The following is a 71,662-nucleotide window of genomic DNA, read 5'->3' as shown; positions in this document are numbered from 1 at the left end:
GGGCTGAGGTAAGGTTAGTTGCATCCTTCTGTCAACTCTAGCAGATCCTGCCTCAATAGAGCAAATGAGACAAGGTGTAGTGATAAGACTGATGTAAGGTCGCCTGACATTTTTGACCCGAGAATGCAGAACGGTTTGCTAGGCAAAATTGGGGAGGGTGGGTCCTTGGGAACTTGGTCATTGAGAGAACTCGAGTCTTATTTTAAGGCCAGAGTGTGAGGTTTAGTTTCAAAGCACATGTTCCTGTGACATTTCACAGTTCCTTGAGAGATGTGATTCACTAGCCCCCACAAGCCCCATGTGCAGCATGTATCCAGCACTAATAAGACAACTTGCTTTTCCTTGGGGCACAGAGTCACTGTCCTACAAACAACCTACTCTTTGGCCTTCTTTGACTGGTGCGAAAAGGGACTTGCACAGTTTCTGCATTCTTGGAGATGACATTTAGCATGTCTAAGCAAATTTTGACTAAAAAAAGAGGGGGCTCATAATATACAGAAGAGGGCTGAAGTGATGTGGCATATCAAGGAAGATTATTGGATTCGGGACAGTAGTTGTGGGCACACATGCGCGCACACACGGTAGATCTCAGAAGTTCCGGTACTCAGGAAGGTTGGGCTACTGGCCAGGCTGAGCAGGACACACACATTTTTAACCCCCCCCCCCAACTTGGAGCAGAAGACTTGTGTGTCAAACATTTTTTAAAGAAAATAGCTGCGCACACAGATAAACAAATTTGTGCCTGTGATGGACCTTAGGTTTCTGGGAATCAAGGTAGGTTAAGGAGTTCTAATTTAGGGATGGGGACAACAGTACACAGTACAGATACATCCTCTCACGTGCCTCCTATCAGCATGGATGGACAAGATTGAGACAGAGTTCAGTGTTTATGTGCGGATGGATGTGCATGAAAGCACACATGGAAAAATGGGATCTGTGTAACCCATTTGTGCGTCAACACTCAGGTGTGTACACAGCCATAGTCCCAGCTTATCCAGTTCTCTTTCTTTTTACTGAAAGAAAACAACAAGCTTCTGATCTTTGAATAGGGTAGTTATAATTTTTTAATAACAGAAGCAGACTGGGGCCTGGATTGTTTGTTTCCTTTTCCTCCCCCCCCCCCCCCCAAGAAAACTGCACCAAGAGGTGTTGGGTTGGGAAGAGTGTTACCTATTTCACACTTATCCCTCCGCCAACATGTTATGTCTGTTGGACGTACCTACATTTTTGCATCAGCCCTATTCATAGCTGTCACACGTATGCTCCTCCTTTAATGGCCATTTAAGCCATTGTGGACACAGTTAATCTTTCTTCTTCACTTCCTTCATTTTAACTAACACACACACAACTTTTAGCTCAGCCTCCACAGTGAAGGCTCAGGTAAGCTGATATTTGGGAACTGTATGGTTGACAAAGTGGACCCTGCAGCTTGGAAGATTAACTGTTTCCAGAAGGACTTATTATTGCAGCAAGTTGCTTTCGGCTGTAAAGACCATGCCCGTGATTTATTTGCTTGTTTGCACCATATTAAAAGGATGATTCATAATGTTTAACTTGCTAGAGGTGGTTGTGGCTAAAGGTTGCTGTGCTTTTCAAAAAATTAAGCACTTCTAGGAAAAGTGTCTGTACAGATTGTGCCATCTTACCGACAAGCCTCCTCATTGATCTGTGCTGGCTGTGAGCGCTCTTGCACTGAAATTTGCTGTAACAAGAGAAAGTGGAAGAAGAAATGTATAAACTCTTTATCCCCCCACCCCAATCTCGCTGCTTCAGGCCTGCTATTTGAACTCAGTTTGAGGCGACAGTTTCTGCTTGTCTTAATTTTATGCTGTTCTGCCCATCCGTGCCATTTCTCTGAGTACAGTCATTAATTTCTGAAGAGAGAATTGCCAATGCTGAAACAATGTTTGGTGGAAGAGGTTGGCTGTAGATATTCTGGGGTGGTCCAAAGATGTCCTCTGTGAAACTTCAGAGGGGGTTTCTTACTGGTTCACATCTTCCAAGGCATTCAAAATAGATTCTTGACATACAGAGATCCCATCTCCTAGCTTAAGCTTGAGCCATTTAGAGTCTAAATCAAATCCAAAGAAAGGCCATTGCCCCATTCAGTTTGATGGTGATTAATAGCACGATCCTAGGCATGTTCACTCGGAAGTAAGTCCCAAATTCCACAAGGCTTATTCTCGGGCAAATAGCTTTTAGGTATATATTTATTCTTTCCCAAAATTTCTAAGGACTATAGCCTTCCCAAAGTGGGTTACATTAATGCATTAATATATATATTTAAAAAACAACCATCCTCAAGGTTTCAAAATTGCCTCTGTAGGAAGACATGCTGCAATATTGTGAAAGCAGAGTTGAAAATATCTCAGCTGAGAAGTAAACTTGCTTTCCTTGCAAATATGCAAAAAGTCATCCATGCTTTTTTGTTTGTTCTTTAAATGTGTGCATACAGTTTTGGGGGTGCAACTGCAATCTGAAATTTGGGGTTGTGTAAGGCAGAGCTTACAGTTCAGCTGAGTTTTTTCGTTATTTGTCCTCTCTGGTTTGATTACTGAGTTCTGTCTCCCTTTTGCACAGTCAGGACAAATAAAGGCTGTTGGAGAGGGTTTTTTGCTTTTTTAACAAGTTTTTTTGGCGGGGAAACAGTCAGTGCAGAAAATGGAAGGGGACGCTTCAGTGGAATGACTAAGAATTAAATGTATGTATCTAGTTCCATTAGTGATGTATGGAAGTGAGAGCTGGACCATAAAGAAGGCTGATCGCCGAAGAATTGATGCTTTTGAATTATGGTGCTGGAGGAGACTCTTGAGAGTCCCATGGACTGCAAGAAGATCAAACGCATCCATTCTTAAGGAAATCAGACCTGAGTGCTCACTGGAAGGACAGATCGTGAAGTTGAGGCTCCAATACTTTGGCCACCTCATGAGAAGAGAAGACTCCCTGGAAAAGACCCTGATGTTGGGAAAGATGGAGGGCACAAGGAGAAGGGGACGACAGAGGATGAGATGGCTGGATAGTGTTCTCGAAGCTACAAACATGAGCCTGACCAAACTGCGGGAGGCGGTGGAAGACAGGAGTGCCTGGCGTGCTCTGGTCCATGGGGTCACGAAGAGTCGGACACGACTAAACGACTAAACAACAACAATCTAGTTCCATGGGAAACAGGGGTGTGTGGGTGTGGGTGTTTAGGGCATGTGACAGTGTGGATCTGGGCCTGCCCGCTACTGGAACATAGTCTCTGACAGCTTTCTGCCTGAGTAATGTAGTCCTTGGTTCTCAAAAGGTTCCCAAGCCTGGTCAACACCGATTGTCAGTGCTCTCCACAGTCTCAAGCAGAGGTCCTTGACTGGTCCTTAACTGGAAGAACCTTCTCTATGCAATGCATTTGATTTATCACTGAGGTATGGTCCTCCTGAGAGCTCACAAACAGGGCATAAAAATTATGGCTGCCACCACCACCCGGTCATTTGCCTCAGCACTTACTACACAGAGGTTTGAATGTGGACATTCCATTTAACAATCATAGCTCATAACTATTGATTGATGTCTTTGTATATCAATATGTCTATTTTTAAGAGTCATTTAAGCTGCTAGGAAACATAACCACAGTGAATGTTTTTTAATGGTTTCCTGCCACACATCTTATAGTTAGCACTTTGTGAGAGCTGAATTCCTGCTGGGAAGGGAGATAGGAAGAAGACCCCCACCTAACCCTCAATCAGCTGATCAGTGATGTCATACATGACAGTGCCAGGCATTGATTTGGTAGTGCATACAATAGAAAGTGCAGAATCTCTGCATGTACATTGCACAGCTGCTAATACTGTCTGGGGTATCCCACCTCCCACCTCCTCCTCCTCAGCTTTTGGGCTGCTCATGCTAATTTTTGCCACACAATATCACATTCCGATGCAACAAGCAAGGATTCAGTTCACGAATCAAGCTGTCTTGACTTGGTTCTTTTTTGAAAGACAGAATAACATGTTGTAAATAAAATCAATACATCTAGAAAGCAGAAGCCAGAAGACCCCTTTTAACAGACAAGTCAAAACCAAGATGTAAATATTGACTAATGATAAACAGTGTATGCCTGGGGACCTTGAACTAATTTGGTACAATTAGCTCTGGGTTAATTCAGCTAGCATTATTTCCCTCAAAGCTGAATATGTCAGAAATAAGTGTGGAAGGTTTTCTATGAATGAGACTCTGTGTGTTTGTGTGCAATAGAACTCATAGAGCTCTAGATCTGAGTATTTAAATAATTATAATGCTACTGTTTTCAATAGCTTCAAGGGACGAGGCAGAAGTTGGTTCCAATTCCTTTATTTTTTGCCTCATTTACTGCATACTTCTCATTCAGTTCTTTGATTTTATTCAAAATATGGGTCACCCTGTATAGATTTTATAAGAACAGACAGCAGCAAGATTTTTAATCATGAGATTTAAATAGTGTGGGAGACAGAGCATGGGAAATTTGTTTAGGAACTTTATTGTTTAGAAATTTGTCTGAGAAACATAGATGGTATTCACCTAAGTAATAAGTGTAAGTGAAAAGACTTCTGTTTGCACAACAGAACTTCTGTCCTGTCCTCTCCACATTCATGCCTCATGTGATCCTCAAATCTGCTCTAGAGGTTTGGTGGAACCCCCAGAACAGATGTAGGGGCTGCACAGGGGAAGAAGAAGGGTAGAAGTCCCATTGTGGAAGCACACAAGGAGCTACTTAGCACAACCCATAGCCAATTAAAGAACTTGAGAAAATCCACATTAAAAAGGAGTTTGTTACAAGATCAAGTAGTTCAGGACCATGGAGAGCAACCCAAATCAATATCTGAACCAGCCACCCGCAATCTGGTGGCCTTCAGGTTTGGGGACTACAACTCCCATCAACCCCAGCCCATTGTGGTCAATGGTCGGGGTGATGGGAGTTGTAGTTCAACAACATCTGTAGGGGAGCAATGCAGGAAAGTCCAATTTGAAGAACACAAGAGAAGACCCGTACCTCTTTTTATTTATTTCACAAAACTGTAAAAAAAAAAAAAGATCTCAAATTGGTTTACAAAGAGTAACTAAACATTATGTTAGCTGTGCCTTCAAATGCATGCTTTTTTTAAAAAAAAAACATTGTCACTGTGGGGACCCGGTCCAGACTAGGAGTTCCTAATGTGGGGTGAAGAGGGTGGCATTCAAGTAAATGAGATTTTCCCCCCAATGCAGATTGCAGGTGTGGGAAAGCAATCCAGATTGGGATCATAGCAGGGTACAAATGATTAAACCCCATCTAGCCACCCACACTAGACTCCCTGTCTGAATTAGGCCCCTGCACTGTCATTTTGTGTTTTAAAAAGACCCTGAACTTAAAAGCGCAGCTGCATAACTCATGTGATACTTGCTTTCCTCCTAAAAATCCAGAATTACATGTTTAAAGCAAATGCTTAGAAAAGTGGGCACGTAAGTAATATATTCAGTTGTCTATACAAGATCCATATTAGCCTACCAGCTGGAATGGTTCACCTATATCAATTACATAAAACACACAGAGGAATGATGTGTGACCATCAGGCAACCTTGTTTTCCTTTTCCAGATCTCAGTAGTGCTCAATGTGTAAAATATTCAGTGCTGGGAATCTATGCCCTCTGAGCTGGAAGCCTTTTCCCATGACCCCAGATATATAAGTGTTGTTCTAACAACTCATATGTAGACGAAAAGCACTCTGCACCTGTTCAGAGGCACAATCCCATTCTATCAGTGTATAGAGAAAAAACACAATTAATGACTAATTTGGAAGACTGAGGTCCCACCTTTTAAAAAGATTCCTGCAGCCTATCACTGGTGAGTCACAGAAAATTAAGCAGTTTTGCCTGCTGTTCTTCCTGTGAAATATGGCACCATGTGACCAGAATATGTTCCTTAGGACGGGAACTAACCCCTTGGAAGTGTAAATTCCAATATACTGTTGTAAAATACAAAATAGTAGGGTTCTAGAACATTTGCAGGGAAGAAAGCCGTATTGCTTTTCTTTAGGAAGAACTATTAATTAAAGTACACTACATGTTCCATTTTGTGTTTGACTCCTTATAATGAACAAAATTCAGTGCTTCCTGGTTTGTGTGTTGGGACGCGGGTGGCGCTGTGGGTAAAAGCCTCAGCGCCTAGGGCTTGCTGATCGAAAGGTCGGTGGTTCGAATCCCCGCAGCGGGGTGCGCTCCCGTTGTTCGGTCCTAGCGCCTGCCAACCTAGCAGTTCGAAAGCACCTCCGGGTGCAAGTAGATAAATAGCGGGAAGGTAGATGGCGTTTCCGTGTGCGGCTCTGGCTTGCCAGAGCAGCGATGTCACGCTGGCCACGTGACCCGGAAGTGTCTCCGGACAGCGCTGGCCCCCGGCCTCTTGAGTGAGATGGGCGCACAACCCTAGAGTCTGTCAAGACTGGCCCGTACGGGCAGGGGTACCTTTACCTTTTTTACCTAGACTACAAGCAACTCTCTGATTTAAGGTCTGACCCTCTGCACATTTCAGACATTCCCACACTTGGTCAAAGGCAATTTATCCCTTTTATTTATAAAATGTGATGTTTCCTAAAGACAGTGCTTCCCTGGGGAAAAAGCAGAACCATTCCAAATGTGCTGAACTTCAGTGAATCTCAGAGGCTTCTGTTTTTTTAACAGGATGCTCCTTGGGGAGTTCTTGTGGTTTGCCTCCATTTTGCTTTGAATGCTTGTTGCATGGAACCTTTCTTTGGGGGAATATCTGAATCCACAACCTATAGAAATATTGCCATGTTTCAGGACTTGGGCGTGCCCTGACCCCAGAGCCTAGGAGTTGTCAGGTGGAAATTCAGTCCATGCACCACCGATATCTAACTCAGGCCAAAGGAAGGCACTGAGGGTCTGCCTGACCATCAATGAAATCTCCTAGCAGCTATAGGCCAGAGCAAGTCAGGTGATGCGTCCTGGCCTCATTGTGCTTTTTGGCCTTCAGGAGCTGCCTGTCTTCGTAACTCCACCCCCTAAGCACACAGTTGTGCAAAGCCTGATATAATTATTTCCTTCACAGGAAGCATGTTGTTATTAATATAATAATATAGCCATATTCAAATTACAAGAAAGGAAATCCTGACTTGACATCAGGAAGACCTTTCTAACATAAATGAGACTCTCCACAAGGTGGCCTTTCATTTCTCTTTCAGCCCACCAGGTTCCTATATCTCAAGCTATAAAGAAGCTGAAAGTCCAAACATCTTGTTACAAATGATCATCCAAAGTCATGTACAAAGACTAATAGTGAGTGAAAGAATGGTTCTAAAAACACGATTAAAGCTTTAGTGCTTGTTAGTGAACTCTCACAGCAGTGGTCTGCATCCAACAAGGAAAGCAGCAAAGTCGTATGGCTGTGTGTGTTGCAAAGACTTATTCAGTGGGATACATGGCATGTTCACAATAATTAGAGCACACCGCATAAGCTCTGAAAACAGGAACGGGCTGTGTACACAAAATTTTATTTTTTAGGTGAAAAATCATTAAGCCTTTGCTTGACAGCATCTTATTATAAAGTCTGTATTTTTAGACTGTTCAAAAGATTGACACCTAAATGTGAAAATATGTTATGAAAAGCTAGCATGCATTAGCTTCAGTATGGCTTTTCTGAAACATTTTACCTCTTGAAGATACCACTTGAAGTAAGTCGATTAATTTGCTTGTATTACCACAAATTTTGTGTAGCCGTGAAGAATAAAGTTCAGATTTGACTCTGCTATGAATGTATTAAACATCAGATTTATCTGAGACAGAACTTACTTACAGAAATCTCTAACACAACCTAAAGTTCTTAGGAGAAGCTTCCCATTTTTATTTTATTTTATTATTTTTGGAATCCCTATTAAGGGTTTGTCATCATGCGAAGTTTGTTCTGCAGATGCGTGAAGCAGTGCCTTTTCTGTTGTGGCACCCCGGTTGTGAAATGTGCTACTTACAGAATTCCACCTGTTTACATCACTCCTTAATTGTAGGTGCCTAAGCAATCCTTTCTATTCCACAAAGCCTTCTGCAGTGGGTCGCTAAGGAGGTCTTTGGTTGTTTCATAATTTAGTCTGGGTGTTCAATTCGTATCTTGTTTCAAATATTGCATTTTTTTAAAAAAAAGAATCTTTTTTTGCTGCTTTGGGTATTCTTTAAAACAAATAAAGAAAAGCCGTCTTTAATACTTTATAAATAAACCAATAAATTTGGAAGATCTGCTATTAAGAAACATCCTTTTATCTTCCAGGAGCAAGCAGCAAACTGGAGGGGAAAGCAAACTGGATCTGAGGGGAAATGTGACATTAGGATTTCGTATTCCAACTCCGAAGTATCCTTAGTGATCTTCCAGAATGGAGGAACTTTAAAGCTTGGCACTGCCAGGACCTAGGAGGCACTGAACAGTTTGTATTGGTCTGAAAAGATGAATCACACCAACTTCACACCAGAAGCCGACGTGGCTGTCCGATCCAAAACCATCACCGAAAACATGCTTATTACCGTGTCTCTGTCCATAATTACAACCTTGACAATGCTGCTGAACTCTTCCGTCATTTCGGCAATCTGCCTGACGAAGAAGCTGCACCAGCCTGCCAACTACTTGATCTGCTCGCTGGCTGTTACGGACCTGCTTGTCGCCGTTTTGGTCATGCCCTTGAGTATCACATACATCGTGATGGAAAGGTGGACTTTGGGATACTTCCTGTGCGAGATATGGCTGAGCATAGACATGACCTGTTGCACGTGCTCGATCCTTCACCTTTGCGTCATCGCGCTGGATCGATACTGGGCGATTACAAATGCGATCGAGTACGCCAGGAAGAGGACAGCCAAGAGAGCTGGAGTTATGATTGGCACAGTGTGGACAATATCCACGTGCATCTCCATGCCTCCTTTGTTTTGGAGAAACCACAGCGCCGACACCAATTCCAGCGAGTGTCAGATTCAACACAACCACGTCATCTACACCATTTACTCCACGTTTGGGGCCTTTTATATCCCTTTGACCCTCATATTGATTCTCTATTACAGAATCTACCATGCGGCAAAGAGCCTTTACCAAAAACGAGGGTCGAGCCGGCACCTCAGCAGCAGGAGCACCGACAGCCAAAACTCATTTGCGAGTTGCAAGCTCACGCAGACCTTCTGCGTCTCAGACTTCTCCACATCAGACCCCACCACGGAATTTGATAGGATGCATGCTTCGGTGAGGACCTCCCCCTTTGACAACGACCTGGATTTGGTTGGAGACCGTCAACAGATTTCCAGTGTGAGGGAGCGAAAGGCTGCACGCATCCTGGGCCTCATTTTAGGCGCCTTCATTTTGTCTTGGCTGCCATTTTTTATCAAGGAGCTCGCTGTGGGCCTTCAGCTTAGCACCGTATCGGCGGAAGTGGCTCACTTTCTGACGTGGCTGGGTTATGTGAATTCTCTTATCAATCCTCTCTTGTACACTAGTTTTAATGAAGATTTTAAACTTGCCTTTAAAAAACTCATTAGATGCTGGGAACACTCTTAAAAATGATTGTGGACAGCTACCATGTGACTTATTGGCCTTAAATATGAGCTGTGGGGGAGGGAGGGAGGGGATATCTGAAACTGGAAACCTGTTTGAGTTTATTTATTTATTAGCTTCGTTTGGAGGTTTTTTGCTCATAAAAAAGGGCTTTGTTTTGCTTGTCTTTTTAACTTAATTGCTCCTTAGCTTGTAAATCTGTACTGCTGTTTTCTACCTCTCTGTACCATGAGTATATGAGTTTCTATACTATGAGTCTGAAATACATTTAATTACACAGGCCTCTCCCCCCCCCCACTCTCTTATTTTAAGACGACACATGCAAAATAAAGAGCCCCGTTCAAAAGTTGTATTGCTGCCACTTCTGATAAATGAATAGCCCTATCCCCCTTCCCAGGCACACTGACACTTCAGCATAGCAGCCGTTATTTACAACAGAGGGCCTAGTACACAGACCCACTCCTTGTTGTTGCTCAAACTAGTCTAGCCTGAATGTGATCTGGTGCCTCTCCCTGTAAACATTGGCTGACATGCCATAGGGGATGGGAGTGAACCCACTTCTAAAGCACAGCTGTGCCTATGAGAGAGAATACCTTATAATTTCTTTCAAAAATTGTAACTATACAGACAGGCATGCTGTGTATGTGGTCATATCGAAAGCAGCCAGCCTCTTCGTGCAAAAACTTTCACCTGTGCAATGGAACTTCCTGTCAGGACTGGCTCCAGGTTTTGGGGGGCCCTTAGCCCTCCTCTTCCTCTTTGACCCCTCTCTCCCTCTTGGCCCCAACCATGTGACCAAACTTTACACAGGCAGGAGAGAGTTTTAGGACACGATAACTGTACATTGATTAACATTTCCACATGCAGTGCTATTTTTCTAGAAAAAGAGGTGCCAACACTCACCATGAATGCCTCGCTTGTTCTCTTAGAATGCCAATGGCACCTACCTGAGAGGTACCGGAACTTAGTTCAGGCGAGTTCCAGCAGAGAAAAGCCCTGCCTACACAGAAATAAATCCTTCTGTATATGAAGGGCCTGATGAGCAGGTACAAGATTGCAGCCGAAATTGGTTAGTCTTGCAGGTGCTATGCAGAACTGTTCACAAGAAACCTAAAAAGCTTCTAGAGTAGCCCCTCCACCCCAGGCTGTTCACTTCCACATCTTTTTTTCAAGAATGTGAAGTAAGGTGAAAGGATATTAGTGGCTTAGGACCTCAAAGACCAGGGTCCAAATCGCCACTCAGTCATGAAGTTGACTGGGTAACCTAGGGCTAGTCGCCGTCTCTCAGCTGAGACCTCACAGGGTTGTTGCGAGAATACAATGGGGGAAGAGAAGAAGCATGAATGCAGCCTTGAGTTCTTTGGAGGAAAGTTGGGGCATCAGTATAATAAGAAGCAAATAAATAAGTCTGTCTCTACCCCGCAGGTCCCAAAAGCCTAATAATGGTCCCACTAAATCCAATAAGGCCATAACAAGCTGGGGGAAATAATTTAATCCTAGAATTTAAAGAGACACGCCTTTGAAGAGATACACATAATTGGGCGCATAACAAGCAGAAACGAAACAGGTGAGTTCCCCCTGGCCCATGAGGCTCCAAACCAAGCATGTTACCTGCCAGTAAGCCTCATTCAACACAGTGGGAGTTACTTCTAATTCAATATGCATTGGATTATGTAATGATAGGTAGGTTTCACCTTAACAATGTCTTCTATGAAGTAGTGAAGGCAGGGAGGAGAAAGAGTTGTTAACCAAGAATGCATGCATGTTTGTTTTCTCACCAGCAAGTGAACCAACCGCTCTTAAGCTCTCTCCAATGGGTTAGGAGGAATACCTGGATATGGGGGCTGATGCTGGAGGGCAAAAGTAGCAAAAAGTTGCTAATGGGCAAGAGGTGTAAGGCTGCTCCGATCAGCTTCCAGCTAACTGTCTGGCTCTCAGGTCATGTTGGTTTTCCAGCAGCAGCAGCAGCGTTTAGCAGGAATAAGAGCAAGGCTTGTGTATGTCCCCCAGTGGCTGGGGGAATCCCTAGAACAGGTTTGGGAAGTGTTAGGGCACACTGTGAGAGGATATTCCATCGTGCCAGCAAAAGTCTAGGGCAACTTTGTTGGATACAACCCATTATTGCTACATAGGGCTGTTTTTTTAATACCTCTATAAATGTATTTTGGGGTCATTACTGAATACTTTAAAAATCCCAGTCATGGGAATTATAAAACAGAAATTTGGGGGGCAGCAGTAGCAACTTCCCATTTCTGTTTTGTAATCACCATGGCTTGGGTTTTCAACATCTTCCAATAATGACCTTTTCCCTGAAGAATTACATTTCTCCTTCAGAATTAAGGAGCTGGTACACAGTAGTAAAAGGCCACGAGTGATCCTTACTCATTACGAGATATGCTATTGCAGGTTCAGAAATGGTGCTAATTGGTCTTTACAGCTGCTTCCACATCTGTGCTGGTTGCTACATAAACTGTAATATTCAGTACAACATAATCTTTGATCTCTCTCTCTCTCTGCCATCCGTACCTTCTTTCAAATTGTCAATTAGCATCAGACCTAAGGCTGTACATAATTAAAACAAAGAAGATGTTTATTCTTTGCCAGATGGCTTGAGATTACCCGATTAAAATATTTGTGAAGCACATAGCCACATTTTCTAAACAGCATGACGAATGAAGATGCATGTGTCTTCCTAGCCGCTTCAATGCCAGTCAGGGATGAAAAGCAAAAGTGCTATTGAAGTATAATCTCAGAGGTTCTTAGCCAGATGTTTTCAGCAAAAGTGTCCCTCTGTCAATTTCTGCAACTCCTGATTCAAAGGTAATAGCAGAATATCTACCTTTTGCTCACAATGGATTGGAGGGTGGCCTTGCAGCTGGGGGCGAAGCTACGTTGCTAACTTTACAACTGGGGACAACGTCTGACTTGGCATGTGAGGTTTGCACAAGAAGAGGTGAAACAGATTAGGCTCAAGGCAGAGTCATAGAATCACACAATTGTGGAGTTGCAAGGGACCACGAGAGTCATCTAGTCCAACCCCCTGCAATGCAGGAATATTTCGCCCAGCCTGGGGCTCGAACCCATGAGCCTGAGATTAAGGGTCTCATGCCTTGACCCCTCTATCCAGGCTGCAACTTCTGACTGGCCCTCCTCACATGCTTTTTTTGTTTGGCTGGCTGGCTGGCTTGTGCCCTTGAACTGCGATCACAGGAGAGAGCAATGTAAGCTGGAATGTAGGCTACAGCACAAAGGTAAAACACACACCTGTTACTCTCTTGCTTCTGGTCACAGCCACCCAGGAAAGGACCATCCATTAGGCAATGTGAAGCCATTTGCTTCAGGCAGCAGATCTGACCCCTGTCCCAACCTGACCATTGCACTGCTGACCTGGTTTGCAGAAGGTGGCATTGTGGGGGTTATTGGGCAGCATCGGGGCACCTTGCCTACAGTGGCAAAGCATCTTTGGCTGAGCCTGCACCCAGCAGTCGCATGCAGCCCCTTCCTGAAGGTTGTGCGGCCCTCAGGCTGACAAACACACCCACCATGTGAAGCAACTGCAGCCAATGCCTCTTGGCTTAGCTTGTTACAAGGGATGAAAATGAAAGCCAATACAGTGGTATCTCGGGTTAAGTACTTAATTCGTTCCAGAGGTCCGTTCTTAACCTGAAACTGTTCTTAACCTGAAGCATCACTTTAGTTAATGGGGCCTCCTACTGCTGCCGCGCCGGCGGAGCACGATTTCTGTTCCCATCCTGAAGCAAAGTTCTTAACCCGAGGTACTATTTCTGGGTTAGCGGAGTCTGTAACCTGAAGCATATGTAACCCAAGGTACCACTGTATGCAGTTACAGCTCAGGGGACCAGGCTCCTGTAGCAATAAGAGATGCGTATCATTCCCAAGGTAAAGGAGTCCTGCCTTTGTCTGCATCTGACCAGCAGCTTCATACCTGAGGCTTTCAATTTTTTCCCCTCTCTCCCCAGTTACCTAGTCATTCCCCCCTCCTTTTTTTTTTTTACTGCCTTCTGCTCCCATGCTTTTCACAGTAGCTTAATTTGCAAACATTTCCAGGTGATAATGCTTATCTCCATTCTGTTAAAAGCTTCACCAGTTGAGTTCTGCAGAATCGCTGGTGAAGGCCAGGCCAGGCTTTGCTTGGCTTGGCTTCATTTGACAACCCAGCTATTAATTCAGTGTGGAGTATAGGTAGGGAACTCCACATTATGTCAACAAGAAACATCAACATGCTTTAATGGGTTTGCAGACTGTGGCAATACCAGGCCAGATCAATGGCTAAAGAAGTGGTGGTACAAGAACCAACAACCACAGAGAAACGCAGTAGCTAACAGTGGAGGGCAGATGGGTCACTGCCTCATCAAGCTCAGTCTGCCCTCATCCAGCCCCCTACCCCCTACCCCCTGTCTTCTTACTCAGAACCAGGCCAAGGGGTCGCAATGCCTGTCTATCCTCTCCCTTAGTGTCTCCCTTGTAGAGCTCAGGAGGGAGGAGAATGGGGCCAAAACTGGAATTGATTGGCTCTTTCTATCCTTAGCTCTAGCTCCACCTACTGTTTGTCTCCCTGCCTTCCTCCCTATCAGTTCCAATGGGTACTAGCCACCACTGTTAGCTATTTGAAAGCAACAGCACAGAAGAAGAAATTAAATCAGAGGAAAACATGGAATGCTATCTTCTTTCATTATTCTTAAAGGGATTTTACAAGCTCAGAGAGTGACAGAGTTCAATTGTATGACAATCAAGCTTTTGATACCTGCCCCCGTCTCCATGGCATATAATGATAAGATTAAGAACTAGGGTTTTTTCCCCCTTTAAAAAGGTGAATATATGAAAGAGGACGCTAACATGGAAAGAAGTGCTTCCATTTATTCCACCTTGAAGAGAGCCATTAACCCAATACAAATAGCATCCTCCATTAGTTCAGACTAAAGTGTTTATTGATGACACACCTTCTGAAGGTAATGAGAACAAACGCCAGTCCTATTCAGTGAATGAGAGCAAACAATGGCAGCACCAGTTACTACTCAGAATCCAGTCAATTGAAATGTTGTGTTGATAACAATTAAGAGAGAATCAATGCATCCCTTACAGTTTGTAGCCATTAAACCCAGAATGCAACAGCTGGGATTTCTCCTTGGGGCTGCCTGAGCCATCTCCCATGAGTGGCCACAATTCACAGCAGCTGTTGCCAAGAAAATGATGTATGCAAAATCCTCTGAATTATATCCAGGCTGGGTAGCTGGCCAGAGCAATGCTTTGAGAACAAAGCAGAAGAAATGTGCTCCCTTCAGTAAAATGGAGAATTGCTCCACAAGGAGACCCCGTAAATACTGGAACTGCAATAGAACCCCTTTGCCCAAACTGGTTAGCATCCCTGCAAGGAGCAGGAAACATGGATTCTTGGAAGCACCTGATTCCTTGGTTCACAGGTGGAGGTATGGAAAATGCATGTTTAAGCCGGGCTCCAGGGATTTCTCACAACCCCATGTTCATCCATGTCCTTATTTCAAACTGAAATCCAAGCAGGTGGATGAGACTGGCAGCACTTCGTCTGCACATGCATGTGTTGGATGAGCAAGAAACATCATATTCGCTCATGCCCTGCTTGTGGGCTTCCCACAGGCATCTGGTTGAGCACTGTAAGAGCAGGATGCTAGACTAGATGGGCCCTTGGCCTGATCCAGCAGGCCCTTTTAAAGTTATTGTATGCCACAATTTGTACTCCCTAACTAGCTGTAGAGTAAGCCAGCGGCTTCATTTGGATGTTGAAAAGCATGGGGGAGAGGACGGAACTCTGACGCACCCCACAAGTGAGAGCCAAGGGGTCTGAACACTCATCCCCCAACAGTACTTTCTGGACATGCCCCAGGAGGAAGGAGCGGAACCACTGTATAACAGTGCCCCCAGCTCCTCTAGACGGTCCAGAAGGATGTTATGGCCGATGGTATCAAAGGCCACTGAGAGAGCCAGCAGAACTAGGAAACAGCTCTCACCTTTGTCCCTAGCCTGCCGGAGATCATTGGCCAGTGTGACCGAGGCAGTTTCGGTCCCATGATGAGGCCCAAATCCCAATTGGAAGGGATCCAAATGGTCCGCATCCTCCAGGCGTGCTTGGAGTTGTTCAGCAACCATCCACTCAATCACCTTGCCCAAGAATGGAAGATTTGAGACTGGGCGATAGTTGGCCATATTGGCTGGGTCTAAAGATGTTTTTTTAAGAAGCAGTTTAATGGCCGCCTCTTTCAGCGGGTCTGGGAAGGCTCCTTCACAGAGGGAAGCATTCACCACCCCACAGAGCCCATCGCCCAGCCCTTCCCGGCTCGCTTTTATTAGCCAGGATGGGCAAGGATCAAGGAGACAGGTGGTCGGTTTCACTTGTCCAAGAAGCCTGTCCACATCCTTGGAGGTAACAGATTGGGATTGATTCCATGCAACTTGACTAGACAGGATTCTAGCATTCTCTTGCCCCGGCCCTGCTCCCATGGTGGAGTCTACCTGTTTCCGAATCTGAGCAACTTTATCTGCAAAAAAACTTTGCAAAATTGTTGCAGGAGATCTTGGGGTCTTTACCAGGGCCTGATGGCAAAGGCGGTTCTGTTAAATTGCGAACCACCTGAAAGAGTCTCCTGCTGCTGTTTTCTGCAGATGCAATAGAGGCGATGAAGAAAGTCCTCTTCACTGTCGCTATCGCCACTTGGTAGGCTCAACGTTGAGCTCTAACCCATGTCCAGTCCGATTCAAAATGAGTTTTCCACCACCTGGGCTCTAGCCGTCTCAGTGATTGTTTCATCACCCTCAGCTCCGGGGAAACCATTGAGCTGTCCGAGCTCCATGCAATGGAGAGGGCGCTTCGGAGCCATACATTTGATAACCCTTTTTAACTCTGCATTCCACCAGGCCACCAGGGAATCAGCGGAAAGGCCATCAACACGGGATAAAGCATCTCCTACCACTCTCTGGAAACCATTTGTATTCATTAAGTGGTGGGGGCACACCATCCGAATCGGTCCCACCTCCCTGCAGAGGGGAAGGGTCACAGAGAAGTTCAGCTGCGCCATCATTCCTATTGCACAGCTTCTTGGCTCTCTCCATCTGATGACCAAATGCAAAAGAGGAGAGGGATCCCTTGCTTCCAACAGTAGCACGGAAGATAAAATTTCAGTAGGCACACCTCTCTCCTCCTTCCTGCCACATATAGCAACATTCCTGAACTGTGGAGCAACGGAGGTCATTGTGAAAGTGGCCCAATAGAGCTTCTTGATTTCAACCAACCAGCCAAAACTTTAGGCACACATCTCTGGTACAAACTATCACACAAAATGCTTCTTTTTAAAGCTTTGATTATTCCGGAAAGTGATCATTATCCCATTTCTACATATAAGGGAAAACATGAAAGGTTTGGGTGAAATGTCCTAACATCACATATAGCTAGGTGAAAATAGAAGATGGGGGGGAAACACATTAATTCCTTGCCCATGGCTCCCCCTACAGTCCAATTGAGGATTCTGCAGGTCATCATCTCTTTACTGATCCTATCGCACAAGAGCATTTTGCGGTTACAGTGCTTATTTGTGATGTTTGGAGGTAGGTTGTAACATAAATGTGATGAAACAATACAACTTGGGACTTTTTCTGTGGCTTTATTTCCTATCAGGAACACATGGAACATAGTTTATATGTCTTTTTCTCTTCCTATGTAAGAGCCACTTGGAACCAAATCTTAAAACAGGAGGTCAACACCTATTCTGCTGACAGGCTAACAATTCTGCAAACCACTTTGAACTTGGCTCATGAATCAAATGCATGACCTTATGACCCATTTCTGTGTAGTTCACTAACAGCAGTAACATTCAGTTTCCCAAAGAGCCATACAGCAGAAGGAAAATCGCTTTTTCCAGAAGAAGAAATGGTATCCGTGAATCACATTCTGTACCATTCTTTTCATTCATCATAATGTAATATGTTAAGAAAAGAATTCAAGATGTAACTGCAATCACTTTACACACACACACACACACACACACACACACACACACATTTTAAAAGGAGAATAGCCTTGAAAGATTTCTTCTAAAAAATATAATAATGTGCCCCTGGAACTTAGATTTTAAAAATAATAAACAAAAGAACCTGAAGAATGAAACAGAGTGTAAACAAGCAATCTGATTGCACCTAGAGAGGTGTTGTTGTTTTAAAAAATATCTTTATTTCTATTGTGCTGAGTGGCTGCTGCAGTTTTTGCTACAATAACATTCTCTTTCTCCGTCACTGTCTTTCTCCTCAGTGCCATTGTGCAACCCTGCATGCCAAAAGCACAGAATGTGTTCCTTGAAATACTGGAGAAAGGCAAGAATGGTTACAAATGCAAAGCAAAGAATCTACCTGTTGTATGCTGAATGTCACTAAGCCAACCAACCAGGATGGCTGTAAAATATATGGATCCATTCTTTTGAGGAAGGACTTGTCAACCACGAGGAAACAGTGGGTGAGATGATCATTAAGTCAGTCTCAGAGTAGAATCATGGAAGTCTTCAGTTCAGTGGGTATGCTCCAGGTATGACTGAGTCAGATACCACCCGATATATTTATTTGTTTTAATTGCATTGCTTACATCCCACATAATGGTGCCAAGTTCTCCAGGCATCTTACAGCATAAAATGTATTCAGGTATAACTACAAAATAATAAAGTGCAATGCAGCATAAAAACTTGAGCAGCAGAGAGAAATCAACGAAACACCCTATCAGACTTAACAGACATAAACTCTTTAAAAGCTGGGATTAAAAGCAAAAAGGTCTTCTCTTCTAGAGCTGACGACAAAGTATGTTCAGGGGACACTCTCTGGGGAGAACATTCCACAATTAGTGTGCCACCATTAAGAAGGTCCTCTCAACAGTAGCCACCTGTCATACCTTACTTACAGAGACACTCAGAGAAGGGCCTCTAAAGATGATCTGAGGAACCAGGTAGGTACATATGGAAAGAGGCAATTTTGAAGCACTGGCACAATACATTAATTCACCTGGTCCAGGAGCTTCTCTGCACCAGCATTACATGTCCCCAGACACAAGTAGCCCTTCCATGGAGGCTCCCTGGACTGACTCACATGTGAAGCACTGTGGTTTGGACCCAAACTAGTAAGTAAGCTGCACTTGGTTCCTTTTGAAATCATTGGGGCTTCAGTCAGGGCTAACAGGATTTCAACTGGACCTAATTGCAACTAACTTAGTCTGGATCTAACCCACTATAAACATCCCACCCTACCTGCCCCACATTTGTAGTGGCTTCCATGGGGAATTAGAGGGTTGTAGCTATTCTGGTTCCACTAACACAGAAGGGACTAAATTTCCTGACCTTGTGTGTGCGTGGCTTACATTTTAAATTTACTGACACTTGCTGCCTTACACATTTTTCTTTCCCATTACAAAAACCAGAAACAATCGTGAGTGTATTTGCTATTATTGATCAATGTTAACCATGTTCACCCCAAATAAAATTAAGAACAGCTGATCCTTGTATCCTTCGATGATCTGAACAATGCTTTATATACTTGACACAGGGACGGATATCCCTGCTGCAATTCCCATTAAATGCAACTTACTGCATGAGTCACGGCCATCTTGAGTCACATCTGCACTGTATGTTTAAAATGACATCACATCCACACCATACACTGAAGGCACTCTTGTGCCTCTTTAGAAGTCATGGCTTCCCTCCGAGAAACCTGGGAGCTGTAAGTTTGTGCTGAGAGTTGTTATGGATCTCCATGGTTCTCAGAAAAGGAGCTCTCTGTTTTTGCATAAGGCAAGAAGTACTTCAGAATGCCTTGCAAAAGGCTCCTTCAAAGCACCAAAGGAATGAAGTACCAATAAAAAGCAGGTGACAATGTGCATTCACTGACCAAAAATGGATTGTGTATTCACTGACCAAAAATGCAGAGGGCATCTAATGCACTGATGCGGCTCTGTGTATACATGCCCAAAGCTTTACCACATCATCTCCAATTCTAGTGGTTTGAGATGTAAAAATAATTCACAGATTGACTTGAAAGAAGCCTCAAATCTCCACAAGGAAAACAGGTGCTGTGTGGACTTTTGGGGGCTTTGTTGCGGAGAGAAGTAAAACACACCTCCTTCTTCAGGGCTCCTTCTGTTAGAGGTGGTAGACAGACAGAATGTCAAAATACACACGTTCTCATTCAATTTACTTTTTAAAAGGAGATTATTTTAGAACCAGATCTGTTGTCGATTTCACCACTAGATGGTGGTCTAAAACTAACAATGAGCCCTTCTGGTGGCAAGGAAAAAGACCCTCCACTATAAGATGGATAAAATAGTTATTGACAACTTTGACGCTCTCCCTGAATTGGGAATGTGAATAGAACTGTTGTCATAAAGATGAACTTCACTGAACCCATGGCAAGAGCATACAATGAAAAATTATTCCTGTTCTTTTTTTTTTAAAATAGTATTATTGGTCTTCTTGCTGTTTATGTTTAGTTCTTTCTCTTTTCTTACTGAGTGTTTAAATGGTAGGATGGGAGCTTGCAACAAGTTCTGGATGGGGTTGCACTGAGATCAGGTACAGAGTCTTAGAATGGTATTGGGCTAAGGTGGTGGCCAGGATTGCTGTTAATCAGCTTAGTTGGTAAACCTATCCAGAGATGTCAGTCCTAGCTTCATTTCTACATATTTTGGTTATATCCAGACTAGATTACTGCGATTGCCATGAGACTGGCGTTGAAGATGAGCCAGAAACTGCAGTGGTTCAGAATGCAGCAACAAGGATGCTGTTCTGTTATACCATTTTTGTATTGGTTCCATGGTCTGCCTATTCCAGACTCAATTTAAAGTGCTGGTTTTACCATTTAAAACCCTAAACAGATTATTTGAAGGAGTACATGCACCCACATGAACTTCTCCTAAGCTGAAATTGGCATCAGATGCCTTAGTCTTGGTCCTACTTGTAAAGCCTATGGGGATTATGGGCTCCTTTCTGGGCTGGGCCATGGGCAGTATTAAATTTTATTTATTTAGAAAGTGTCTTAATTGCTCTATATTCAGAAGAATCTCAAAGCAATGCATAGAAAGTAGAAATCAAATACAAATGGGACAAAGATTTGAATGCTCTGAAGTAGAGGTCAAATACAACAGAACAGATAAACAAATATACAAAATAAGGATCAAATACTATACAAGCGCTCAAATCAACATACAATATCAAAATAAAATACATTGTAAAGGTCTCACAAATATACAAAGTGTAGGTCAATTACAATACAAAATAACTCAAAGCAATACAACATACAGAACTCAAAGGCAAGATAAAAATAAACAATATCCAGATTAAGAATAAAATATAGCACGAAATATTAATAACCAAATTAAAGCCTTTTAACTCTTTTTATTAAATTATAGTATTTTGTGTTGTTCTGAAGTTTCGTTGGTTTTAGCATTTTCTCTGTAAGATGCCTTCTGATGCCAATATGACCTGAAAGGGAGGTTAGAAAATGCATTAAATAAATGCACTGCTTAGAATCTAAGTATCTATTATTATTATTATTATTATTATTATTATTATTATTATTAGGAACTTGAACATTTATCTAAATTCAAACCCTTGTTGATGCAGGAAATCACTGCTGCAACATCTTTGAAAGGTGGCCATCCACCCCCTTGGTTAAAATCTCTAATTAAGAAGAACCCAACATTATCTTTGGCTGTCTGGTCCCCTGTCAAACAGCTCATAGCGTTGTACCAGTGTGTTCATTTGAATCCTCCCCTCTGGGGATGTGATGGCGCTTGAAATATTTGAAGACAGCCTTCATATTGCCTTTTCATCACCTCTTCTCCATGCTACATATGCCTGACTCGTTTCATCTTTCCTCATAGGTAGGTCTGCAGACCTTCTGGACACAATCAAGTTTGTTGATATTGTACTATTGGCTTGGAATAAAACACTTGATTAGAGACCTGGCAGTTAAACTGACCGCTCAGACCTCCAAAACAGAATTGCTCTTTATAGGAACATTCCCAAGACAGCACATAAGACAAAACAGAACAAGATGATGAGAACCTCAGTTATGCACAAAGGATATGAAACAGCACCACCCTGTGCTAGGTGGTGTTACATATATAATCATTACAAATCTCCCCGCCCTCCTCTCTAAATTAAGCAGATAACTGCATTTTTGTACGGTATATAATCTGCCAACCAGAAAGTTTATTATGTCTGTCTGCTCGCTGCAATTCCATTTTCAAAGGATAAGCATCTTTCACGGATAACTGAGACTGTGTTATCGGGCCATGCTATACCAGTACTGTCTGTTGAGGTTGTGTCATTTTCCAGGGGTATCACTTCAGAGTCATTAGAATTTCCTGGCAGTCCTTCTTCAAAGTCTGGACCCCCTTGAGAAGAAACAGGTTCTAGCTGCAGTATCTCCCCCAACACTTCCTTGGGGTTATCCTCTGGAGAATTTAGCTGACCCATGGCAATCAATTCACTTCCTTCTCTTTCAGTGTATCAGTTCTCTATGTTTACAAAGACTCATGAATGGCCTTTCTATAGTAGTAAGGATAAGTTGCTAAGTTTGTTAACCTCTGTATAACCCCCATCCCGCGGAGAAAGGCTTATCTTCTAAACATAGAACTCGTTTGAGCAGATGAACATAAAAACCTTTCTGGGTGGCAAAGAAAGGTTTGGATTCTTTCCTGATAGTTCTTCCAGTTGCAGAGCCACACTTTCTTGCCTTCCTGGATGGCAACAACATAGGCCCTAGTTCCTGATTCCAGTCTCCTTGCCTTCCTGTGTTGCACCTTGCCTGACTTCCCTGTTAAATTGGTCTTGGAGTGTTTTCTGACCTTTTTCCTGGATCACATTTGGACCTAGGCTGATTCTTTGAGCTTGGCATTAGTTTGTTTGGGCAGTACTGGATCTGCAACTGTATCTTCATTGGTGACTGATTTGGTGGAGGCTAAGATCTCCCGTAGGGACACATGTGGTGCTGTGGGTTAAACCACAGAGCCTAGGACTTGCCGATCAGAAGGTCAGCGGTTCAAATCTCCACGACGGGATGAGCTCCCGTTGCTCGGTCCCAGCTCCTGCCAACCTAGCAGTTCTAAAGCACAACAAAGTGCAAGTAGATAAATAGGTACCGCTCCGGCGGGAAGGTAAATGGCGTTTCTGTGCACTGCTCTGGTTCGCCAGAAGCGGCTTAGTCATGCTGGCCACATGACCCGGAAGCTGAACGCAGGCTACCTCGGCCAATAAAGTGAGATGAGCGCTGCAACCCCATAGTCGGCCACGACTGGACCTAATGGTCAGGGGTCCCTTTACCTTTACCTTTACCTTTAAGGTCTCCCATAACTGGAACCTTAGCCACTGAGGGAATCCCCTGGTGCATAAAAGAACAGATGGTCTAGAAATTAAAACGGAGAAATAAGGGAGATGAAGACCATAAGGAACTCAAACAGTAAGGACGACGATTCTTTTCTTGTATATAGGTTAGCCTCAGAAGAAGGGCATCACATATTGAGAGTGTGAACCACTGTTTTAGCTGGGAAGATAAGGATATTTTGCAGTGCTGTATTGGGAGAAGTGACTCATTCAGCCCTGACTGAAATTAGAGAGGAAAGAGGAGATAAGAATCAATGGCACAGCAAATGCCAAGGCTGTGTGCCTCATCATCATGGTGGCTGCTGAAGCTGTCAACAGGAAGGCGTGGGTGGCAGGACAAGTAATTCAGCCTTGGACATACTGAGTTTGAAATAATAATGAGACCTTCAGGTAGGTGACAGGTAAGTGGAGATGCAGAACTGGGCAGTAGCAAAGAGGCTCTGTGTTAGACAGATATAGCTGGGTACAATCAGCAGATCCAAACCCTCAGGATAAAGCCAGTAAGCTAGAAAAACAATATTATTACCGTATTTTTCGCTCTATAGGACACACTTTTCCCCCTCCAAAAATTAAGGGGAAATGTGTGTGCGTCCTATGGAGCGAATGCAGGCTCCTTGGCTTCAGCGATAACAACGCGAACCCTCCGAAGCACAGAGGGAACGCTCCCGCTGCGCTCCGGAGGCTTCCCGTTGCTTTCGCTGAAGCCTGGAGAGTGAGAGGGGTCGGTGCGCACCAACCCCTCTCGCTCTCCAGGCTTCAGCGAAAGCAATGCGAAGCCTCCAGAGCGCAGCGGGAACTCGCGCTACACTCTGAAGGCTTCTGGTTCCTTTTGCTGAAGCCGGGAGAGCAAGACTCTCCTGGCTCCAGCGAAAGGAACCCGAAGCCTTTGGAGCGCAGCATGAGGTCCCGCTGCGCTCCAAAGGCTTCAGCCACGTGCCTGCCTGGAAGCCAGAGGAGGAACAGAAGGGTCTCCTTCTGTTCCTTCTCCAGCTTTGCTTGAAGGGGCGCTGCGCAGTTCTCCCTCTCTGCGCAGCGCCTCTCCTTCAGAGGAGAGGCGCTGCGCAGAGAGGGAGAACTGCGCAGCACCCCTTCAGCAACGCGCCTGCCCTGGCTTCTGCCTTAGCCACGCGCAGCCTCTTCGGGCAGGAGGAGCCTTCATCCCACTGCCCTGAAGAGGCTTGGTGCGGTTATCCCAGAAGCCAGAACAGCCACACGGTATCCCAGAAGCCAGATCCCTCTTGCTGTTCTGACTTCTGGGATTCAAAATATTTTTTTTCTTGCCCCCCCCCCAAACTAGGTGCATCTTATCATCTGGTGCGTCCTATAGAGCGAAAAATACGGTAGGTATGGGCCAAGCGGATGAGTTCCTTCCTCTAGGGGTTGAAAACTTGGATTTTTCATATGAGAAATGAGTTGTAAAATAAGTGAAGAACACAGGAACAGGAGTTAGGGGTGGTATAGCTTTTTAAGAGTGAAGCGGGTGGCGCTGTGGTCTAAACCACTGAGCCTCTTGGGCTTGCTGATCGGAAGGTTGGTGGTTTGAATCCCTGCAACAGAGTGAGCTCCCATTGCTCTGTCCCAGCTCCTGCCAACCTAGCAGTTCAAAAGCCTCTGGGACCATATAACACCGGTTCTGAGAGATCTGCATTGGCTCCCAGTATGTTTCCGAGCACAATTCAAAGTGTTGGTGTTGACCTTTAAAGCCCTAAACGGCCTCAGTCCTGTATACCTGAAGGAGCGTCTCCACCCCCATCGTTCAACCTGGACACTGAGATCCAGCGCCAAGGGCCTTCTGGTGGTTCCCTCATTGCAAGAAGTGAGGTTACAGGGAACCAGGCAGAGGGCCTTCTTGGTAGTGGCGCCCACCCTGTGGAACGCCCTCCCTTCAGATGTGAAGGAAATAAGCAGCTACCTTATCTTTAAAAGACATCTGAAGGAAGCCCTGTTCAGGGAAGTTTTTAATATTTAATGCTGTGTCGTTTTTAAAACTTGATTGGGCGACGCCCATAGTGGCTGGGGAAACTCAGCCAGATGGGCGGGGTAGAAATAATAAATTATTACTATATTATTATTATATAAATAGGTATGGCTGTGGCAGGAAGGTAAGCAGGGTTTCCGTGCGCTCTGGTTTCTGTCACGGTGTTCCGTTGCACCAGAAGTGGTTTAGTCAGGCTGGCCACATGACCTGGAAAACTGTCTGTGGACAAACGCTGGCTCCCTCAGCCTGAAAGCGAGATAAGCGCCGCAAGCTCATAGTCGCCTTTGACTGGACTTAACCATCCAGGGGTCCTTTACCTTTACCTTTTTAAGAGGGATTATATAATATCCCTTTATCACACACATTTTATCACACTGTATATTCCAATGCAATGGAAGCAGTAATGTGTGGTGTTAGTTTTTCCCCATCTCTGTGCTTTTGTGGAAGCTTTATATCTTATACCCCAGGATTATGTTAAGAGAACAACAGATTTGAATTTACAGCTACCTCTGCTGACCCAGTGTTTCAGTGTAGCAAGATGTAGTATGTGACAGGGGAGTTCTTAAATAGATCCCAGAATATAGCAGGACTGTTTGGGTAGCAAAGTCCATTATTTATTATTATTATTTTATTATTTATTAAATTTCCATGCCACCCTCCACAACGTAGTAACAAACAAAAACCATACCCTTTACCCAATTTAAAAGGCCATAGCCTAGGAGAATAATGTCTTTGCCTGATGCCCGAAGATATCTAACGAATGTGCCAGGTGAGCCTCCCTGGAGACAGCACTCCACAAGGTGGGAGCTACTGCAGAAAAGGCCCTTTGTGTTGCTTTCTTCTAGGCCTTTCACGGAGGAGGAACACGAAGAAGAGCCTCAGATGATGATCACAGGGTCTGGGTCAGTTTGTTATAGGATACTGGAGGAGTGTCAAACATAATGTCCTGCGGTGCTATCATAACCTCAGGTTCCCTATAATTTCCCATGGAACCCCTACATCACTCATGGCAATTTGAAAACTGCTGAGGCCAATGGTTTTCCTAAGTCAGATGTGTTGGCATATGGGAATGTAACACAGGTATTTGCTGAGGATGGGTTTTGGCACTCTGGTCCATTTGAGATTTCCCTAGAGTCTTATTGTAGCATGAACTTTCATATACAACAACCTACTTTGTCAGGTGTAAGGTTCAAGCATCTGTTGAAAATATAAAATGTTTCTGAAATGGCAATACCCATACCCAAATTCAAAGTATAATTGGTTATAAGAGAAACTTGAAAATTATTATGAAGCTTCTTTTCAATTGACATATTTTCATGTGGTGAGAATCATTCTTTTCTATGTCTAGCACTGAAACAATGTTATTCAGTTCTTCAACAGGGGAAGAAGATAATCCACAAGTCGTAATATATTTAACTGGCTTATTTTTAAAAGAAAAGAATGCAACATATTTCTCCACAGATGGACTGAGAAATTATTTCAAATTAGTATAGCATCCTTTTACTTGGAGAAGGCAGTTATACATTAATTCACACCTTACATACAAAATAAACAAGACTTTGGTTGTCATGCAAAATTCTATATTTGGTTTCTAAGAGAAATAATGAAACATATTTGTCAGTTTCACTCAATGTGTGATGAAGTAAAGAGGAAACAGAACAGCAGGGAATATATCATAGTAGGTAAGCTCAAAGCTTCCTTTTTTCAATCAGAAAAGTTAAGATCTTATACATGCAAATAATGCAAAAAATGCAAATAAAATAAAATCATTCGTTGTCATCAGTGGTCCATTCATGAAGGTCTTAAGATTTATGATAGTAGCAAGTACTGCAGTGACAATCGGTGTGATTCTCTATCTTTGTGTGTTCATGATTTGGAATGGGAGCCTGGATAAAAGAAAAGAAAAAATAGAATTATACTTTCATTCATTGCAAAAATCAGACCCTTTTTGCAAACACCTTAAAGCTTTATTTTCTCACTTAAAATAAAAGCTATGTGTTTATTATGCAATTTCTTCTTCTATATTGTGATTTTATGTAGTGAAGTTTATGGTACTGTTTTAATTGTACACCATTTTGATACTTTTTCTCTCTCTCTCTCTCTATACATATATGAATAAATGTAAATAAAGAAACACTGAGAATTATTATCTAGACTCACTCTGCTATCATTTTCATTGGCAGTTATAAGTAGATAGAATCCTAAGGAACACCCCGCCCCCAAATGCAATTAGTTCCATATGCTCAAAAAAGATTTTTCACTAGCATTTCTTGAACAGCAGCTGCTCATCTACAGGGCAAATACGTTGTAATGTAGGTGCAACACATCGCTAACTTAACCTTTGCAGAAATGAGGTTGAGGGTACATTCAAAAGCCAGCTACAAAATAGTGTGAGGAATTTTCCTGTTCACCCACCCTTAATCTGGTTTGAATGTTGTGATACATATATTGCTCACTTGAATTATACAAGAGTTCAAAGTCAATACCAATCTGATATTGCTATATAAGGGTTGGAGCCATCTGGATTTATAAGAGACCTTAAGTAAGTCAGAGAGCAGGCTGTGGACTTAGAAGAATGGAGTTGCAGCTTTCAGGCACCATCTTCAAGCATGCCTGAGGATTCCAATATTATTCCAGGGTGGAAGGGTAACAAGCCTCATTACCTGTTTGAAGGCTCTTGCCACACAGCATGTTGCTTCTGATGTAATGTTCTTTGGGACCGGCATTGTCTTCTTAGATCTCATGGGAGTGGGATAAGCCCTTGAGAAACAGCATCCTGCACACTGATAAATAGGTCGCCCATTGAACAGCTCCGTCATGCGTGCGTTCAAGATCAGTTTACATTCAGGGCAGCCTTTCAGATACACAGAAAAGAATATATTTAGATATTAGTGCTGTTCTTGGTTCTACTTGTACTTCACATTGCAACATACGACGGGCTGGGCTGCATTCCAATCTTGAGCTGAACTGGTAGGATGGGCTTCTCATTGTGCGCCATCAATTCATGAATGGCTAAATTCACATCTAACTTTGAAGACAAAATGGTCTACAGCAATACATCGGAGCCTTCCAGATATTGATTGGACCACAAAATTCCCATAATCTCTTACCATCGGCCATGGTGGATGGGGCTGATGGGAACTGGATCCCAACAAGTCCTCCAGGCCCTAGTCTACAGGAAATAAGATAAACTTTCTGATCTGATCTTGGCCCTCTTTCTAACAAATGTTTTGGAATTAGCTAAGGCTTGCTTAAACTGGTCACCTCCTCAAGATCCAAAGGAAACCCCCCTCCCCACTTCTTTCCTTTTTTAAAAAAAAAATTCAGTATGGTGCCATTAGCTTAAATGACTATATGGGCCAAAATGTAGCTAAGGCAAAAACTGTGAAATATTCACTGGGAGCTACTAACAAGGTGCTCTGAAGTGGGGTTTTCAAGACAGAACATGCAATTTCACTCCTTGAACACACAGCACATTTTCAGAAAAAGAAATGCCAGTTGAAATAATTTGTCACATACAGGGCACCAAAAACACTAAGGTATTCAAAATCACAAGTCAAGCAGGTAATTAAATGCATGTTTATGAATATGGCAGAAAATAGAGGTCATCTGTTAATCAGATTATTAACAAGTAACGTAGTAAATCATCTTTTGATGTTAGGGAAGCTTAAACAGCTGCAGCTCTTCATTTCCCACATTTGGAGATGCTGACAGATAATACTGCTTTAAAAAACAACTCAATCAAAAATATTATGTGGAAAGCCCCCAATCAAAAAAGCACTGTTAGTGTTAAAGTAAATTAGTTAATGCCATATCCATTCATTTTTCATCTTTTTAAAAATTTAATTTGCATTAATTGCAATGCATATTGTTATTTTTTTGTGGAAAATATTAATAAAATTTATTTTTGAAAAAAGAAAGAAAAAATATAGAAAAGAAAGCATACACATGTACTAGCAGAAAGCTTTCATTAGTTTAAAAAATGATTTCTTATGATTATGGGGAGAAATATAAAGCCTTTCTTGTCAATGAGATTAAAAGTGCTACCTATCCAATAATCTGCAGTATGAAATGGTTAACATTTACTTTCAGGGGTGTAATGTACAAAGTGCTATTCAGTCAGAAGATTCTAGAAGTGGCACACAGCCCTATCTTTTGCACATTTACTCAGTATAGGTAAGTATACTGAGTAAGTACAGTGGTACCTCGGGTTAAGAACTTAATTGGTTCTGGAGGTCCGTTCTTAACCTGAAACTGTTCTTAACCTGAGGTACCTCATCCTGAGGTAAAGTTCTTAACCTGAGGTACTATTTCTGGGTTAGCGGAGTCTGTAACCTGAAGCGTCTGTAACCCAAGGTACCACTGTATAGGTAAGTATATGTAAGTATTCCTCTTTGTAAAGCTTTAAATGCAATGATGCAATCCAGCAAGCTGCTAAATAGTTTTAACAAGAGAGAGAGAAAAGATTTTGCAACTTCTGTTAAAGTGCGGCGAAGAGGACCACTTCCATTACACTTCTCTTTTCTTTCTTATTTCACAATTTCCCATGCCAGGAAATGTCATTTCTGTTCATGGTGCACAGATGATGGGAGCTTAACTGGTAAGTTTTATTTATCCAAATCACTGTCTGCTTAAAAAATAATAATCCAATATTTAATGTATCTCACCTGGAGCGATGAACTCTCGCTCCGGCACTGAATGTAGAATACTCAGTGACACAGACAATATGGCAAAAGCAACAGCTGCATACTTCCCAAAGAACACCATGGCCCTCCTGCAAAAGAGAGAAAAACAAAGGATTTCCCTTCTAGTCGTAAGCATGTTTATTTGGAAATACATCCAGTTGATTCCAGTTGAAAGTAGCTTAGGAACACAGTTTTCATCCTATTCTTAAATTCTACCCATGGAGAAGGCGCAGAGCTGTAGGACTGTTGGTGGTGCTGCAGCCTCAAGAGACTACAGTAGTGACTTATTTGGATTCTGGTCTCTGAATGTAATATGGGGTAAAAGTGTGGTTAGCATCTTGAATTTACCATGCAGTTTTAACATACATGCTAAGTGAGTACAGATGCATAAACAATGCTGTCACTTGGGTCAAAAGTTTGGGGTCTTTGTAGAATAAGGATAAGATGCCTTTCAGATGTTGTTGGATCTCAGCTCAAATCGGTCCCAGTCAGCTTCTTGAATGTTCGGGGAGTTACAGACCAACTGCGTCTGAAACTAAGTCGAACACCTATGAGTTCAGAAGTGGCTAATGTTTTGTGAGCTAGCCACTCCTGAACTAGAGGGTGTTTTACTAAGGCACTCCACATGGCTTGACTTACATGTTAGCCAAAGCATCCTATTGGCTCAGATAGACTAAATGTTTTATAGGACTGATGTTGTTGCATAAGTTATCTGAGCGGTTTCCAGTGACCTATGAGAGCTATGTTCACAAGTGGTGGTTGTTGTTTTTTTAAAAAATATTGTACACATCATGGTTGTGGACCAAGAGCCAAACAGCTATCTCACATCATAGACAGATGCAGCACAGAGAGTACATATGCCTCTCACTTCTTATGAGGAATACCTTGCGTAAACTTGACATATAGGCACGTGCCCAGTATCTCAGAAACACATGAAGTGATGCTAAGCAATAGTTAAATTTAACATTTCCCCCTGTCCATGGGAATACTTTGGTGTAAGCCTCTACACTGAGTAAAATATCTAAAAATATGGTATCACTTTCCAGTAGATCAGGAACAAGCTACAATCTAGCATCCTGCTCATGAATGCTCCCTGCAAAATCTACCAAAATATTTAGCTAGGATCCAATAACCCACAAAAGCACGACTGGGAAAATGCTCAGCACACACACATGCCACAAAAAAGGTATGGGAGCCAGATCTTCAGAGAAAAAAGTCTCAACAATTATCACTAGGTACATGAGACAACTAGACATAAAATTTTCCATGCCTCTTTATGAGAATCACACTTCCTAACTGTAAAAGCACTATGCTGGAGCTGGCCCTAAGCAGCTTATAAGAGAGTATTTTTATTCGTATTTATTCGAAACAGAAAACAAATAACAGAAAAACTATATTCCAGAAATAACAATGCAACACAAAAAATGCAATCAGATAAGAAGATAGTGCTGTTTAGGCCATGTACACAAAAAAATGTGGAAGATAAAGGCAACTGACAAGCAAATCATTCAAAGGAATTAAATTAATAAAATATTAGCAATATATTATATTATCAAACACAATTTGTTGTTTTTATATTTTTGTTATAAAGTAATAATGCTGATGAGTCTGTTATATTTAGGTGACGATTTCTAGTAAATTGGCATTTAAAAGGAGAGGACTTCCTTAGGCTGCAGTCCTAAGAACACTTAACATGGAGTAAGACGCACTGAACACAATGGGTTTCTGACTAGACTTGTGCAGGGTTGCACTGCAAGCCTTTGCAGAAATAATCCAGGAAAAAATGTATTAAGGTAATAGCCATTTTTCTCCCTTAATTTTATAAATGTAGTATAGGGATGGAGGACAATTTTATTAAGTTTACATTTAAAGCTGAATTTACCAGATTCACACTTTTTGAAACAATATGAGAACTAAAACATAGCCATCCTTTGAAATCCGTACGTACTTAAAATTTTCAAGGCAGTTTTCCCAACAAACCAATGTTGACCAAAAATGCATATTTTAGGTAGAAGGGTGCATAAAAATAAATATATTAGTGGAAATAATATACAAAAATACATATACCAATAGAAATTGCTTGCAAAGATGTGCGCATTAGTCAAAATGACATAAAAATTGTTTATCAGGAAAAAGTCACACTAAAGTGCTTAAGAATTCTAATGTGGATTTTTTTAATAGAAAAATTGCTGCAGGAATATGGAGAATCCAATTTAAGATTGTGAAAAATGAGAAATTAGCAGACCCTTCCACTGCTAATGCAGTATCAGACATCTAAATGGGATAATTTTGAGAAAGTATATGTATTGCTCTCTTAGCTAAATACTCACTAGTCGAGCCATTTCCAACACGATATATAAGTAACACAGGCTGGTGTTGTTTTTACCCTGTCACATAGTTGCAACCAATGCCCAACCTGTTTGATGTGTAAGTTTGTTGCATTCACACTTTATAAGTTTAGATGTAAAATATAATGTGTGAAGTAGCCCAAGGGGATTGTTACTTATTAGCCACTATCCATCCAAAGTTGCTTTTTCTGATCTCTTTCCCTGATCCAGAGAACTATGACTTGTATCAAAAGAACTTCAGGTACAACAGAGCTTTCTCACTCCATTCCCATTGCAGCCTTTTGCCCCTCACCAAAAAACAAATGAACAGAAACCCCGCTCCTGAAAACCAGGGGACTCACCAGACAAAGAAAGCATGAGAAGACTGCATGGCCACTGATGTACTCAGGGTTATGTGGCATAAGCTGCGCAAGAGAATCAAAATGAAAAGCTTCATGTGGCTCCACTTGCATTATGCCTATCCCTGGAGAGAGTTCTCCCTAACAACAACACTTTCAAAACAGTAACATGTTATACCCCTGCAACAGCAAACACAACATTTGGTGTTCTGGGGTTTTTTTAAAGCAAGAATTTTCAGCTTCAGGTTTTTATCTAAACCATGCTCCCATTTCAGAGACTGAGATACATTGCACACAAAGAGCTGGTCACCATTTGGCTGACACGTTTTTGTGTCTGCATCAAATGATCCCAACGCATCTCGCAAAACAACTCTTATCCATGTTACTCACAAGTAAGCACTACTGAGTTCTGTGGAGTTTACCCCCAAGTAAGTGGATATAGGATTGCAGCCTCAGTCTGTGAAGAGAATCACAGTACTTGGTCTTTTTACAAAGAGTCTGCTTTAAAGAAAAGAGATTATATTAGATTTCATATTAATAAACATATCTAAACCATTTTAACAAATAACATTACCCTTCTTCTTTTCCAGCTGAGGACAGTTGATTAAGGGTCTGAAAAAAATAGGGTTAGGAAACTTAGCAGCAGCTTGTCTTTCGACACTGAGACGGAATATACCCTGTGTTTTTCTTTTATACTAGGAAATTCAGTCGTATCTCCCACCTAGATCTAAGCCAATGGATCAACTGTGATGTCTCCTCATTGGCCAACTATTGCTTGATGTAATTACTATTCCGCCATACTGATGTTATCTCGTCCTTGACTCTTAAAGAGATCACTTCCTGCATTGTAATATTAAAGAAAGGTCAGATGGTGGGCACAAAAATCAACAATGTTTACCATTTAGTTTTCTCTTGCATTGTCAACCACAGTTTACTGCCATTTTCAGTAATTGCAGCCATTAAAAAAAGAACAACAAGGACAACAGTGACTTCACCAGATTTCCTACCAGCTTCTAAAATGGCACAGGGGGAGAATGTTCATTCCCTGTACAGTGGTACCTCGGGTTACATACGCTTCAGGTTACAGATGCTTTAGGTTACAGACTCTGCTAACCCAGAAATAGTACCTCGGGTTAAGAACTTTGCTTCAGAATGAGAACAGAAATCGTGCTCCGGCAGTGCGGCAGCAACGGGAGGCCCCATTAGCTAAAGTGGTCTTCAGGTTAAGAACAGTTTCAGGTTAAGTGGTTGTTTTTTATTTTTGTTATTTTTGGAAAAATCAATAAAATGTTATTAAAAAAAGAAAAAGAAAACTAGAAAATAACAAAATACAGTGGACACTTGGGTTGCAAACGTGATCTATGCGCGATGCACGTTTGCAACTCGCAGCGTTCGCAACCCACGTCTGTGCATGCGCGGGTTGCGATTTGGCACTTCTGCACATGCGCAAAGCGTGATTTAGCACTTCTGCGCATACGCAACTGCCGAAATCCGGAAGTAACCCATTCCGGTACTTCCTGGTTTGGGCGGTCTGCAACCCGAAAAAACACAACCGGAAGCGGCTATAACCCGAGGTATCACTGTAGGAGGGAATAGCTCAGTTGGTTAGAGCACGGCGCTGATAACCTAGCCCAGGCTGTGATTCGATCTCCATGTGAGCCACTTGCATATTTCTGCATTGCAGTAGTTTGGACTGGGTGACTCTCAGGGTCCCTCTCAACTCTACAATTGTATGATTTTATGATGCTAAAATGATGAAAAATAATGCAGTTTCAAACCATCCTTTTTGCACTCACCCTGTTTGATTCATATTGCAACATTTTCATTTCATATTCATTTCATTCATGGAATGGCTGGTGGTCCAGAGGTTGTCTCTGACAGAAGGGAAGGGGAAGCAATTATCACCAATTCCTCCTTCCCCCTACAGCATCCTCCATCACCTCTCACATTGTTGCAGAGTCATCCAAATGGAGCTGCAGGAGGGAACTGCCTTTCCTCACTTCTGTGGATGAGAGATTATATGAGTGGAAAACTACACACAGGGTTCAAGCCACTATTTCTTTGAAAGCATTATTCAAGTACGGTAAATTATTCAGACCTATTTATATTTAGTACATAGTTCTACACATGTGCACGCGAGTCCCACAGATTTTTGTGTCAGGCTGTGTCATGTCTCTAGTCTCAATCTCCCCATCTCCATCTCAGAAGGGGAAGAGGTATTGCCCAGGGATCCTTCATCCCACACTCCAGAACCTTCCAAACCTGAGGGCTTGACTTTACCTGACACCTCAGACACAGAAGACCCACACACGGAGACCTCACCATAGTTTCCAGTGGTTGCAGGTTCAGGCAATTGGCCTTTAGGAAACACAGTTTTTTCTGAATGGGTGAGGTTAACAGCAGGTGAAAATCATGGCATCTTGAAAAGGTCACAGCAGGCTGCAGAAACAATAGCTCTCTTTGGGTGAGTTCCAACTAATGTTTGCCTTTGTGATCTGTCCAGGGTCCTGGCAAAAGATACTGCCTTGCCTTTTGTGATCCACCATAGCTTACCATAATTCCATTTGCTCTTCTAGTAATTGCCACTTCTTCAAACCAGCCCCCCCCCCTTGGGGCCTTGAGGCCACAACAGGTTGCAACGTAAGGCAACTTTTTAAAAAATAAAGTGCCAGGTAGCATGATAGCACTATTGTAGGGAAGCATATTTTCTGTAGGTTACAATAGACCTGTATTTGAAGATAATTTCAGACCATATGGAATTCTTATACAAAATGTGCATTATATTAAAGACAGATGTTTGTGTTAAAATAAATTTTAGTAAGTATTAGAATAATTGAGTGAAGCATTAAGCACTTCTATATTCCATTTATTTCAGTGAGAGTTAAATGCATGCTCAATTTTCCATCTTTAAAAATCAAATCAAAGTGCTAAACTTTGCGTGAAGTGCACCTAATGGTTATACTCGCAACATTATGTTACTCCCTTTGCTAGAATAACTTAATTTTAGAATCACTTATTATTTTCCCCATTTTATTCTAAAAATCCACTTGTGAAATGTTATTATGCATCTAGCTTTTCATTTGCACTCCAAGTAATTTTGTTTTTCCCTGTTCAATGTATGTAATACCCCATTCAAATCAATATTCTCGTAACAGCAACTATGCCTGTAGTTTGCAATCAGTGATGGAACAGCAGGGGAGTTCAATTCCCTCTCAAGGCTTCCAGCTACCAATATTAATTAGGTGGAAAATACAAGGAAATATATCTGTGAACAAACAATGCAGCAGTAAAAATGCCAGGGCAGAGACCATTTTTATGTACTTTGTATAGTTTTATGTTTTTACTGGTGAAAGAAGATCTACTCAATAAAGGCCAAATGAAAGACATATGTGGATAAAGAAATAATATTACAAGGCAGAGTCTACCTCTACTATTTACTTTACAGCTTCTGAGAAATGGAACAACTAATAGGGCCTCCTCTCCCCCCTGAGGGGGTCTGTAGGGCTTTAAACGCTAATGTGAGCATCTGGATCTAAGCCTGGAAATGAACTGGCAACCAATGCAGCAGTTTTAAAACAAGGGTTATGTGAGATCTAATTGGAAGCCCAGCCACTAATCTGCTTGCTGCATTTTGAACCACTTGACATTTCCAAGTCATCCTAAGTATGTAAGTTACCAGAGAATGTATTACAGTGGCCAGGTTATTTATGTCCAAAAGGGGTTGTTTCTGGTGAACCAGAAAGATACTTCTGCTCCAGAAGGCTACTGTGGTCAACAGTATCAAAAGCCACCAACAGATTGAGAATGAACAGCGTTGCACTCTCCCCATCTCTCTCCTGATAAATATCATCACTCAGGGTGACCAAGGAAATTTGAGTGTCATGACAAGGCCTGAAGGCAGAGTAGAACAAATCCAAGTAATTAGTTTCCTTCCTGAAGCTGGACCACCATCACCTTCTTAAGCACCTTGCCTCAAAAGGGGATATTTGCCATCAGACAATAGTTATTTTAACAATTCTGGATCCAGTGAGGTCTTCTTACCAAGGAGACACACCACTGCCTCCTTCAAGGCAGGTGGCACCTTTTTCATTAAAACATTAATCACTTTCTGGACCCCCCCCCCCACGGGCAACCCCCTGAAGAAGCCAGAATGCCAAGGGTCAAGGTGGCAGGTGGATGGCCACATGTCTTCAAGCAGGTTGTCCCATCCTCAGGCTGCAATAATGTAAACTGATCCAGTAGCGATGGAGCAGACAGTGCTCTAGACAACTTTGTTAGACTTGATTTGAATGCGATCCAGCTGTCAAAATCTGAGTGATTTTCTCCCTAAAGTGCCTTGCAAAGTTGTTACACAAAGCCAGCAAGGGTGTCAGAGCCTTTTCATTTCTGTTTCTATCTCTTTGGTATCTCTGTTTAGAGAAACCAGTACGCCCATTTTGTGGGAACGAAGGCCTGTTAGCAGGATCTATTAGCAGGATGACCAAAATAGATCTCATACAGGCCAGCAGATTCAACCCCTGCCACTGCACCGCCATCAGCCCCATTGTGGTGCTTCCAGCCCCACTGTGGCTTTGTCTGTGCCACAGTACCCTTGTCCTCACAACCATCCCTCACCAAACTGCTACTGCATCGTGGCAGTTGCAGTGGCGGGACTGGCAGCAGTACAGGTGTGACGGTGGGGCCAGGGAGGGGCCCTGGTTCTGCAGGATGGTGAATGGTGTTGCAGGGGCGACAAAATGTCCTGCGCCACCCCCAAATATAGGATGCATAATTACAACTCCCAACTCTTTCCCCACCTAAAAGCAGCTGTGGGGAAGGAAGTTTAAAAAACCCTCTCCCTCATACCATTTTCTAAATCTAAATTAGCTCTGAATATGCTAAAATAAAAAGCTAAATACCTCACCCCTACACGTGCTGCTTCAAAATTCAACGTACCTATAGAAAGCAAAGGTCATATTTGCAAAGGTGAATGTTTTTAGCACCCACCTTTGCAAGTTTAAAATTGTTCTCAATGCTGTTTTTATACTGTATCTTGCTCTGGGACCTTAGGCATAGCAGCCAGCTCCTAGGGGCTGAGGTTCCTTCGCCCCCACCCCAATACAATATTTGAAAGGGCCAGATCCCCACCCCCCGAAGTTGATGACCATTGCCATTCAAATAAGTGTGTGGGCTGCATCACTGGCCCTCCTGCCTTAGGGTGGAGGGCGGGAAGTAAACAAATAAATAAATTCGACGGATGTTTGTTCCTTTATTTTTCTTAAAAGGATAGTTTGTATTTAAAATAATTTCCCCAAAGCTTAAACAGCTGCCGTGTCGAACAGTTTCGGAAGTTGCGGACTAGCAATAAATGCGCGTCGGTTTTTGGATTCCTAGCTGCGTAACACCTGGCCTCCCTCGCAGACGGAGGGGCGAGAAACTTGGCAGCCAGGTGCGCGTGTCCAGGGAGAGAAAAGAGGGGCAAACGGAAGCGGGCGAGAAGCGCGCCGCTTGCTCGTTGAAGTCTGCGGTGGCGGCGCCGCCTCTTCCTGTGCAAGGGAGCGAAGCCGCTCCAAACCAGGCAGACCGCGAGCGAAACTGAAACACTTCTTCGGTTGACGTCCTGCCTCCTTGCCGTCTCTCCCCCCCCCCAAAAAAAAAGTCCGCGAGGCTATTTGTGCCACTAGGCGCGCGCCGGCAGACGCACGTGACAGGACTAGCCCACGTTTCCCAGCCCCTCTGCGAATGCGGGGGGGGGGGGGAGGACGGGTAAAGAGCGGGCGAACTGCCTGTTCGAACTCTCCTCCCCTTCGATCCCGCACGTGATTCCCCCTCCCCGGAACGTGGTATTGTGTAATCACGTGACCCCTCTTTACGGGGCTCGCGCCTGCGCGCGCGCGCGCGGGGAGAGTTGAGGGGGGGGTAGGTGGGCCGTTGAGGGAGGGCTCGCGAGTGCGGTGGCGGTTGGTTGGTAGTGGTGGTAGGGTGGGGGGAGGGGGGCTGCGTACGCGACGGAGCGGGGTGCGAAGATGGCGGACGAGGAGGCCGAGCAGGACAGCGGCAGCCACGGCCCTGGCGGCGAGAGCGGCCTCCTCCCTCTGGATATGCGGCGCTTGAAGGGGCGGCTGCTGGAGCTGGAGACGGGGCTGCGGGAGAGCCGGGAGCCCACCGTGGAGGCGGCCGCCGAGTACTGTCAGCAGCTCTGCCAGGTCAGGACGGGGCCGGGGCGGGCAGGCGGGAGGGTCCTCTCTCTCCTTGCCTCCTCCTCCTCCTCCTCCAGCGGGAGCAGGAAGGAACTGGGCCGCGCTGCTGCTGCTGCTCTCCTCCTTGAAACTGGCTCTGAGGGAGGGAGCGGGCGGGCAGAAGTGGCCCGCCCCCCTCGCCGGGAGGGGAGTTCATCGCGGGCCCGGAATCCCCTCCCCCCACAACCTGTCTTCCCGGCAGCTCCCCACCCCCCACGCGGCTCCCTCTTCGACTCGGCCCCTTTGTTTTGCTGCTGCTGCTGCCGCCGCCGCCGCCTCGGGTCTGGAGGGGCCTTTGTCTGCTGATGGCGGCGGCGGAGAGCCCGTGCCCCTGGCCCAGCAATAAGCCGGAGCGTGGAGGAGGGGAGGGGAAGGGTGGCTTCTTCCAGCGGGAGGAAGCGAGGGAAGGGGCTGGCTATGGGGGCTCCCTCACCCGCTCGGTTGTATCTCGAGGACTCATGCTCCAGGTGCCAGAGAAGGAAGTCCTGCCCCGGTTCCCCCCTATGCCACAAATATTTCAATATAACCACCAGCTTGCCCATGGGAGCTAGCGCGCATCTGCTCCACAGTAGCGCACCGGGAGGCTTAGTCGTAAGGCTCCCTTCATATGATACCCCCATAGACGAGCATAGGAAGAGTCAGTCCAGTGATCAGGGTTTCCGGAGTATCTTTAAGCCAGTGTTGTTGTGGTTGAACGATCTTTCCAACTGCCCTTGGATTTTGTCAATTAAATCAGGTTACTCTAAACGAACATGGTATTTGTAGTGTTTGCTCAGGATGCACACTATTGCTCTTTCCACAAATGTCTTGCCCATCAAATGTCTGTTTCCGCCAATTTGTCGATTGGGAAACTGTCATTTCAGAAATCCACTTAGTTCAAAACTTACATATTTGAATGGAAGACATGAACTGCTTGAAACAATCATGCTTGAAACAGATACTTTTTGATACAATCACAGAAAAATAACATATTGGCCTGGTTCTCGTGTCACTTAAAGTATCATTCACCTAAGTGGCATGCTGTTGAAATGTCTTACTCCGGATGCTAAGCCATAGTTTGGTCTTAATGTTATGTCTGAACCCGAACTCATGATTGGTTTCTTTCTAAACTACGAGTAGTAAACCAAGGTTTGTGTTTTGTTTACCACTCGTGTGTATGGCTGACTTGGTATAAGACAGCTTTCTATTTCTGTGCATGTTTGCTCAAAAGAAAATCCCGCTGTGTTGGGTGGAATTTAATTAATTGTTACTAAGTTTCTTTTTCTAGGTCAGAATGTTATTTTTTAAATTTAGGCCTATAATAATGGATCACATTCAGTTTTTGTCCCTCTGTATACATAGTGAATAGGGAGTCAGCCTTAGGATTTACTCCTCACCTCTGTCAAACCATTTACAACCATCCCATCATTTCCCATGGTTTTGTGTTGCAAGTTCACAGGTGCAAGCAGTGGTCAACAAATTAAGATCCTTTGTCAACCAAAGGATGAAGGATCCTCGTTTTTTGTTAACCATAGTTTGTATCAGTGCCATTTAACAATAACAATGAAAAAAGTCCCAGTATTCCTACAGGCTGGTCCTCTCTCGCTTGTCTAGGATAAAAATTTCTGTAGAACAACTGTCATAGACTAAATTCCCATCTTCTTTGACATTATGCATTATACTTGAGCTAGAAAGAATAAGATGTTCCTTTTTGCCTATTGAGAACTCCTGAAAGTAGGAGTGAATAGTTGAGCTCTTGTACATCAGCTCAGTGTCTCTTGATCATATATCTTAATTGAGATTTGAAATTGTGCATTTTTGAGAGAAAGGGAGGCATGCTTGACACTCTTTTTGAGCATGCCTCAAGCCATGGAAGGCTTCAGTTTATGTATTTCTAAAATGTATCAGGCCTTGTTCATGTGAACTAGCTATGGCATTTAACTTTATCAGTTGCCTTTTGGAAAAAAACACCTTTGTTCAAGTTGATGTAATAAAATAGATAATCCTGATTTTATGAGATGAAATTATAATTATTTCCATTTTACCTGTTCTTATTCCATTCTTCCACCTTTTCTCTTACACACAATCTAGCTCTTAATTATAAGTTTGTGTGTGTGTGTGTACACACACACACCTTATTTGTTGTGTATATGTATATCTTAATATTTACTATGATTTATTCACTATTACGGATATTGATGTTTATGTGATTAATAATAATAAAAATCAGATTATGTAAACAAGATGGGTGGATGGGAGCGTGCCTTGCTGGATCCAAGGAACAGCCGGGAACTTTGGCTCCTGATGGTTCCTTTGGAGTCCCATCTTTACCCACACCATATCTGATGTCATGCATGGTATCAGGTGTGGGATGTGTGGGTATGACTTCCTAAAAATGGCCTGGTGGGCCATGTTTGGTACATGGGTCTGAGGTTCCCCACCACTGTACTATCAGTGAGTGACAAGAGTGAGAATTCCTGACTCCCAAGCTGTGTATGCCCCTTTCTGTGATAAGGCGTGTTCAAACTGGCTCACAGCAATGCCAGAATAGGGTATAATAGTAGGGAAATCTATAGCATTTCAATTGATAGTCTCCCCCCCTTTTCTAATACTTAATTTATCCTTCAATTTTAAAAGAAATTTTGTGATGGGTGTTTATGAAAGATGCTACATCTAGCTAAAAGGCAGTCGTATCTTATAGCTATGCCTCTGTTGCAATCAAAGAAATCTGGGAGAGTCGAGTACTTCTTAGCTTTATAGAAGCTTGGATAAAGAATGGTATACCGTGTAAAATTAAAGGGGGCTTTCCTTTTACCTGCCTTTGTATTCTCTCAAGTCCTTGCATCTTCATTGTAGTGGCAGGCCAGACACAGGCCTGCCTAGTTAGAAGGGAACTCATCAAAAACTCTCCACCACAGTGTGATGGTGCTTTAACAAGTGAAAATGATTTCCAGGGCTGAACTCACCTGGTGTCTTTCATGTATTAATGTAATTATTTAATTATATTTTTATTTCGCTTTTCAGACAAATATTGTATCCCAAAATGGCTTACATCAATCAAATGTTAGATACTGGCCCTGCCCTCAGACTTACAAACTAGAAAGACAAGACGTACAAGGGAAGGGGACTGGAGGGAAAAGGTAAAGGAGGGAGATCAATTTAACAATGCCAAAATAAATTGATTAGTTGTAATCAGGCATTTGTATCCAGTTGAGGTTAGGTGATCTTTCCTTACTGGTGTTTTTGAACAGATAGGCATGGCGTGGCAACCTGGCGATCCTTAGTTCTGACATTAGCAGAAGCCAGGTTGTCCTTCTCACAGTCTCGGGAAAATTCTTTGGGTGCAAAAGTCCATAGTGACTCTGAATTTGCACTTGGCAGTACTGCTTTGGAACAATTGGCCTAGCTCTCATAAAGAAAGAGAGGGCCAGATTTGTCCTCCTTCACAGGTGTTTGATACCCCCTCCCTTAGTGATCCTGCTCAGATGTATTAGTAATGTAAAATGAAATTTATTATGTATAAATTATTGCATGTTAATAGATAATACATGCTTTCTGCCACACTTCAGATTCTTTGAAGAAAAGGTCCAATACGATGTTCATGTATTATTCTCTATGTAGAAATATTCTCCTTTGGGTTTTTCCCAATTGAAGCCTCTGTTTCATGGCATCAATCTATAATGTTCATAAGGGTTACTTCCCATTTGGTAACTCTGGTTTTTTAGAATTAAATGATTCTTCACACTAGTTGACAAAATATTCTAATATCCCCCAGAATTCATTCAAAGTTCAGTTGACAGCATGTAGTTCTTTGTGATAGACCATATTAGTTTTGGGCAACAAAACAAAAAGGTCATGGAAATATAATAATTAAGAATTTCATTTTAGTGTGCCTCACTGGCAAAGCGTTCATTGTTATCTGTGCTAGGAGAATTCTTTGTGATTTATATTTGTGTCTCTTGAATTACAGTGGTGCCTCGCAAGACGAAATTAATTCGTTCCGCAAGTTTTGTCGTCTTGCGATTTTTTTCGTCTTGCGAAGCATGGTGTCGGAAAAGTTTCGGAAAAGCTTCAAAAATCACCAAAGTCTTCAAAAACCTCACAAAAAGCTACCACACCGCGTGCTATGAGTTGCTCCTCGAAGTCAAGTCGCAACTGTATTAACGGTGTTAAGAAAAAGGAAACAAACTTGCAAGACGTTTCCGTCTTGCGAAGCAAGCCCATAGGGAAATCATCTTGCGAAGCAGCTCAAAAAACAAAAAACCCTTTCGTCTTGCGGGTTTTTTGTCTTGCGAGGCATTCGTCTTGCGAGGTACCACTGTATTCCTATCCTCCTGCTACTCTAGTGGATTAGGAGACAAAAATCATTATGATTAATATTTCATTTTTAATTGTATATAGAATAGTCTCACTTGCTCATGGCACAGTACCAATCATTAGGCAGAATTTGAAGATACCTCTTGTCTACAGTAACATTACCAAGTTTAGCTCTAACATTACCAAGTCTAGATCTGCATTTCTATGCACCGTTAAATAGGAGTAAGTTCCACGCAGTGGGACTTGCTTTTGAGTAAACATGCATCACATTTCAGTGCATATTTTTTTTAAGCTTTATTGCTTTGTTAAAGAGAAGGACATTTTTAAAAATCATTCTACAGCTAGGCAGTACCTGGAAATCTCAGAAGCCAGAGGGGGTTAGACAGTACACAGAGGGTTTATTTATCTTCTACATATCATGTTGAATGAGCTGTGAGTTTTCTGCACAGTTTTCTCTCACTGTCCAGGCCCAGCTATGCTTGACTGATAGCTTGAACACCATGTACCTCAGAGCCTCTCTTTCTCCAAAATGGAATTTTTGTGCTCTGCATAGCTCTGTACTATTACAAATTGGCTGACGAAAGCTGAGTAATAAAATACGCAAATACATGCATAGTTGCATACACTGGTCTCATCAGGAAATAATGAACTCTTCCAAAAGCAAGTGCAAGAGATATTTCTTAGTGTTTCTACTCTCCTCTGTCCCTCGTCCCTAAGGTAAGGCTAATAGGTCATTTTCCAACTCACAAAATTCCCTGTAGAGTTGTAGCACTAGATCAGAAATCCAGTCTTTTCTGCTTGTCCAATGGAGCTGTTATGAAGGGTGAGTGACATTCTTTCAACCAGCTACATCATGCACTACTTTAATTGTCCAGTCCTGCTATTAAATAACTCCTTTCCCAAGAAAGCTATGGCCCGAATACAGTGTTCTTAAGTACCTGCTACCATAATTGGGATTAGAGAATCACATCCCAGTTGCTGTGCAACAACTGGTAATATGTCTGTGGCTGATTGCAGCAGTTGCAACAGCTACCAGCCAGGGAATAGGATGCCACATGCTTGCAGCTTTGTGTTGGAGCTGTTGCATTAATAGTGGTGCAGAGCAGCTGTGATGTGCGGTCTCTCAATCCCATTTGTGTCTGAGGTTTGCTGTGTCTGGTATGTCAGCACAGTGCTTTGCAACAAACATATTGAGGTTCAAAGCACATAAATGTTCCTTCTCTTATGCTCTTTGGTGGGACATGGAAGAGAAAAGTCTTATTCATTTGGTAGATTCTAAAAATGTACAGTATAATGTTGAGGGGGGAAATGGTGAATGTGTCAAGTCTCATATCAGTGAATAAAATGGAAAAATGGACTCCAGTCTTGATTATTCCATCTTCATGTTTTCTCAACAGACACTTCTTGAATATGCAGAAAATTGGAAGACATCTGAGGATCCCTTGCCTTTGCTGGAGGTATACACAGAGGCTATCCACAGTTATGTTAAAGTGCGGTCTTACCTTACCTCTGAATGTGAAAATGTAGCCTTGGTGCTTGAACGCTTAGCACTGTGAGTATACTATAATTAGTTTTACGTACACTTGTTTTATATTTTCAAGCTACTTTGGAATATAATGCTGTATATAGTGATGGATAGTTCTTTTAGATAGTAAATGAGGGCCTGACTTACATCTTTAATACATTGGTGAGAGGAAATGGGACTAGATTCAGCTAGTGTTGGACTAGGACCTGGGAGATCAGGGTTCAAATACCAACTCAGTAATGAAGCTGGGTGACCTTGGGCCAGTCACATTTACCACCAATCGGCCCACTGGCAATTAGATACCTTATTATTGGCACTGGGAATACTTGCCCCACAGCTGACATCACATATGACACAAGGTGAATGTGGTTTGTGGGACGCTACCTCATGGGCCAAATTAGGATCTGTGTCAGACCCAATTAGGCCTGTGTACTGGAGGTTCCCTACTCATGTTGTGAGCAGTGAGAAATTAACTGATTTTGCAATCTTTCTTTTTCAGAAGCTATGCTGAACTTCTGCTATCCCTGCCTCTTGAACTGCCTGAAAACCAATGGAAAGAGTTTCAGTCCTTTATTCAGGTAAGAATTTGGTTTCTTAACCAACCTATTCATCTGGAGTCATAAATATATAATGTTTGGTGCCTTGTGTTTCTCCTACAGTGATGAGTTCTGTTGTGTGTCAGTCTCTCAGATTTATTGTGATCTAAATCTCAGTGAGATGATGGTTTATAGTTCTGCCAGGGGAAAATTGTTCAGATGGAAAGTTTGGTTTAGTTTAGTAGCCTTCCATTTTTTCAAGTAAGTCACATAGCTACTCACCCCTTGTGTTTTGGCAAGGTAAAGAAACTTTGTGATAAAGGGGAATTGAAAATTTGAAGCACTCCACAGTTCTTATCATAATCCTCCGTATTCTGAACAAGAATAGTATTGACGTACATAAATCTGTATAAAAATATGAACAAAATAGTGCAGGAACTCTTTGATTGCGGTACCTTTTTTAAAAAGTATGCTTTCTATCCCACCAAGTTATTTTGCTTAGTGTATGATCCTGCTTCATAATCTGTTAGCATAACCCCTTGAGTTGTAGGTTTGTTAGTTGTTGTTTTTTTAAAAAAAAGTATGATTGGAAGTGAGTTGTGAAAGGCAGATAGCAGTGAGCACTTCGAAAACTCAGTGTTCTCATCTCTTCTCAATCCGTTAGATGCTATCCAGCTAACATAGTTTAGAGACCCATTTCAATCCCTGCTCAGTTTATTCAATTTAACAGAGAAACGGGGAAGATTGTAATTTGGAATTAGGAAGAATGGTACAAAATATGATTACGTGGCCAGAAAATTAATGGGAAGTGCTGCGCTTTTACTCTTCAGTATTAGAGCCTGCACTCTACAGATGTGAAGTGAAGATTTTATACAAGGTCCACCAGACAGGACATTGGAATATCCTTTGAAATTCCATGTACAGTACAGCATTGATCATCAACTGGAGAAGCCACCCATGCCTTTTAAAAGGCGGCATATCAGGCAGAAATTTAAAAGGCGTGACTGTCGCCCACTGTTGCATTTATTGAATTCCTACCTGTCACACAGCTTTAAAAGGATACGACTCCTTTCATCTCTTTTCTCCCTTCTTTTAACATATTTAGTGTGGTTTGCACAGAATGCTTTCAAAGTTCTCAAACAGAAGAGAGCACTGTGTCTGGTAGATGGACTAGGAATTCCATTTTTGTAGCCTACAGAGACCCTTCTGCTGTATGAAGCTGCATTCCCTTTCTTCATCTGTGGTTTCCTGAGGAATACTATATGATTGCCAGCTTCCTATCATTCAATGCTGTGATTGCATACCTAGTACACTGGTGCCTGAATAGAAGAGTATGTGAGCGCTTGGTAGCTTTTTCTGGTATTATTATTCAACTGAAAAGATAGTAGAGCTTAGATAATTAGCAGTTAAACTCCGACAGAAGGTGACAGGGCATTGTCTTGTTTTCAGAGCTAACATTCATTTTGGGTTGGTTCACACCAAATGCTTTTAAGCTGTGATTTAGAGCTAGGTGGATGAGACTCAGCAAGCCAGAGCAATGAGTTGGACTTGTATGAGAGCCAGTGTGGTGTAGTGGTTAAGAGCGGTAGTCATGTAATCTGGGGAACTGGGTTCGCGTCTCCGCTCCTCCACATGCAGCTGCTGGGTGACCTTGGGCCAGTCACACTTCTTTGAAGTCTCTCAGCCCCACTCACCTCACAGAGTGTTTGTTGTGGGGGAGGAAGGGAAAGGAGAATGTTAGCCGCTTTGAGACTCCTGAAGGGGAGTGAAAGGCGGGATATCAAATCCAAACTCCTCCTCCTCCTCCTCCTCCTTTGCTTCTCCTGCACAGCCAGGAATCCTAGCTTAGGAAACAGGAATCGTAGTTGAAAATTGCAGTTGCTAAACAAGCCAGCTTCAAACAACAGCCCTCTGTTTAGAACAGCATCATTCAACTTAAACATGCTCCCTCTTCTCCTATCATGCAGTGTGATAAAGGCATTGAAAATGGTCACAGTTCAAAAGAGCAAATAGAAGTGGCAGAGAGAAACTATAAAAACTAAAAGAAGCTCTTTTTCACAATGTTTTCAGTGTACTGCAATATCCTTGTTCAAAAAGGCATGCTGATATGAATGTATATTTAATTTAAAATTGACTTCCACTTTGTTCTTCATTAACAGTTCTCACCAGTGTTGCATTCAGGACTGAACATCTGTCATGTCAACCTTTGCAACGTGCTTAGTAAAAATTACTTAAACGTTTGATTATTAAAAGCCCAAGAGCTATTATGAGTTTTATGTAATTTGATGTACATATACTTGTTAAAACTATTTTGGTGTTTTTTCCCCCCAAGATGGCACACACAAAATTGATGGAAATTGGCAGCTGCCAATTGCATTTCTTATCTCTTCTTGCTCAAGAAAATGGGACTTGGAAGAATCCAGTTCTTTCTAGTATCCTTTCCCAAGAGCCTCTGGATCAGGATGAGGGTAAGTTTACAAAGGAAATGTAGCCTACTGTACAAAGCTAAGAGTTGCATCCATTAGTCTGCTTGCTTTTGCCCCTGGCCCCGTGCAGTCTTTGGGTGATTCATCACAATGGAATGTGGCTTTTGAGCTCAAAAGGTTCTCCAACCCTGCTATTAATTCTTTGCAGGATAAGGCACTTCTGCACTTCAGTTTCTGCCCCCTGTCCAACACGTAGTATAATCATTAGGTGAAGGTGAATTTGCAGAAATCCTCACGCACTGTCAGGTAGGCTACAGCTACATGAAAAGACTTGTGAACTGAGAGATACTAACCAACTTTAGAAGTTGACAGTTATGTGTATTTAAATTAGTTCTTACTATAAAATAAAAGTATCCTTATTTACCAATTGTTATATCTTCCTGTATTAAGTGGAAATGGGAAGACAGAGAATTGGAAATAAGCAGAGAGCTTAAAAGTTTTATGCCTTACACGGGGGGAAAGCCCACTTCGTGTACTGGTTCCAGAAAGGTAGAGATAGTTATGCAGGGGCTGGTTCTGGGGTTGTTCTGACTATGTGCAGTTTCAGCTTTACACACAGTCCCTGGAACCTAACCCCTGTGTAAGTTGTGAATCAACTGTATAGACAATAGTTTTCCGTTTGTTGCCCAATTATTCCACCTTTCTTCATGGTGTCTAAGATACAGCATTTTTAAATCTCTTCTCTCCATGAGAAATGGCATTAGAGAATGCAAGTTAGAGGAGAAAATTCTTCGTAATTCCATGTATAGTGATTAGTTTATACGTGATCATTAATGACGGAGAAAAAGAAATGCACCATTACTTTTGAGTCAATTCTTCTGTGGTAAAGCTTTCTTGTGGAAGCACCCATATTTTAAGATTTGTGAGTTAATACTTACCGTGGCAAGCATCCAGAGGGCAAACTATTTAGCTCTAGTGTAATCATGTGTTCAATACTTCCTTGGTGTCTCGTCTCGTCTTTAAAGTAATAGTTAGGCGCTCCCCATATCAGTGATCCATGTGTTCAGCTGGATCAGCTGGTGGCATGCATGAATTAAGGCAAAAATAAATAAAAATGCTACCCGTGCATTTAATTGGCATGGCACAGAGATACCTGCGTACAAAATATTAAAATTTGTCACTGCCGTGTTACATGGCTGCAAGGGCCATTTTCTTTCGCTTCTTCTTTAAGGACTACTTGGGCTTAGTGGGAGTATGAAGACATGCATAACAGAGATATGAGGAATGCTGTTACTGCCTCCTTTGGGAAGCAGCGGTTGGAAAACAGTTTAAGTGCTCATCTGCCATGATGGGAAGGCATGTAAAGAATTTGATTTTGCTTTGTATTTGTAAGCTTCCTTTGTCTTAAGAGAAGCAGGGTGGTGATGTTTGCCACACCCCAATAATTGCCCTGCAAAGCTATTTAATGTGTGGAAATCTGGGAATTAATTGAATATTTTATTTTTATTTTACTTATTAAGTGCATATCTCGCATTTCTTCCCAAAGGACCAGGTGACAAACACTTCAAGTAATAAAAACACAATTTAAAATGAAATACTGACATAGAGTTGTATCTGACGAAGTTGTCCTATTCATGCAGATTCCTCCTCCTTCCCCTTCTTCCCAAAAATCTGTTACAGGGGTTTCCCCACCCTCCAGAACATTTTAGCAGGGTACAAGGAGAGGGAGGAAAAGTTTCATTGTAGAAGTGGAAATCCTTGTGCAAATTGGACAGCTTCGTCGGATACAACCCATAGAGTCTGGGAAGACTGACATAATGTTTGAGATGGTGTCCTTGACACTTTCAGGGTTACCAAGGTGTTGAGGTACTTTAAGAGTTTAGTCCCTTAGTTATAATGGTCTGAATGAAGTTTGCATTAATTTCCATGCTGTTATTAATTACCATCTACAGTACATACAAATGGTAGGTTTATGAATAGTGCTGCTCACACTAGAAATTTAGTTAGCACAATATTAAATCTTGAATTGAGGCCTCTTGCCAAATAGGGGTTGGGCTTAAGTTTATTTATGTAAGAATACAACTAAAACTATGATAAAACCATAATAAACACAATTAAAAATGTCCTGCACAGTAGGGATAGCCTTTAGGAGAAAGGAAAGAACATCATAGGGGGAAACTAATGATTGAGGGTTTATTTTGATAAAGAATTGTATTAGATGTGGTATGGGTGGGCGTCTGAGAGATAAATATTGGGTTTCTATTGTTCATTGAAGATTGAGCAGAGTGAAGTTTACAGTGGCTTAAAATTTATTTTTGTATTCTAAAATATATCTTGTTTCTGCATTGACTGTGTTATTTGTGTTATGGTTGTGTTTTTGTAGCATAACTTGGTCTTGTGATCATCCTTGCTCACAGGTTAACTGTACCGTGAAATTAAAGGTTGCTGTGGATTTGCAAGAGGAAAACTAAAACCTTGACATTAAAACTCCAAATGTTAATAATATTAATGTGACGTACAGTTCCGATTCATGAGTTAAAAATGGACTTTTTTTAAACCTCAAGGTCCTTCCGTATCTTATTTCAGTGATAGCAGAGAATGTTCCTCTGTTAATGCAAGACAGGTTACCTGAAATGATAAACACGGTGGTTTAAAGGATTATTAGGGACCGTGGGTGGAAGAGCAAGGCTTAAAAATAAGAAATGTAATTAGTCACTGAATCATGTGGAAGATGGAAAAGAATATGAATGTTTTGGATTGGGCATGGAAAATGAACATTGAATAAATGCATCATTTTGTGTTTAACAATGAACAGTACTAAACCTTTGCATATACAGAACTGTCATCTCTAGTTATTAAAATAACTTTCTCCCAGATTTCACAATGGCCTGTGTGTGCATTTCTTGTTAAGAAAGGATGCCTGTGTTGCATAGCTTAGGAAAATATATTCTAATTTCTTACTTAAAGGTAAAGGTACCCCTGCCCGTACAGGCCAGTCTTGACAGACTGTAGGGTTGTGCGCCCATCTCACTCAAGAGGCCGGGGGCCAGCGCTGTCCGGAGACACTTCCAGGTCACGTGGCCAGCGTGACATCGCTGCTCTGGCAAGCCAGAGCCGCACACGGAAACGCTGTTTACCTTCCCGCTAGTAAGCGGTCCCTATTTATCTACTTGCACCCGGAGGTGCTTTCGAACTGCTAGGTTGGCAGGCGCTGGGACCGAGCAACGGGAGCGCACCCCGCCGCGGGGATTCGAACCGCCGACCTTTCGATCGGCAAGCCCTAGGCGCTGAGGCTTTTACCCACAGCGCCACCCGCGTCCCATAATTTCTTACTTAGCTTGTCATTATCTTTTTTTAAAACTTAAGCTGATTTTAATAAGTTGCACAATTAAATATGCAAAGTGAGGCAGTTACTCTAATCACATAACATGGAGTAACTTCTCAAGTATGATTTGATTATCAGGTGCGCCACTGTGAACTGAGACAGTCTGCTCTTCTCCCCACCCCTGCCATGGTGTCAAAAATAGTTAAGAGTTAAATGTCACATTGCTTGACTCATAATAATAATAATAATTTATTATTTGTACCCCGCCCATCTGGCTGGGTTTCCCCAGCCACTCTGGGCAGCTTCCATAGAAACCAAAAAACACTAAAATATCATACATTAAAAACTTCCCTGAACAGGGCTGCCTTAAGATGTCTTCTGAATGTCAGGTAGTTGTTTATCGTTTTGACATCTGATGGGAGGGCGTTCCACAGGGCGGGGGCCACTACCGAGAAGGCCCTCTGCCTGGTTCCCTGTAGCTTTGCTTCTCGCAATGAGGGAACCGCCAGAAGGCCCTCGGCGCTGGACCTCAGCGTCCGGGCAGAACGATGGGGCTGGAGACGCTCCTTCAGGCAAATGATGGCAAATGGCAAATGATGGTTACTACTAACCACAGTTTGTACCCAGACCAGATACTGAAACCAAGACGTGGTACACTGGACCGTTGTCTTGCCTCAGTAATGGACTGGACAAGAGCCAATAAACTGACAATCTACATAAGACTGAGACATTGTTATTGGGTGGTTCCCTAGATCAAATGGATGGGAGTGTGTTGTGGACACTTGGTCTAAAAATTGTAGACATGAGGATTAGCTAGGTAAGCCTAGGTAAGAAACCTGCCAAATTACAGACAAAGGTTTGTGTATTAGCCACCTGTAAACTCGATTGAGGTGACAGAGGGAACTAAAGGTGGTTTGCTTTATGCCCTGTGGTTTTGTGAGCAACTACTTTTTAAAATGGCATATATCATAGAGGTGCCTATAAGAAAGGAGCGTGCAAAATATCAGAGGAATGGGGACAGGGGCTAGTGACTTACATGATAGAAAAAAATCATGTTTGTGTTCTATTCACTTGGCACCAAAACTCCAGAAACAATGCAAAGCTGATAAATAGGAGTGGATGTGTAGCACAAAGGCAAAAGGGCATCAGTGTCCGGCATTTTCAAGTGAGCATTGCTAGCAGAACTAGCAAAGAACACAGAGCATACAAAAACAAGATGATACATCAACATCTGTTCTCCAAAGAACAGTGTTTAAAGAGCTTCTGTAAATCTATTCAAGGTTTTTCTGTGGATATGACACAGTAAATTTGCAAAACATTTTAATGTCTGAATATAGCTGTGTTAAAAGTTCTGAAACATAGCAGTTTTGATACAATATAAACATTGTCTGGTTTTTTGTTTAGTGATTATAAAGTAATGGTTTAATAGTGGCAAAACAAAGCAATTTTGTATCTCATTTGCATGCTTTTAAGTGATCCTGATAGTTTACTCTCTTTTTCTATTTTAATTTTAAAGAAACGTTTATTCAAAATTCTGCAAAACACAGTGTTCTCAAACAGAATCTGATGACAATATACATGGTCCACATACAATTATAGATGTTCAACAAAAACAGACATAAAATAAAACCAAAATAAATAAACATCCTCCCATCAGATGTCAAGGAGATAATTAATTACACAACTGTAGAAAATATTTGAAGGTAGCCCTGTATAGGGAAGTTTTTTAATGTTTAATGTTGTATTATGTTTTTATATATGTTGGAAGACACTCAGAGTGGCTGGAGCAATCCAGTCAGATGGGCGAGGGTACCAAAAATTGTTGTTGAAGGTAGTGACTAGAACTATTTATAACATAGACATAATGGCTGAACAAGACAGGGTTACAAACATGGACTCTATTATACCAAGGGAAAGTAATTAAAGTGTTCTGTTGTCCTAAGTCACTATCAGCCATATTCATTCATTACTGCTTTGTTTCATTGCTCTTTATTTGCCTATTTTCTTTTTCTTTATTCCTCATCATCCCAAAACTGTCTAAATAATTTTATTTATTTATCTTTATCCAATTACCTCCCCCATTTTTTCTCTAGTTTGGGAACCCTCCAAACATACATATTTTCTGAGTATGTTTTATTTAGCCCAGTGCCTTATTTTATGTCAGCCTTCTTCAATCTTGTGGCTTCTAAATGTTTTGGATGACAATTCCCATCATCCTTGACCGCTGGTGGTGTTGGTTGGGGCTAGTGAGAGTTACATTCCAAAAACATCTGGAGGGCACCAGGTCGGGAATGCTGTTAGTTGAGCAAGCTATAAGTGTCTATTAAAAATTAAGGCTGCAAATCAAGGAAGCAGTATAGGATTGTCAGGGAGAAAACTACATGTGCAACCTGAGTAGGATTACAGGTGGTGCCATTTTGTGTGTGTCCAATTGACGCACAACCGCCATTGTACACATCATTTTTGGCCCTGGAATGGAGGTGGAACAGGCTTATAGTGACCCAGAACACAACTCCTGCACAAGCGGGGAGTTGCCTGTACATGTATTCACTACAATTGTTGTCATTGCCAGAGTCACGGTTCAGTATAAGAAGAGGCTTCTCTTCTGCCATTGGGACTGCTGTACCAAAACATCAAACAAAATTAGATGTACATGTAGCTCTCTCACCATTCCCATGCCAGCACATCACTTCGTTTAATTGCTGCTGCAGTTAATGAAAAATATACCTTGACATTTGATTTTGGAAAGCATTGCCAAAGCATTTCTAGTCAGTATAGGGAGACTTATTGAAGACTGTTATTAATAAGTTTTTGCCTGTTACCTATTTGTTTGACCCTTCCAAAATTACAAAGTTACAATTGCTTTCCATGCTCACTTAAGTTAAAGCTTTGTCTTTCTTAAAAGGTATGGGAAAATAGTGCACATACTGTTTCACTTTTCAAAAACATGAAGATAAAGATTGGCTGAATAGTTCATTTTAATTTATGATATAATTCACAATTTTAATTTACAAAATTTAGAAATTTAATTGTGAAGGCTTTATAACAAAAATGCAAGTACATGGTTAAGGTATAAACACTAGTTGTAAATATTAACTGGTCTTTACTGATTCACACATACATTGGTGTTAAATATTTAATGGACAGTTACTGATCACATATTGTTGTCTCGCCCTGTTTGCATTTCACATTTTAAAGTGGAAAGTTCAATCACCTTACAGTTTGGTCTGAAACAAGTCTAATTGAAAGTACGCCTCATTGTTATCAGTGAAGCTTTCTTGCTTTGCAGCATTAATGTAGCAACATTCTAGAATGTAAGCCAGTGCTTAGCTGCATTGGATTGTGATACTGTATTGTGTGTTTTGATGTAGTAATTTTAACACTTAATATTGGGTTTATACCTTTTTATGTGCCTGAGATTCAGTAACAAGAACAGACAAAAGGCAAGTTTGTCTGTTGATGAATACATATTATTCTCTGGCTTCTGAAATTTGAATTATAGGGATATTCAGTAATTGCATTTAAGTCTCTTTCCTAAGTTGTAAAGAGCATTTCTAGCAATGTACCTAATGTTGGAAGATAGTATAAAATGTGTTTGTTTCTAGTATTTGAAATTATTATTGTGAGTGGATATCACTGATAAAGCCTGTTTTTAATCAGTGTGTTAGTTTAAAAATATTATTATTATATAATATATAATATAATATTATTATACTGGAAAGTATTTTTGTAAATAATTTATGGCGGAATTCAGATGAGATTGACCTCTGAATCATAAATCACAATTGTCTTTTTGCAGCCATAATAATACTGAATCTGCCTCTTTCGTCCCATTTCATCAGCTTGCTCTCTGAAAAGTAATTAGAACGATTAATTTATCTGCAAGAATATCTGTTTTCATATTATAAAGCTACTTAATCCAGACAAGCTGCAGTGACATTGATTTTAATCTATTTCCTTAACCTTTGTGGTGGATCTTTTTTAATTAACTTTTGCATCCTAGCTTTATTGATTTATTTTGGTTTTTTACCTTTAGACTCTATAGATGAGTCATAATTGTATATATAAAGCCATCTGGATTCTTCTCCAATTTCTCCCTCATTTTACCCTTCTTCTAAAGACCAGTGTCTAAAATCTCTTTGTAAATATAAAAATGAGTGTGTGCGGATGTGAGAAAAACAAGTAGGTTTTAATCAGGTTTTGTTTTTGTTTTGTTTTGTTTAAAAAAAACATTTTAAATACCGTAATTTTAAATTTGGTTCTTATATGTGCAACTTAAAATATATCTGGAGTGTCTCTCTTGATGGAACCTAGCCAGGTGGGTTTCAAGGTGGGTCACAATTTGGTCCCACTGCAGTGTGCACCCCAGTTCATCACTTCCCTTGTTCACATAGGTGTGCATAGCAGTCATTACCCTCCACCCGTGCTGCGACTGGCTTTGGGCTGTTGCACAAGGATGCTGCCACCCAGCAATAGAGAGGGGTGTCGCCACCACCTTCCCTACACTTCCGCCTGTTGGTCAAGCTTGACCCCAGGGGTGGAGGTGTGGCCAGCTTGCAGCATTGGGCCGCCACACAAGGAAGCTGTCTCTGCAGATCCCTCATGCACCAGATCCCTCTCAGCTGGCCCTGGAGTGGCCCTAAAGAGAAGGAGCTGCTGCCACTGCTGCCCCAGCCCCAAAGGCTGGGCTTGGGTGCGGCTTCCTTCAATGAGGGAACCTGTTGTGGGGGTGCCTAGTTGCGCGCCTTCGAAAGAAATGTGTCTGGAGCTGCGACTGTCCCCGTCCTGTCCTCCCCCCCCCCACGCTATGGCACTGGCTCTTATATATGTTCATTGCGGCAGCTTTCTTTGTAAGTGCTAGCTTGAGAGCCATAGGTGATAAGGAACTGCATGTCAGAGGGTGCATGGAATTCCATGGCAGTGAACGAGCTAGTGGAGGGGGAATGGAACACTGTTCCTACCGTGCACCCAGTGTAGAAACCAAGTAGGGTGCCAGAATCTGGTGCTTAGCATAAAAATACAATGAATTGTTGCAGGAAGGAAATACTTCTTTGTCTCCCTCTGTAGCCCCTCCAGTCCCTCTCCTGTTATAAAAAAAAACATAATTGCAGACTAGTTTGTGGTCTTATTCATTAGGATTATTTGTTGGTTCTACCAATCCTGTAGTCATATATTTGTACAATTGTGTGCCAAATGAAATCTTACCTTGACACCATCCAGTGTAAATTGTTCATTAAGAAGGTTGTTCAGCCCCCTCTCCCCTCATTATAACTTGTGTTCTCTGAAGTAAATTATGTTGAAATACAAATAATATTACTGCAAAAAAGGTAATCTCACTTATTTCCCATACCATAATTAAGAAAAGTTGGTATATCATAGGGTTTGTTCAGAAGTTGTCCCTGAGAAGGAATCAAGGTAGAATTTGGGTTTATGAACACCCTTACCCATGGTTCTACTTCTCTTTTCAAGATAACTGGTGACAGAACAGGAGCTTCTATACTCTTATGGTGAGAGGGATTGAGGAGGGAATGTACAGCAGTGAAATCATGTCCAAACTCTTAACCACATTGATGATCAGAGGGAAGAATTGAAGCTCTGGCTTGCTTTTTTAAAATTGAAATAGGTTTACTGTAGTCAAGTTGGGCCCTTTCAAAATCCTTCTAACAGTTAGTGCCTTTGCCTTTCATGATAAATACTGGTATGTAGACCTGTGTTAACACTTACTGCGTGGCGAGCTAACAATATGTCTAATTGTCTTTGCAGTGAATCAGTTTTTAACCTTTGAAGGCCCTATGCTACTGGATGTGCGCATTAAGCATTTGATGAAAACAAAGCAGTTAACTCAAGCAACTGCCCTGGCAAAAGTGTGCTCTGACAATCCAGAAATCAGCAGCAAAGGCAGTTTTAAGCAAACCTATCTAGTCTGCCTTTGTTCTGGGTCACCAAATGAAAAGCTAATGCAGGAGGTAAGTATGTTTTAGAAATATGCCTTGTGACTTTCTCAAAACATCAGTAATAAGAATATTGGGAAACATGGTTCAGAAGTGCATGTTGTAACATTCTCTGAAGAAAGAATTACTTGTGTTCTAGAACAGTTAAGCTTGATTCAGTGCAAACTGTAAGGTATAAAACATCTTGGGCCAGATTCAACTACCCCATTCATGGAAGCTAGCACAAGGACTCCACCTAGCTCAATGGAGCTTTCCCCCTCTCTTCCCCTGTACCTGCCCCATATCCTCCCTGGAGAGTTGGGAGAACCCCCAGAACAGCATAGCAGGGAGGAGAAGGAAGATTGTTCCATCTGGCAAGCAGAAATGTTCTCATTGGTGGTATATTGAATTCCACCCATTGACTCTTATCCCTTAAAAAAGAATTGTTGAAGTGTTTGCCATATTTTATTATGTGGGGGTCTATTCGTTAATGTATAGTACCCATTATTTGGATACAATGGCTTCTAAATTGGAACAATTGGGCATAGAAAGGTTAGGAGGGAATTCATGATTTTGAATAATTCTGGGAGATTAAGGTTTTCAGGGAAGCTCTTAAGACAAGCTCTTAAATATGCTCAGTGGTCAGTCTTTGAAACATTCATATCTGTTAGACCCTCTTTGGCAGTAATCAGAAAGGAACTGACAGCCTTGTTCGAGCTTTTGAAGAGAAATGACAGAATGACTCCATTTGGCATTAATATATTTTAAAATGCCCTTCCTCTTTCAGCATTAACCACACTACCTGGTGAATGCTAAGCTTTTGACCACCTTCAAATCCTCTAACCATGGCTGGCATTGACCTCAGCGCAGATGCACTGCTGCAGCATTGTTAAAGTTGAAAAGGGTTAGAAGAAAGGGATTCTAGTACTGTATAAGGAAAGGAAGGCAGTTCATGAACTTGCTGAAGCCCAGAGGTTGCTCCCAATCTCTTAACCAAAATGAAGTCCTTTGATTCCTGGAGTCCTTTCACTTGGATTATTTTATATTTGGGAATGATTTGTCCAGGTCCTTACAAACATAGGGTAGGATTTCCCTAACAAGACCTATCAGCAGAAACCCTGGGGCTTTTCCCCTCCACCCACCCATGTGTGTTGGTAAGGCGAATCCCCAGAACAGTACTCAGAAGGTGGAGAGGTGAGTGGTTATTCTGTTTGGCAAACGGAAATGCTTGCACTGACAGAAGGATCAGAAGAGTGTGACGTTAAATTCCTCCCATAAACTAATAAAACATATACATAGAGACTTAAGTATTTTTGTCTGTGTTAGCAGTATTTTTAGTCTCTCTGGATAAGTGTAATAGAAGATGCTGGTGTATAAATTTAAGAGATCATTGAGATGATTTATGTAATGTATAAACTGTACAAATTAGATTTTTTTTCTTTTTGAAAAATAATCATGGTTTTTACATAGACTATCAATGTTTAAAGCAATTGCTTAAACTGCTGATATGTACTATGCATGTTTTGATGCAATCGGATTTAATATTTTAACTGAAAACAAATTAATCTTTTTTTCCTCACTCTTCAGATTGCAGATATAGACTGCAAAGATGCTTTAGAAATGATCTGTAATCTAGAATCTGAAGGAGATGAAAAGAGTGCTCTTATTTTATGTGCAGCATTTTTATCTCGTCAACTGCAGCAGGGAGAGATGTATTGTGCATGGTAGGTTTGAATCCTTTGAACTATGTTAGTTAGAATATATTATACAGCAAATATACAAATGGAGTAATGGAACAGAAATATTATAAAATTGAGTATTTTGTCATAACTTGTGATAGCTAGTGCCATTGGTGTCTGTAATTTATCCTAATTAAGGATCAGATAGCAGATCAAATATTACAAAGCAACCGTAGTTTTACCTCTGTAGGAACCAAATTCTACATCTCTTAGTAGACTGGTGTAATAGAAGTTAAGTTAATATATCTAAAATACTTACCTCATCATTGTGAGATTTTATTGTACCAGTACATTTCCAAGTACTATGCAGTGAAATGACTAGTAGACTGTTCCTTGTGAACATAATCCAGAGCATATTTAACGCTGAAACGTGCATCCTTACCATTTATATACGTATAAGATAGATATTGAGTGGGAAAGCATAATACTTGGAATGAAATGCTTAGTCATGAAAATGTTAGCACATTTAACATTCAGGATTTTTCTGTAAATTTTATTAAAATAAGATTTCAATCACAAGAATGATGGATTGTAAATCACTCTTAGTTTTATGCTGCTCAAGATGCATTAAGCAAGCCAATTTCCCCATCTCAAGTATTCAGAAAGAATGGCTTGCTTTCCATGTGTCCAGGCATAGTTTAGTCAAACAGTTCTCTTATATAAATAGAAGTGTACTTCATTTTAAATGTACTGTAATGTTTCTCCTGTTTTTGGCCAAAATATAATGCAGGTAGGCTGCCTCTGAAGCTATTTTTCTTTGTATTCCAACTGTTTCCAAAATTTCCCAATAAGTAGAAGCTGCAGGGAATTCCCAAGGTGCCATACTAGCAATTGTTTACCTTAATTTATAGGGCATGGGGCTGCCACCTCTGTTGCATTGATTGCCAACTCCCAACCCCCTCCCTTCACCCCTGCCCACTTGCTACCCCTGCCAACACACTACCCTCCCCATTGTGAATCCCCATCCTTTCACATCTCTCACAGCTCGCCCCAATCCACTGTGAGAGGGTGAGAAGATGAGAAAGTATTTCATCACATTCTGCCAGAAGGAAGTGTGCATTTTGAAATTCCCACTTCCTTCCAGGAGCAGTGGAAAAAGGAGAGAAAGACACACACCCCCTTCTAGTGACTACAGTGTTTCAATGTTAGTATAGTTTTAACTTTGTAAATCTCAATTTTCAGGGAACTGACACTCTTCTGGAGCAAACTACAGCAAAGGGTAGAGCCTTCTGTACAAATATATCTAGAGAGATGTCGTCAACTTTCTGTGTTAACAAAGACTGTATACCACATTTTCTTCCTAATTAAAGTAATCAATTCAGAGGTAAGGATGTGCAGTAAGGTTATTTGTGATGCTATGAATTGAAAATCCACTTGGTGGAGTGACTTGCAAAGTATAGTGCACCTACCTCATGAAAATACAGTTCTTCGCACTTCCAACTATGGTATCTGCATGCGTAAACTAGCAGTCAGAAGTTCCTGTGAAGCATAATTTCCTCTTGTCTCAGAGAATGCTGGCATGACAGTGTGCACTTTGCACTCAGTATATCTGGCTGCCAAAAATGTCCAAAACACTAACCATTTGCTTAGAACATCTTTTAAAGAAAGGGAGGGAGGATGAGCCCATCTGTGGGATAGAGCTTTTGATTGCTTTTGACCTTTCTAGATGGGCTTGACTCCTACATCAGTTTTATGAAGTAGAAAGATTGCATTGGGTACAATACAGCCAAATTTTGCTCACTCTGTTTCAATACCATCCTGGGTAAAGTATTTATTTTCCCATTATGTTTATATTTCTAGGGTATTTTCCTGCCCAAAGGCCAGTAAACCAGGTTACAAATAAAAACAGCTCAAAACTTAGAAGTCAACAACTAAACAAAATAAAGAAAAAAAAGTCAAATGCAGAGCAGCACCAAAACAACCTCCAACTGTTAAAAAGCAAACATCAAAATACAGCAAGAAACCAGGCCAGCATGAAATCAAGACCAAAGGAACAATGAAATAATAAAACAATTGTAGCAGAACAGCCTATAGTGTGGAGGTAATACAAGTATAGGGGAGATAGTTCCACATCCTGTTGTTTCAGGATGATGTGGGCAAGTGGAAGTTCTTCCAGGGAATAGGTCTTAGTAGGTCAGTTGTATTCCTTAGTTTGGGACCTTAGTTTGCTTGACTCTGCCTTAAATTGTATAGCGATGTCTGCCCAAGAGTTGCTAAAGATACTAGGTTGGATCCAGAGAAGAGGACATTTGCACAAGTAGATTTTCTTCATGTGTCCTTCACATGAAAAGCTACATGATACTGCTGTCTGATTTCAGCTCATTCATTCCCATTCTAGCATCTCATCTTCCAGCCATCAGAAACATTTTATTTGATGGATGCAGGTAGCTGCAATTTGGGTTGGGAAATTCTTTTCATGCAAACATCCTTATGCTTTCGTTTCTCTGGATACAACCCAGAGATATTTGAGAATGGCATTTACTTTTTTTAAAAAAAATAATATTTATTAAAAGTTTAAAGATTACAAATAGAAGTAAAAAAGAGAAAAGGAGAAAAAGTAAATACAAATCAAAACATTACAATACATAAAAAAGAACGAAAAACAAAAGACACAATACATCGAAACAAAAGCAAAAACACTTAAAAACACATCTAATATTTCCATATCTTTATCTTTCATTAACTTGTTTCATCGACCTCCTCACACCTCCCTTTTTTGTATTCTAGTTATTAATTATTTCAGCAAATCCTTTCCCTCTTTCACTGTTTTCTGTCATTTAATTGTCTTAATTTATTTTAACCTTATCTTACCATTAAAACCCTAAAACTTATTTAAGCTTAACTCCTTATAACGTTTCTACTAAAGCCATGTAATTTCATTCCAACATTTTTCTAACACTCATTAATTTTACAATATTTCTCTAAATAAATTTTAAACTTTTTTCCAATCTTCTTTCACCGTCTCTTCTTCCTGGTCTCGGATTCTGTCAGTCCTTTCTATCAATTCCATATAGTCCATCAACCTGGTGATCTTCTGTCCAAGGCTCTTAACTCTTTTCCATGTCCCTTCTGCAGATCTTCTTCATATTTATACATGCACTTAACTTTATCTTCTGCTGATCTTGTTCTTAATTTCCTTCCTTTGGCGTTGAGGAGTAGATTTCGGGGAAACTCCAACCTAACAATGTCTTTATTTCTTCTCGACAGGTCAGCCCATTCTCCATAGTCAAAACTAAAGTCCATAAGATATTTCAAAGCGTGCTTCAAAATCCCTCCAAAACTAAAAGCCCCCACAACTCCAATCTCCCCCTGACCCAAATCCGGATCCCAAAAGCCAGAGCATCCCTGCATGAGGGGATCTATCCAACTTTCCTTCTCCAATCCAAGCGGGACTCCTTCCCTCCAAATCTGGCTTTCTCTAACTTCAATCGTAGAAGGCAACAGCTTATATTCATCAAGTTGCCTCTGAACGGCGCCCACTTGGGGCTCAACAACAGCTTTCTCCCTTGTCTTCTCCACAACTTGCCATGTCAAAGTGGATTCCTGAATCGATTCCTGAGAAGTTTCTGTATAGGTGTTCACTTTTTGTCCCAAATCAGTCATTTTTTGTCCCAAATTATCAATTTTTAGTAGTCCACACATCCGTCTTCTCATGAAGCTGTTCCAATAAAGCACTTATCTTGCAAAATGCAATCACTAAGGCTTCTTCTGTCGACATTCTTGTCCAAGGTCAATTCCTGATTCTCACGGTCTTTAATCTCTGCAACTGGAAAATTCCCCAGCTCCGCTCCTGCAACAGTTTCAAAAGCTCCCTCTAGAGGAAACAATTTCTATTTGTATCCGTCCTTTTAAACGCAGATCCAGCAACAAAATTAGTATCAATTTTCAGCTGCCTTTGCTCCTTCTTAAGTGCAAAAGGAAACAATGGAAACAATATATTTCTCTTATTTAACTGTCTGTCAACATACGATTTATTCACAGTCAATGAACTTTCCCAAAACGTCGATCTTACTGGCAGCCCGTTCCCAGGTTCAAAACGGTGGTAATTTATCTTTCTTCACTCTCTCTCTCCTGCAGATTTAGGCAATCTAAAATTTCCCCCCTCTTCTCCTGCTTCCAAGGGGGTTTTAGTAGTTTTAACCGATGGAAATTTAATCCTTTAGAAGAGGCTTTCCAAGACTTTAGCTTGCAGCGCCTTTGCTTCAGTCTATTTACAAAAGAGGAAGGCGGACTTCCTGTTTGAAACCTTCCCGTTTCGGTGCCAAATTAGAATGTTTAAAGATCCAATTTTCCGTTCTACTCACGGGTAGTTGTTTAAAGTCCAATTGTCCACAGGAAAAAGTCAGCGCTCTCCGGCAACAGCAATGCGGCTTCACTCCGTGAAAAAAGCAGTCGATTCGAAGCACCGCGCCACTCGCCCCACGTTGCTCTGGATCCCCGAAATCGGGTTTCCCCACGAGTAGGGGAGGCGCAAAAGGTGTCAGCTGAATCCCATGTCCACAGGCTTCTCCCACCTGTGGTTCTTAGTGGGTCTCCGCCTCACCGTGGCGGTCCAGACCCTGATTTCCACGAAGCGGATTCCTCCCGATCAGAGGAAAGCCGCCATTGCCGGAGGCGCAAACCCGGAAGTCCTTGAGAATGGCATTTACATGTAATAGCTCTGATAAATGTTGAGCCTTGCGGGACACAGCTGAATTAAGGACAAAGAAGTTGCTCTTTTCTCCAGTATTATTTTTTGTGCTTCTATATATTGTAAGGCAGTTGCTTGTTTCACTTAATAATTATGGGTTTTTTCAAGAGTTTGTAACAGGACCACATTAATCAAAAACTGAATTCTGTAACTGTTCCTGGAAGAAGTGATTAATTTTGACAAAATGTAGACCATTATCCATTTAATGCAAAAATAAGGGTTTTTTAATTGTATGTTTAATGTTCAGGTGTAAGGGAAAGAGTTTGAATAATCATTTATAGAATTTACTGAAATCAATTGTAAGCATTACATAATGTTTTAAATTACTTTTTAATTTGTCTCTTCTTTTACAGATCGATGCTGCTGGACTTGCAACGTGCATTGAACTTTGTGTGAAAGCATTGCGTTTGGAAGCCAGTGAGAATACAGAGGTCAAGATTTCCATTTGCAAGACTATATCTTGTTTGTTGCCTGATGATTTGGAGGTTAAACGTGCTTGTCAACTGAGTGAATTTCTCCTCGAGCCAAATGTGGATGCATACTATGCTGTTGAAATGCTATATAATCAGCCTGACCAGAAGTATGATGAAGAAAACCTTCCAATACCAAATTCATTACGCTGTGAGCTCTTACTTGTATTAAAAACTCAATGGCCTTTCGATCCAGAATTTTGGGACTGGAAAATGCTAAAACGTCAGTGTCTTGCATTGATGGGAGAAGAGGCATCAATTGTATCATCAATAGATGAGCTGAATGACAGTGAAATGCATGAAAAAGCTGAGGACTGCCAAGATGAAAACAAAGAAACTTTAGTGAATGGACTTTCTGGATGTTTTGATGAAGCTACAAACTTACTTAGAAGCATTAGAGATAAAAAGCAGAAAAACCGAGAAATAAAGAAACTGAGAGAGCGAGGGTTCATATCTGCTAGATTCAGGAACTGGCAAGCATACATGCAATATTGTGTGCTGTGTGACAAAGAATTCCTTGGACATAGAATAGTAAGGCATGCACAGAAACACTATAAGGATGGAATCTATAGTTGCCCGATATGTGCACAGAATTTTAATTCTAAAGAAACATTTGTTCCGCATGTCACACTACACGTTAAGAAGTCTAGTAAAGAGAGACTGGCTGCAATGAAACCACTGAGAAAATTAGGAAGACCACCTAAAACAGCAACCACTGGTGTGAACAAGAAGAACAATACTGTAGTTAAGCAGGAACAACGGCACATAAAAAAGAACAGCCTTTATGCAGCAGACTTCATTGTTTTTAATGATAATGATGGTTCTGATGATGAAAATTTTGAAAAAGACAAACCTTACATTCCAGAGATAACACCAGTTCAGAAACCATTGCCTGTCAATGAGTTTACATGTCCTGTTAGCTTGTGTAAGAAAGGCTTTAAATACTTTAAAAATTTGATTGCACATGTGAAAGGTCATAAAGACAATGAAGAAGCTAAACGGTTTCTTGAAATGCAGAGCAAAAAAGTCATTTGCCAGTACTGTAGACGCCATTTTGTAAGTGTTACCCACCTCAATGATCATTTACAAATGCATTGTGGCAGCAAACCCTACATCTGTATCCAGATGAAATGTAAATCTAGCTTTAATAGTTATGCTGAACTTTTGAGTCATCGGAAAGAGCACCCACTCTTCAAGGCAAAGTGTATGTTTCCGAAATGTGGGAGAGTGTTTTCAGAAGCATACTTACTTTATGATCATGAAGCACAGCACTATAATACCTTCACCTGCAAATTTGCAGGCTGTGGAAAAGTTTACCGCTCCCAAAATGAATTAGAAAAGCATATTGAAGACCATACTAAATCATCTGAAAAAATACAGCTGTCTGATGGTGAGAATAATTCTTCCCAACCTTTAGAAGAAAATGAGAATGCTGAAGAAATCCATCCAAAAGAAACATTTGTTCTACCACCTGAAAATGGTGTAAATATCTGTGCCAAAGCAGAAAATTATGTCTCAGATCAGTTCAAAGATGAATCTCTCAGGACTGAGGGAACAAAAATGCCAGCTAGTGTACTGGAACAGATTAATTCAATCTCTGTAGAAAGTGTGGAGCAACCTATACCTGCTCCTCCTGCAAAGGCAGAACCGGTAGCTGTGGCCAGCAGTGTTTTGATGCCTCTTCTAGGCCAAAGGATTAGAGAAAACATGGCAAGAAAAGGTAAATTACCTGCTTTGAGTAGTAAAATAGATACTGGTGCATCTGTAGTCCAACAGTTATGCCCAGCAGTTGAAGATACTTGTAATGATCTTGCAGTGTTCCAGGAAGGAAAGGAACATGACTGTGTTGGTGAGTCCCAAACAGTTTCCATGCATCCAGTTAAACTTGAACCTGAAGTTCTTGCATCAAAAAGCCCTGAAAAAGAGATAAGTCTTATGTCCTTCATGCCGAATCAAGTAGGCTGTCAAAATTTACTCTCTCCCAAACTTCCCATGGAAGAGAACATTAAGACTGCTCCCAATTTTTATAATTTGCCTCTAAAGACTTTAGAAGGGATTGCACTTGCTCCAACCCAGAGCAGCCTCGGCACTCCTTTTGTTCCAGTCATACCACTGGCAGCTCCAGTTCAGAAGTTCACTTGCCAAGTTGATGGATGTACTCGAGTCTACAATTCTTGCCAAAGCATTGGCAAACATATGAAGACAGCCCATCCTGATCAATATGCTGCATTTAAGATGCAGCGCAAGAATAAAAGGAGTAAAAAAACAAGCAGTTTGCAAAACCTGTCAAATGATAGCAAAATTGTTTATTTTTTACCATCACAAGTATCTACTCCCACTAGTGATGCTTTTCTTCAACAAGCCAAGACCACTTCAAATCCCCCTTGTACAAGCCAACTGCAGCAGCTGTCTAACGCCCTTTTTCCAACACGTCTGGAAAGTATGACTAATTCCCTATTACCCAACATGGAAAATGTTATAAATATAGGTCTATCATCCCATATTAAAAGTGAAACAGAGAATACATTAGGCGCACAATTGGGAAGTTTGTCCAGTGCAACTTTACCTTCACAGCTGGACGAACTAGAAAAACCAGTTATGCCTCTGAACATTGACAGTGGTTCAGATCCTTTCCTTCCTTTACCTTCAGAAAATGGTCCAATTTCTCTCTTTCCTTCTCTTGCTGATAATGGTCCGAGTTCTGTTTTCTCACAAATGGAGAACAATACCAGTCACTTTTCCTCCCTAGAAGGAAACAATAACTCTGCTTTTACAAAAGAGGAAAGTGTTGATGTGCTCTTCCCTTCACAAGTAAATAATGAGAGTAACTTCAGTGAAACCACTCCGCAACTCCTTGTTTCAGAAAAAGTGAAAAAGGTTCGTAGGCGAGATCCAGATGGAAAAGAAAAGAAGCCAAAGCGTAACAAGCGGGCAAAATGGCCAGCAATAATCAGGGATGGCAAATTTATTTGTAGTCGATGTTATAGGGTTTTTTCTAATCCTAGATCACTTGGTGGCCACCTGTCTAAACGCTCCTATTGTAAGCCCCTAGATGAATCGGAAATTTCTCATGAAGCTCTACAGCTTAATGGACAATCTTCTCTTCTTGCCAGTATGATTCTTTCTTCAAATGCATTGAGCTTACAGCAGCAACAGGAGCCAACTTTTAATCCAGAAGTGTGTTTTAAAGAGCCATCATTCCTTCAGCTGCTGGCTACTGAAAATCGGTCAACTGCTTTTTTCCAGAACTTGTTTCCACGGACTAATACGACTACCTTCAATGCAAGTGAAAATGAAGAAGGAAATGAAATTATCAAACAGGCCTTGGAAACTGCAGGCATTCCAAGTACTTTTGATTCTACAGAAATATTACCACATGTAATTACAACTAGCTGTATCACTGGTACTACTGAAATAAATGCAACAGTTTTGCCAAATCCAGGTGTGTCACCTTCATTACCAACTACCTTGCTATCAGACCAAAACAGAACAATTAACACCAAAATTTCCTCAGTAGAAGAATGCAACAGCTTACCAGTATTTCCAGATGACTTAATACTTAAGACTATTGAAAATGGCTTATGTTCCAACTTGGTTTCTAATTCTACTGCCACAGCACATAATTTTGGAAATAATACTTCACGTATTTCAGTCATAAGCAGCATCAAAAATTCAGAATTGAGTAACTTAAAGAAAAAGGGGGTCGGTGGTTCGAAGAAAAAGAAAAAAGCTGCTGCTGACATTTCACAGAAATTAGTAATTAATGATTTGTCAACATTGGGGCTTTTAGCCAGAAATGCTGAAGAAAATGTGCAAATATCGACAGAGAATCTCCAGTCAAATGTATTGACAAAATATGAGTCTCAAGTGTTAATGGAAAATCTTACACAAAAACTGAGCAATGTGGACAGCGAGTTAATTGCCAGTGTCAAAGAGAACTTTAATACTAGTCATGGCACTCATGAAGAAACAGTTTGCTTATCAGTGAAATCTGAAAATGACAACTCTCAGGTCACTCTAGATTCCTGCATTCAAGAAAATTCCAATTTGGAGATTTCAGAGCAGAATGTAATTGAAAACTTTGAGAAGACCCTTGAAATAATTAAAACAGCTATGAACTCTCAGATGGTAGAAGTTAAAATGGAAAACCAGGAAGTGTCGATTGAGTCATTGCAGAGTCAGCAAATCGGTACTGCTGAGTGTACATCAGAAAACCCTTCACAAACTGTTCAACCATCCAACGTTGCGCAACACATAGCAGACATACAGAATGTCACCCTTGATAAAATTAGCCCTTCTAAGTATGACACCTCTCACAAAGATGATATTCAGATTATGGAAATATTAGAAGGTTTGAAAAAGCTGAAGTTAGAAAGTGAAACTTCAGGTCAAGTGTTTGACAGTATAATTCATTGTCTTCCAGCAGATTCACTACCACAGATTCTTGTTCCATTTGTAACAACTGAGAGCACTTCTCCTGTCCAGCCACCTTCAGAAACGCATAATCGGTTCAGTGAAAAAGCCCATAAACCTTTTATGTGCCAGGCCCCAAGCTGCAGTTACAGTGCTATGACCAAGGATGCATTATTTAAACACTACAGCAAAATACATCAATACACTGCAGAAATGATACTGGAAATTAAGAAACACCAGTTGAAATATGCACCCTTTAAATGTGTTGTAGCTACCTGTCCAAAAACATTTACAAGAAATTCTAACCTCCGGGCCCACTGTCAGCTGGTACATCACTTTACAACAGAGGAAATGGTAAAACTAAAACTAAAAAGACCCTATGGGAGAAGATCCCAAAACAAAACTGCAAACTTAACACCAAGGCCTGTTGAACTAAAGAGTATACCTTGTGTGCTAATGGAAAGTGCACAGGAAGCACAATTGACTAAAGATCTTGAAATAAAGAAAGAAGCATGTATAGAATCTGTGAAAGTGCCAGAAATAGTGGTGCCAGAGAGAGTGATCCCAGAGGAGGTGGTGCCAGAAAGTACGCCAGATGTTTCTGAAAAAATGGAAAAACCTCCACAAGTGGTTACCATTCCTCCTGAACTTTATAATGTTGCCACACTAAAAAACATACAGGTACAACCCAAAGTACGCAAAATTAGAAGACATAGGAAAGAAAAAGAGGAGAAAAAACACCCCAAACCAGCATGTAAAACTTTAGAACTTCCTACTAGTTATAGTCCCTACAGACCTTACAGATGTGTACATCAAGGTTGTTTTGCTGCTTTTACAATACAGCAGAATTTGATTCTTCATTATCAAGCTGTACACAAATCTGATCTGCCCTCCTTCTCTGCGGAAGGAGAAGAAGAAAGTGAGCCGAGTAAAGATGAGGAGTTTTGTAAAGAAGAAGACAGTGATGAAACTGAAACAAATGTAGTTGTAAAAGAATTCAGATGTGAGGTGAGAAATTGCTCAAGGATATTTCAGGAAGTCACTAGTCTTATTCAGCACTACATGAAGCTTCATGAAATGACTCCTGAGGAAATTGGAAGCATGAAGTCAGCCTTGGATGTTGGAAGATTCCCTTGTGATCAGTCTGAATGTAAGTCATCCTTTGCAATGTATATTAATTATATTACTCATTTAGAAGTGGATCATGGAATAAAGATAAAACAAACAAAAACAGAGGATGGCATGTACAAGTGTGATTGTGAAGGCTGTGATCGTATTTATGCAACAAGGTCTAATCTCCTACGACATATTTTTAATAAGCATAATGACAGGCATAAAGATCATCTGATAAGACCGAGGCGATTCTTGACACCAGGTCAGGAAAATATTTCAAGTAAGGCTAATCAGGAAAAAACCATGAAAATTAAGCATAAAGGATTAAAATATAGGGCAGGAAAGCATGGAAACAAAATATCAATTAGGACTAAGCGAAGGAAACTTATAATTGTAGAAAACAAGAACTCAAAAATGGGCCAGATCCTTGAAAATAAGGCATATACTTTGAAATGTGGAAAGTATGTGTACTCAATAAAGAGTAGGCATGATGCTTTATCTGAATGTTCAAGCACTTTGGTCACACAATATCCATGCATGATAGAAGGCTGTTCGTCAGTTGTCACAAGTGAAAATAATATAATTAGACATTATAAATGTCACAAGTTGTCTAAAGCATATACTTCAAAACACAGAAATATCCTAATTGTCTCAAACAAACATCCTGATTCATTGGAGAAAGAAGTATCTTCACAAAATGAGGCAATTGAGGACAAAACATGTGATGCAGAATTGCAGCCACATTTGTCTGAAACCCCTGAGGACTTGAGAGCCTCTACACCAGTGGCACAAAAAGAACCTGAGAAGAGTGAGAAGGATGAAGTGGATGAGCTTGCAGAAATGTTCATTACCAAACTTGTTAATGAGGACCTCACAAGTTCAGAGAATCATGGAAAGCCTTCTTCTGATGTAAATAATGACTGCCAAGAAACTAGTTCTTGCCTTTCGGAAAAGCAAAACGTAAATGGTAACTTAAAAAGAGCAAACAAAGAAAAAAATCCTCAGATTAAAAAGCGGAAAGTTGAGAAACAGGAAGAAATCTTAGCTGTTGAAGTAAGTAGTGTGCGGAGAGAGGAGGAAACTGCTGTCGCTGTTCAAACTGCTGAAGAGCAATCCGCATCTTTTGACTGGAGTTCATTTAAGCCTATGGGATTTGAAGTATCTTTCCTCAAGTTCCTTGAAGAGTCTGCAGTGAAGCAAAAGAAACCTACAGATAGAGCCTGCAATAGCTGTGGAACCAGAAAAGGTTCTCATTCAAACTCAAGAAAATCTAATGACAAGTCCTCCTTTGCAAGAACACGATCATGTTCTGAAAGTGAAATCTCTGTACAGTTTGCTAACCCATCACAATTTCAGTGTAGCGGTACTGTAAAAATAGTTTTAGATAAGACTTTTAAAAATTGCACTGAGCTTGTGTTGAAGCAGCTTCAGGAAATGAAACCTATTGTCAGTCTGATAAGACTTGATGGACATTTGGAGAAAAATCCAGAGGTTACAAAATAATCGGGTAATATATGTGGACTCTATGTTCTGATGATTAATGTCTAAACATGACCTGTACTGCATTTTTTATTTTATTTTAGTAGGAAGCCATTGAGCATGAGACTATTTCTTAAGGTTTTCTGTTGAAGTGATTTAACCTAGCAAAATCATGACAGTTGTCATGTAAATTTCTTTGTTTTTATCCCTATGGGACTTGGAACAGAATCATTGTTTCAGTTTTGTAAATAATTGATCAGAACCTCAATTTTTTATCAGATTTTTGTCCTTTTCCATGACTCAAATATTTGTGTATTGTCTGTGGTATTTTTCACTGGGTCACAGCTCATATATAACAGTACTTTTTATTTGTAGATACATTTTTGTATATATTTATTATTGTAAATCATTTGCTGCTGTTAGCAGTCTGTAAGTCTGAAATATTAAATGACACGTTTATATTCAGAATTTTAATTTGTAACTAAGTGATCCAGTTTTTAAAATATTCTTTTAAACTTTTTAAAGTAACAACTAGGTAAGTCTACCATATCCAGTTTCGTTTTGCATAAAATGTGTGTACAGGAGAAGAGATTGATCAGATCACACTTAATTGGTTAAAATACATACTGACACAGTTGTGTTTGTAACTTGAAACATCCAATATCTTTGGATGGTATTCATATGTACTTAACTCAAACTTTTTCCTATAACTGCATTTGCATTGCTTTTAATTGGATCGAAATTCTTCCACTTCCATAATATAATGGAAATGTAAATTTTAAATAGTTTGCGGACACTGAAGATTTTAAACAACATTTTGGTATTGAATAACCCATCGTGAATGTGATAGAAAATTAGTAGTGTGGAGCAGTGTATATTTTTGAGGTGGTGATTTGTGAAGTAGCCCAGTATTGCCTTAAATAAAATCACATTTCATTTCTTGTTTTATACATGTTATCTTACAAAGGTCCTTTTTGTTTTTGAAATTTAGATTTATTTATAGGGTAGCATCTACAACACAGCTTTGGAAACAATCTTTTTTAATGAATGCATTTTTACACTACTTGTTTTGATATTACCACCTTGGTATCTCTTTTGTAAAATATATACTATAACAGCATTAGAAACACAATATTTGCTTTTTCAATGGAAGATGAGAGTTTGTGTTCTTCCGAGTATAATTACACAGCTTTCATAATAGATGACAGCCTCTCT

General features: G+C 41.3%; 3 protein-coding genes across 6 annotated transcripts in view; 2 read left to right on the top strand and 1 right to left on the bottom strand.

The window, feature by feature from the left end:
• Window positions 1-9,882, top strand: part of HTR1E (5-hydroxytryptamine receptor 1E) — a 23,300-nt gene extending 13,418 nt beyond the window's left edge. The window contains exon 2 of the mRNA XM_028722917.2: window positions 8,267-9,882. Coding sequence (XP_028578750.1) covers window positions 8,441-9,535 — 1,095 coding nt within the window. The 5' untranslated portion in view covers window positions 8,267-8,440 and the 3' untranslated portion in view covers window positions 9,536-9,882. The remainder of the gene's footprint in view (window positions 1-8,266) is intronic.
• A 16,441-nt stretch (window positions 9,883-26,323) lies between these two features.
• On the bottom strand, window positions 26,324-38,195 carry CGA (glycoprotein hormones, alpha polypeptide). 2 transcript variants are annotated; one of them, XM_077926176.1, is made up of 6 exons: window positions 34,084-38,195; window positions 32,862-32,899; window positions 32,291-32,353; window positions 29,584-29,690; window positions 27,580-27,770; window positions 26,324-26,802 (listed from the first exon to the last, which is right to left on the bottom strand). In XM_077926176.1, the coding sequence occupies exons 1-6, from the start codon at window positions 34,111-34,113 to the stop codon at window positions 26,719-26,721; spliced, it is 513 nt and encodes a 170-aa protein (XP_077782302.1). In that variant the 5' UTR covers window positions 34,114-38,195; the 3' UTR covers window positions 26,324-26,718. The 2 variants fall into 2 exon arrangements, with proteins under 2 accessions (XP_077782302.1, XP_077782303.1); XM_077926177.1 differs by lacking the exon at window positions 32,291-32,353.
• Window positions 38,196-38,243: 48 nt separating this feature from the next.
• ZNF292 (zinc finger protein 292) lies at window positions 38,244-71,395 on the top strand. Of its 3 annotated transcripts, XM_077926174.1 has the most exons (9): window positions 38,374-38,472; window positions 41,509-41,624; window positions 44,199-44,353; window positions 44,826-44,904; window positions 47,195-47,330; window positions 56,377-56,579; window positions 58,131-58,267; window positions 59,465-59,606; window positions 63,326-71,395. In XM_077926174.1, the coding sequence occupies exons 5-9, from the start codon at window positions 47,195-47,197 to the stop codon at window positions 70,469-70,471; spliced, it is 7,764 nt and encodes a 2,587-aa protein (XP_077782300.1). In that variant the 5' UTR covers window positions 38,374-38,472; window positions 41,509-41,624; window positions 44,199-44,353; window positions 44,826-44,904; the 3' UTR covers window positions 70,472-71,395. The 3 variants fall into 3 exon arrangements, with proteins under 3 accessions (XP_028578751.2, XP_077782300.1, XP_028578753.2); XM_028722918.2 differs by lacking the exon at window positions 41,509-41,624 and having other exon boundaries at window positions 38,244-38,472; XM_028722920.2 differs by lacking the exons at window positions 38,374-38,472; window positions 41,509-41,624; window positions 44,199-44,353; ... (1 more) ...; window positions 47,195-47,330; window positions 59,465-59,606 and having other exon boundaries at window positions 56,440-56,579.
• Window positions 71,396-71,662: the final 267 nt, after the last annotated feature.

This window comes from Podarcis muralis, chromosome 3, assembly GCF_964188315.1.
Source record: "Podarcis muralis chromosome 3, rPodMur119.hap1.1, whole genome shotgun sequence".
In the NCBI taxonomy this organism is placed as follows: domain Eukaryota; kingdom Metazoa; phylum Chordata; class Lepidosauria; order Squamata; family Lacertidae; genus Podarcis; species Podarcis muralis.
Note: the sequence above shows the minus strand (reverse complement) of the source record. Positions and strands in the feature narration are given on the sequence as shown.

Coding starts and splice junctions, on each gene's coding strand:
- CGA (XM_077926176.1), bottom strand. CDS start 34,113: ATGAAAATGTTGCAATATGAATCAAACAGG. Junction 32,900..34,083: donor TGCAATATGAATCAAACAGG/GTGAGTGCAAAA, acceptor TATTTTTTTCAG/ACCCTTAATCAACTGTCCTC. Junction 26,803..27,579: donor TGGCAAGAGCCTTCAAACAG/GTAATGAGGCTT, acceptor TCTTTTATCCAG/GCTCCCATTCCAAATCATGA.
- ZNF292 (XM_028722918.2), top strand. CDS start 38,293: ATGGCGGACGAGGAGGCCGAGCAGGACAGCGGCAGCCACGGCCCTGGC. Junction 44,354..44,825: donor GTGCTTGAACGCTTAGCACT/GTGAGTATACTA, acceptor TTTCTTTTTCAG/AAGCTATGCTGAACTTCTGC. Junction 56,580..58,130: donor ATGAAAAGCTAATGCAGGAG/GTAAGTATGTTT, acceptor CTCACTCTTCAG/ATTGCAGATATAGACTGCAA.